We start from the raw sequence: 60,948 nt of genomic DNA on the forward strand, positions 1-60,948 counted from the left end.
CTGTCACTGAGCCACGTCTCTGTGAAAACAAAGACACAGCAATCTCTGTGTTCGAGTAGGATGTAGTTTATTTTATTGTCCAAGTAGCAAACATTTGAAAGCAGGATGGATGGGAAAAGACTGACTGAAAAGACAAACCTGCACATTGACAGGGTCAGAGCTCATGTGGGCTCCACTGCAAATTTTCTTGGACTTTTAGCAGAGTGTGTTTAACTTTTTCTGACAGACACGCTGTATCCGCAAAAAGCCAACAGCATTGTGGATGACCCCACACACCCCTCACACAGACTCCACCCTCCTGCCGTCTGGAAAAAGGTACCGAAACATCCGGGCCCTCACAACCAGACTGTGTTACAGTTTCTTCCCACAAGCCATCAGACTCCTTAATAACTGAACTGAACTGTACCGAGCACAACATATACACACACATCACCTGTATGGACTGCACTGACCTACACCAAATACACACACTTCCAATATACATAAATCAACCTGTTTTTCATGCTGCTTACATCCATCAAACTGTTTGTCTGCAACAGCTATATATGGTTGAAATGACAATAAAAGCTTCTTGACTTGAGTTTATAGCTGCTTTAATGTAATCAATAATAGAAACTAATTGTTCCAAACAATAAATTTAATATGAACAAATTAAAATTATGCAGTAAAAATGTACCATTTAGAATGAGAGTATTGGGAATGAATATTTTTATGCCCTGTTTATCAAAACACACACAGTATTAACACATGAATGAATAGATTGGATGCTCAAACACAAGGACACCTTCCATTCTCCTTAATTTATAATGCAGATGTGATAAATTATCATTCAGTGCCATGGTAACACGTGTATATACACATTTTTAATCCATTGTGCTCCTACAAAAAATAAAAATAAATAAATAAAACGGGTTGTATTACCGGGGCTGGTTTTATATATTTATTTGTACTGCTCAGTTTCTGTAACATGTGACTTTCTTGCGCATGCGTAAACCATGAACGCACATCCAGCGCATTTCGAACAGGAAGCACGGATCCGTTGACCACACGGTAAAAGTTTAGAAACTGTCGGAATGTTGATATTCATCGTACATAAATATATCTACGTGTAAGGTAAAGAAACACGTTTCGTTCTGCTCTGTTCTGTTTGTTTACCCCGTCACGTACTTTTGGCGTGTCTTTGTCCGCGACGTCACCGAGTCTCCTGTTTACTGTATGTTGTTGTTGTGTGATGTCCGTTTCCTGTTTCCGACAGGCCCAAGACTTTGTTTTGTTGGTTTATTTGTTAAGTAACCAGTTTAGTCTCCTGATCCTGCCCTGTTACTGTGCTGCTGTTTGCCTCGTTTGGGATTTTTTTGTTTGTTTGTTTTATTTATTTTTATCTTATTTTATTTGCTGTTTTTTGTTTATTTATATATTAGTTTGTCCAAAATAGCTTGAACCGCACATGTTTAAACCCCAGTCTGCTTTGACATCTTTGCCAGTGAGAGACCTTGCTGATGCAGTATAATTACATTGGGTCTTGTTGCTGTGCTCAGTCTTGCTATGTTTATGCTGTGACATGAACCTGTCTTCCACATCACCTTAGTAGCAGAGCTTTTGGCTCTTCCTAAACCTACATTGGATCATATCTTTCAATTACTGACTGTTTTTCAGCCTACATATGAAATGAATGATCATTAGAACATCCTTGGTGTAATTGTTTAATCATACACCTGACCTTGCTACTACAGAATCTCTGACTGTGCAAATGTACAAAGTGTGCAAGATGCTGGTTTGAAACCTGGTCCTGTATTTTTGTCCATCTGCCACCCAGCAGAAGGTTTTGAGGAATTCCCTAAAGCTAAGAACTGCCAGTCTTTATCTACATCTAGACTATTCAGACTTTGTTTTGCCTGCACACACACAGACGCATCCACCAATGTTTATACTGTTAGTTTTGGATTATTGGTTTAGTTTAATTTGGTTCATGTGATGTCAGACTCGGATGATACGAGGCTAATGGGTGTTTAACGATTGTTAATCCTTGTTTATCCTGTGACTTTTCTCCCAAGAAACATTTTAAGAAGACACCCTGTACTCTGATTTTAGTCTGCTGGAAAGAAGACTGCTGGGAACCTACTGGGATTTCTGGGAAGAGCTTTCATCTCAGTTCATTTACACTTGGTAAGGCTTTCTTTAAATAAATAAATATTTTCATTAAATTTTCAAATGAAAATAATTGCTTTAAATGGTGCATAACTGAGTGTATATGCTGAAAAAAGTGTACATTTTGTATATACTAACAAACGTATTGCAGACATGCCTAGTGAAACTGTTTAAATCCACAACATTCTACCATCTAACAAGACAAATTCACATTGTACCCTGTATTCTTATTTTAGCCTCTTCTAAGGAAAGAAGACTGAGTCAGCTCATTTGAGCTCATTTCCACTTGTTCATTCTTTTAAATTAACTAAAAAATATTTTCAATAGCTATTCTAATTACATTTGCTTATTTTATATATTATCTAAGGAGTGTATATTCTAAATGAATAATTTATGTCTATACCAGGTTCCATTTTCTTAATGTGATTTAGCTGTAATGAACTTTAATGAAGTAAAACCTTTTAAATAATGCAAATATTAATCAAATTTGAGCATCAGTTTAAAATAGTTAATAGGGTTAGGGAATTACTCAATGTTCTATTGGGTATTGTTACTAAAGGATATTAAGCTATATTAGATATCAAGACACTAAACGATCAGAAACCGTATATATTTGGACCAGTTTTTAAGGTTTTGTGACTGAGGAATGACACACTTAAAATATGTTCAGTTGAGGAAAAGCTGCACAAAATATTAACCATCAACTAATCTTTAGTGTTTGAAGCCTCTTTGCTGGCTGTATGAAGGATCAATTTATATATGGTTATTTGTTTCATTATTTTTTTGACTAAAATTATTGTTGCTAGTTGCTACCTAAAATTCTGTCTAAAATTAGGTGTCTAATTTATTGTTGCTTTTGTATAATGTTCCACTACAGAATGAAATGTCACCGTCTGGTTCTCATGACACTAAACGCCGTCAAAGACGGATTGGTGCAAAAAATGGCAATGAGAGAAATCACCTCTGCTCAATGTGTGGGAAAAGTTTCAAACGAAAAAGTACTCTCAATGTACACAAACGAATTCACACTGGAGAAAAACCTTATCAGTGCACAGACTGCGGGATGCGGTTTAATAATAAGAAAAGTCACGAACTCCATTGCCGCATTCACACAGGAGAAAAACCGTATCAGTGCACAGAGTGTGGGAAGAGTTTTATACAACTAGCTGCTTTTAAAGGCCACCAGCGGGTTCACACAGGAGAGAAGCCACATCAGTGTACAGAGTGTGGGAGGTGTTTTTCACAGCTGAATCGTCTCAAAGTCCATCAGCGTATTCACACAGGAGAGAAGCCACATCAGTGCACAGAATGTGGAAAGAGTTTTACAGAGCAGAGAAGTCTCAAAGCCCATTTGCACATTCACACAGGAGAGAAGCCGTATCACTGCACAGAGTGTTGGAAGAGTTTTACACATTATGGTTCTTTTAAAATCCACCAGCGTATTCACACAGGAGAGAAGCCGTATCAGTGCAACGAGTGTGGGAAGAGTTTTACACACAATGGTGCTTTTAAAATCCACCAGCGTATTCACACAGGAGAGAAGCCGTATCAGTGCAACGAGTGTGGGAAGAGTTTTACACACAATAGTGCTTTTAAAACCCACCAGCGCATTCACACCGGAGAAAAGCCGTATCAGTGCAACGAGTGTGGGAAGAGTTTTACACAACAAGGAGCTTTTAAAAACCACCAGCGCGTTCACACAGGAGAGAAGCCGTATCAATGCAACGAGTGTGGTAAGAGTTTTACACATAATAGTTCTTTTAAAGCCCACCAGCACGTTCACACTGCAGAGAAGCCATATCATTGCACGGAATGTGGGCTGAGTTTTAAATATAGAAGCGTTTTTAAAACCCACCAGCGCATTCACACCGGAGAGAAGCCGTATTACTGCACACAATGTGGAAAGAGTTTTTCAGAACTGACTATTCTAAATGTCCACCAGCGTGTTCACATGGGAGAGAAACGGTATTGCTGCAAACATTGTGGGAAAGGTTTTTCAGATTGGTCGAATTACAGAAAACACGAGCGAATTCACACAGGAGAGAAGCCTTATAACTGCTCCCAGTGTGGAAAGACTTTTACTCGAAATAGTCATCTTAAAAGACATCAGCTCACTCACACAAGAAAAGACCCCACTGTGATCACATAGTGGAAAAGGGTTTAAACAACAAACTAGTTTTCAAACACACCAGCACATTCACACTGATGGGATTACTGAATTAGTGAGTCTAATTTGATTAGTGCTAGCGATTATTACTGTTTATACTTAATATATCTTTGCACGCCCAGCTGTCTGTGACTTTGGAATGACGGTTGGATATCATTTGTTTATACTGCATCGAAGCCCATGATATTTGTTTTTTTTCTGTTTGCTGAATACTCTCAACGTCCATCAGCTTGTTCACACAGGAGAGAAGCCGTATTACTGCACACAATGTGGGAGGGGTTTTTCAAAACACAGAACTCTCAAAGCCCATTTGCGCATTCACACAGGAGAGAAGCTGTATCAGTGCAATGAGTGTGGGAAGAGTTTTACACAACAAGCGACTTTTAAAACCCACCAGCTCATTCACACAGGAGAAAAAAGAGAACTATTTCTCACTATTTAGGACAAAATATGTGCTTTAGAAACATTTGAAATTCGAGACAATATTGCACCAATAATGTCTGGTGAATTTATCTAAGGCCTCAAGTTCTGTTCTGAGCAAGTCTGGGTTTCTGTGTGTTTTTGAATATTGTCAGCTAGTAAAATTACTGGTGTTTAAAAAAGAAAATATTAACATGGTAAGATTTTTTTTTCTTTTTTTTCTTTTTTTTTTTTTTAAACAAACAAATAAATACTGTACATTTCAAAAAATAAATAAATAACTCATTATTCAAAGTTTTATTAATGTTATTTAGATTTAATATGAAGTCAATTTTTAAATGTAGCAAATATTGATAATAAATGTATAGAAAAATAGATAAGCATTATTAAGCACATCATGACAGTAATTATTCTCTATTCACAATGTTTTATATTATTACGAGACAATTTGAGTATGTTTTTAGGTTAATAAGTCAATGAAGGTTAATAGGGTAAGAAATTAACAAGCCACTGGATAGTTTGCTAAAGGAAATTTAGTGACGTGATCTAGATATCTATATAAAGATATACCAGTTTCTTAAAAAGGATTTGTTAATGATGTATATTTTAAGCAATGTTTTAAGCAGTTTAACAAAAAGTCTGTTGGCTACGTTGCTGCTAGAAGTGTTGTGGCAAAACTTTCCTACAGTGTTGCTTTTGAATAAGGAATCCAAAAGCTAATTTATGGGATGGTGGGGAGATTCCAAAACAAACCCTAAAAAGTTATATTTGGATGGAATGAACACCTAATAGTGAGACATAAATTAATTAAATTAAGTTTTATAGTTTGGTAGATAGACTGTGTGTGTGTGACCTGTGATGGGTTGGCACTCCGTCCAGGGTGTATCCTGCCTTGATGCCCGATGACGCCTGAGGCACAGGCTCCCCGTGACCCGAGGTAGTTCGGATAAGCGGTAGAAAATGAGTGAGTGTGAGAGGGTGAGTTTGGTAGATGAGAACTCAGATACAGGGGTGTGCCAGCATGTTTACAAATTCACAAACAGTTTATTCATACTTTACCATGTGTTTATTCATACATCAAGGATTAAATATCACAATGTGCTTTCATGGTAAATTCTGTGTCAGACTAGGGAGAGAGAGAATAGGAGGAAATGTCCCTACCATAAACATTCCTACCACAAATGTTCCTGCCATTTTTTTTCTCATATTTTATATATTTTTTATATAGTTTATACTTTTTACGGAAGCGTATTGCATTCATTTGAGTAAAAAAAAAAATCTACTCTGTTTTTCTGAATTAACGACTTATCTCAAAATTATGAGAATTTTTCAGGGAAAAAAAATTTTTGCTCTGTTTTTCTGAATTAATGACTTAATGTGGATTGCATGGAAGTAAACATGTCCCGCCTTTCAAGTTTAATCCGGTTTTATTTTACTTTGGGTTTGAGACATTGGGAGATACTGCTGTCTTTAAGTAATATAAATGGTATTGTTATTAGTGCATCAACTTTGCGCAGACACCTCAAGACTTTGCGCCTGTTCAGACGAAAAGAACATTCTGATCTGCTTGACGTTGCTGTGTTTCTATATCAGTTGAACCGATATGGTATGCTTCACGGTAGCCGTATCACCATTCGTGAAAACCCGTCGATTGCACAATTCATGCAGATCCCATATGGTTTGAGTTTATCATATGAATCAACATGCCATAAAAAGTTCGGGCCTGGATTATGATACAAACGTCGCCGAAGTCGATTCCGGCGCCTCACTTGCACTCCATGGAGATCCAGTATTTTCAACAATTGCCTGATTGTCTCTTGCGTCACCACATAGCCAGCCTGAATGCATTTCAGATGCATCATCTTATATCCGTGAAGCATACCATATCGGTTCAACTGATTAAACTTGAAAGGCGGGACATGTTTACTTCCATGCAATCCACATTAAGTCGTTAATTCAGAAAAACAGAGCAAAAAAATTTTTTTCCTGAAAAATTGTCATTAATTCAGAAAAACAGAGTAGATTTTTTTTTACTCAAGTGAATGCAATACGCTTCCGTAACTTTTTATTTATCTACCTACTTTTGTTTTTATTTTTAATCCCTAATTGCATTCCGTTTAAGTTTGAATACCAGACAGATGCAAAAAGCATTTCACCTCATGTCGTACTCGTATGTATGTGTATGTGACAAATAAGATTTGATTTGATAAATGTTCCTGCCATTTAGGGGGGTGTGGGTGCACGTGCTTGATAAGATCTGACTTTACTAAGGTGACTGAGAGGTCACATAAACACAAGCACACACACATACCAGGCAACACATGCACACGCCTTGGGTATAAAAGGGAGAGTTGAATCACTAAACTTTGCCTTTTCACTGTGTAGACTCAGCATTCTGCACTGCATGGAAGACGCCTTTTGCAAAATAAATATCATTTTTGCTCCTTTGCTTTTACCACCAACTCTGAGTCTGACTGTGTTTTTTTATATGTAAATCAAAACAGCCACCACACCTGGCACATATGCGGGACTCCACTGTCCTGAAAATGGCAGTGTTGCCTCTCTTATGGCTTGGGACAGTTTGGCCCTTGCTGTTCTTAAGGCCGTCTTGTCCCCTGCTCTGAAGGCTAAGTCTTTAGACTTCAGCAGCACATGCACCAGCGCAGTCATCCACGGCTTCTGGCTGGAGTGCGTGGTGATGGTCTTGGAGACAGACAGCTCATCAATGCACTTGGCGATGTAGCTGGTAGGCCGTGTACTCCTCCAAATTAATGGAGTCACCATTGGTTCTCTGAGGATGTTCCAGTCAGTGCATTCAAAACAGTCCTGCAGAGCAGAGGTGGCTCCTGTTGTCCATGTATTCAGCTGCTTCAGAACCGGTTTAAAGCATCTGACAAGTGGTCTGTATGCTGGAATTAGCACAACACAACACATGCCGGGGATGTTCATGTAAACAAGATCCAGCATGTTTGCCCCTCTCATTTAAGTCTACATGAAAACAGTGGTGAATTTCTGTGGTAAATAAACTGGCCTGCATATAACAGTCACAAACTCCACTAGCAATGTGCAGTAAAAAGAAACAAGCACAGAGTTCTTACACCATTCTGTGTTGAAGTAAAAACACACCACCACCGCGAGACTTACTGCACAGAGCTGCATTTCTGTTTCACGAAAGAGGTGAGCCCGTCTAGCTGAGTGCCAGTGTCCAGAACTCTGTCACTGAGCCACGTCTCTGTGAAAACAAAGACAAAGCAGTCTCTGTGTTCGCGTAGGATGTAGTTTATTTTATTGTCCAAGTAGCAAACATTTGAAAGTAGGATGGATGGGAAAAGACTGACTGAATATACTGACTGAATACACACTTCCAATATACATAAATCAACCTGTTTACATGCTGCTTACATCCATCAAACTGTTTGTCTGCAACAGCTATATATGGTTGAAATGACAATAAAAGCTTCTTGACTTGAGTTTATAGCTGCTTTAATGTAGTCAATAATAGAAACTAATTGTTCCAAACAATAAATTGAATATAAACGAATTAAAATTATGCAGTAAAAATGTACCATTTGTTTGTTAGATTGGATGCTCAAACACAAGGACACCTTCCATTCTCCTTAATTTATAATGCAGATGTGATAAATTATCATTCAGTGCCATGGTAACACGTGTATATACACATTTTTAATCCATTGTGCTCCTACAAAAAATAAAAATAAATAAATAAAACGGGTTGTATTACCGGGGCTGGTTTTATATATTTATTTGTACTGCTCAGTTTCTGTAACATGTGACTTTCTTGCGCATGCGTAAACCATGAACGCACATCCAGCGCATTTCGAACAGGAAGCACGGATCCGTTGACCACACGGTAAAAGTTTAGAAACTGTCGGAATGTTGATATTCATCGTACATAAATATATCTACGTGTAAGGTAAAGAAACACGTTTCGTTGTGCTCTGTTCTGTTTGTTTACCCCGTCACGTGCTTTTAGTGTGTCTTTGTCCGCGACGTCACCGAGTCTCCTGTTTACTGTATGTTGTTGTTGTGTGATGTCCGTTTCCTGTTTCCGACAGGCCCAAGACTTTGTTTTGTTGGTTTATTTGTTAAGTAACGAGTTTAGTCTCCTGATCCTGCCCTGTTACTGTGCTGCTGTTTGCCTCGTTTGGGATTTTTTTTTTGGTTTGTTTTATTTATTTTTATTTTATTTTATTTGCTGTTTTTTGTTTATTTATATATTAGTTTGTCCAAAATAGCTTGAACTGCACATGTTTAAACCCCAGAGAGAGAGACCTTGAGACCTTGCTGATGCAGTATAATTACTTTGGGTCTTGTTGCTGTGCTCAGTCTTGCTATGTTTATGCTGTGACATGAACCTGTCTTGCACGACATCACCTTAGTAGCAGAGCTTTTGGCTCTTCCTAAACCTACATTGGATCATATCTTTCAATTACTGACTGTTTTTCAGCCTACATATGAAATGAATGATCATTAGAACATCCTTGGTGTAATTGTTTAATCATACATCTGACCTTGCTACTACAGAATCTCTGACTGTGCAAATGTACAAAGTGTGCAAGATGCTGGTTTGAAACCTGGTCCTGTATTTTTGTCCATCTGCCACCCAGCAGAAGGTTTTGAGGAATTCCCTAAAGCTAAGGACTGCCAGTCTTTATCTACATCTAGACTATTCAGACTTTGTTCTGCCTGCACACACAGACGCATCCACCAATGTTTATACTGTTAGTTTTGGATTATTGGTTTAGTATAATTTGGTTCATGTAATGTCAGACCCGGATGATACGAGGCTAATGGGTGTTTAATGATTGTTGATGGATTATCCTGTGACTTTTCTCCCCAGAAATATTTTAAGAAGACACCCTGTACTCTGATTTTAGTCTGCTGGAAAGAAGACTGCTGGGAAGCTACTGGGATTTCTGGGAAGAGCTTTCATCTCAGTTCATTTACACTTGGTAAGGCTTTCTTTAAATAAATAAATATTTTCATTAAATTTCAAAATGAAAATAAATTCAAATGAAAACAACTGCTTTAAAAGGTGCATAACTGACTATATACTGAAAAACGTGTACATTTTGTATATACTTACAAAGCGTATTGCAGACATGCCTAGTGAAACTGTATAAATCCACAACATTCTACCATCTAACAAGACAAATTCACATTGTACCCTGTATTCTTATTTTAGCCTCTTTTTAGGAAAGAAGCCTGATGTGAGATTAGAACAAAAGAAAGCTGAGTCTCATCTCATTTGAGCTCATTTCCACTTGTTCATTCTTTTAAATTAACTAAAAAATATTTTCAATAGCTATTCTAATTACATTTGCTTATTTTATATATTATCTAAGGAGTGTATATTCTAAATGAATAATTTATGTCTATACCAGGTTCCATTTTTTTTAATGTGATTTAGCTTTAATGAACTTTAATGAAGCAAAACCTTTTTAAATAATGCAAATATTAATCAAATTTGAGCATCAGTTTAAAATAGTTAATAGGGTTAGGGAATTACTCAATGTTCTATTGGGTATTGTTACTAAAAGATATTAAGCTATATTAGATATCAAGACACTAAACGATCAGAAACCGTATATATTTGGACCAGTTTTTAAGGTTTTGTGACTGAGGAATGACACTCTTTAAATGTGTTCAGTTGAGGAAAAGCTATTAAGCAAAATATTAACCATCAACTAATCTTTAGTGTTTGAAGCCTCTTTGCTGGCTGTATGAAGGATCAATTTATATATGGTTATTTGTTTAATTATTTTTTTTAAATCTTTTTGACTAAAATTATTGTTGCTAGTTGCTACCTAAAATTAGGTGTCTAATTTATTGTTGCTTTTGTATAATGTTCCACTACAGAATGAAATGTCACCGTCTGGTTCTCATGACACTAAACGCCGTCAAAGACGGATTGGTGCAAAAAATGGCAATGAGAGAAATCACCTCTGCTCAATGTGTGGGAAAAGTTTCACACGAAAAAGTACTCTCAATGTACACAAACGGATTCACACTGGAGAAAAACCTTATCAGTGTACAGATTGCGGGATGCGGTTTAATGATCAGAAAGCTCACAAACTCCATCGCCGCATTCACACAGGAGAAAAACCGTATCAGTGCACAGAGTGTGGGAAGAGTTTTATACAACGAACTGCTTTTAAAGGCCACCAACGGGTTCACACAGGAGAGAAGCCACATCAGTGTACAGAGTGTGGGAAGAGTTTTTCACAGCTGAATACTCTCAAAGTCCATCAGCGTGTTCACACAGGAGAGAAGCCATATTGGTGCTCAGAGTGTGGGAGGGGTTTTTCAGAACAGAGAAGTCTCAAAGCCCACCAGCTCATTCACACAGGAGAGAAGCCACATCAGTGCACAGAATGTGAAAAGAGTTTTACAGAGCAGAGAAGTCTCAAAGCCCATTTGCGCATTCACACAGGAGAGAAGCCGTATCACTGCACGGAGTGCGGGATGAGTTTTACGTTACGTGGTGTTTTTAAAATCCACCAGCGCATTCACACAGGAGAGAAACCGTATCAGTGCAACGAGTGTGGGAAGAGTTTTACACACAATAGTGCTTTTAAAACCCACCAGCGCATTCACACAGGAGAGAAGCCGTATCAGTGCAATGAGTGTGGGAAGAGTTTTACACAACAAGGAGCTTTTAAAAACCACCAGCGCGTTCACACAGGAGAGAAGCCGTATCAATGCAACGAGTGTGGGAAGAGTTTTTCGGAGCAGAAAAGTCTTAAAACCCACCAGCGCATTCATACAGGAGAGAAACCGTATCAGTGCACGGTGTGTGGAATGAGTTTTGCATATAAAAGTGTTTTTAGAGCCCACCAACACGTTCACACAGGAGAGAAGCCATATCATTGCACGGAATGTGGGATGAGTTTTATATATAAAAGCGTTTTTAAAACCCACCAGCGCATTCACACCGGAGAGAAGCCGTATTACTGCACACAATGTGGAAAGAGTTTTTCAGAACTGACTATTCTAAATGTCCACCAGCGTGTTCACATGGGAGAGAAGCCGTATTGCTGCAAACATTGTGGGAAACGTTTTTCAAATCTGTCGAATTACAGAAAACATGAGCGAATTCACACAGGAGAGAAGCCTTATAACTGCTCCCAGTGTGGAAAGACTTTTACTCGAAATAGTCATCTTAAAAGACATCACCTCACTCACACAAAAGAAAAGACCCCACTGTGATCACATAGTGGAAAAGGGTTTAAACAACAAACTGATGGGATTACTAAATTAGTGAGTCTAATTTGATTAGCGCTAGCGATTATACTGAATATATCTTGGCACGCCCAGCTGTCTGTGACTTTGGAATGATGGTGGGATATCATTTGTTTATACCGCACTGAAAACCATGATTTTTTTTTTTTCTGTTCGCTGAGCAAAGACTCTCTGTAACAAACTTGTCAAGCCATCAGTAAAAACATTTACCTGTTTATATACCTGTAGTTATTGAAAAGGTTTATGCATTCATCTTTGTGGATGTGACACAAAATTATTTACATGATTATTCCTAAATCAAACGTGACATTAGGGATGTCATAAACCTGGTCTGTTCACACAGCAGAAACTAATCCTGAAATAACTTGTCTTTCTTCTAACATCTGTAAAGCAACACGAAAGAAATCCTGCTATAAATGTCTTTGGGTACTGTGAATGGGTGCATTTATATCACACGATGATCACATTACTGTTTCAGTGAATAAGCTGACCTAGACAGACGATTTTCACATATCAACTGTTGACTTAATCAAATATAATGTCATGTTTTATACCAGAACTGCTTATATTGAGTAGAAATCTAGTACTTTCTACTATCTTTAAAAAGTGTAATGTAATTAGTCCCCACTCTCAACTGTAACCTAGAAAAGGAGGTATTTTCTTTTTTAAAAAAAAACCTGCTCTTAATGTTTTGTTCTTGTTGGCAAGTCACCATGCAGATTGTCCTTGATGTTTAGAGAGAATTAAGAAAACCTCCTAGTTTTCTATCATGAACTATGAATATTGAGAAGCACCCTCTACATACGATTCAAATAAATACTACATACCTGTAGCATGACTGAGTTCTAGTGTGAAGTGTGTAATGTTGGATAAGTTTCACATTGTCCTCCACTGTTTATAAAAAACATATGTTCTTTGTAAATTAAAAGTTTTAATCAACATTCTGCAAATAAGCTGCAGTAGATGGTATTGTTTATCCAAGGTCCCTGGTTCAATCAGGAGTTTGGGGTTTTCTGTGTGTTCTTTAATCATTAAATTATATTAAACAATATGTTTTTACATTATATTGTTTGTATATATTATTTGTATAGTTCAGATTCATTTTATTCATTTAGTCATAATGTGTCCGTACAAACAATTAGATGGATCAAGTAAATTCCATATCCTAAATAATGTCCCATTTAATGTTTCTTATTTTTATTTTCATTAGATATAACCTAATTTTCTCAGTTGAAGTTTCACCTTGTTGTCTAGCTGATTGTCTGTAAATGTTGGTCACGTACACCTTGTCTTGGTATTGTTTCAATTGTTATCAACCAAATGGTCACTTTCAATGGTAATCGCGGTCACGTAGACCCTTTGTTCGTGGTGATCCATGATGTCCTGCTGCCGCTCCCATACTAATGATTGAATCAAGTTTATACGTTTAGAGTCCTAAACGTATTACCTTATGATACTTAAACCTTTTTAGGAATGAGTTCTATTAGATGTGTATCTTGGAGTGGAATTTGGGTGCAGTTATCGGTAATTTCTTACATGTCTCTAAAGCTTTGTTTTAATTTGTTCTCTGATGATCCTGCTCTGTTTCCTAAAATACAAGACAGGAAGAAAGCAAAATTTTAGTGCGACTCTTTTACATATAGAGTTAAGTATTAGATGCTAATATTTTTCTCTACATATATTGATAATTGAATAATTCATCCAGTCTCAGAATACATTGTATATCTGTAACTGATAAGATGGTTCAAGATTCACACCCCAGTCTCAGATGTGGTGGTAATAGTTGTGCTATAGAAATTTGAAATGCTCTGTTGTTAAAGTGAAAAAATTATGAAAGTTTTTTAAGGGAGGGAAAAAAGGAAACTAGATTTATATATAACTGAGTTGAATAAGTGAGCACACCCTTTAATAATTAGGGGTGTGATCTTGTTCAGAATGAACCAAACATTCAATGTAATGTACAGATGTAATCATACAAAGATGCTCTTGTTTCCTTAAAGAAATTATTTTATAGCAGGACAGGGGGAGTGCATTTTCATACATGCACTGATAAATTGGCCTGGTCATGCTTTGAAGATTTTTTACTTTCTGAATTGAAGGGTCAAGCTTACCATCTTTATATATATATATATATATATATATATATATATATATATATGTATATATATATATATATATATACATATACTGTACGGCATTGTAGTATTTATATGTTTATGGATTTATCCTCAGTGATGTTTTCTTCTAATTACTGAACTCAATCTTACATTTCTTTTTATTATTATAATTATAATTCTTATAATCTAAAAAGAGTGCTAGAAAATCTAGAATGGTGGAGAGCAGCACAATGTTAGTTTGTGCCTTGCTCTCCACCATTCTAGAAAATCTAGAATGGTGGAGAGCAGGGCACAAACTAACATTGTTTTCTCTAGATTTAGTAATTAAATTATTTAACACTAAAGTGTTTGTAGTGGAAATTTTAAATATCATGAGTGTTTATATGTGCTTTCATGGAAAAGAGAGAGAACAGGAGGAAATGTCCCTGCCATAGACATTCATACCATAAATGTTCCTGCCATAAACATTCTATGTGTTGAAAGGATGGGAACTTAGGGGAGAGTGGGTGAGCGGTCACATAAACACAGGCAGACATCTATGGTATAAAAGGGAGAGCTGATTCATTAAAACTTTGCCTCTTCACTGTGTAGACTCGGCATTCTGCACCGCCTTTTGCTGCAGCACAATAAATATCATTTGTATTTATTTGCTTTTACCACCAACTCTTTTACCACCAACTCTGGGTCTGACTGTGTTTTATTAAATGTAGATCAAAACAGCCACCACAGGTTCAAAGCCTTTTTTTAATGTCTGGTACAAATATGCAGTCAACTTTACATTAAAAATGTACTATTATTATTTAGCCAGAAAGAGAAGTGTGAGGGATACAACATAACATGATCATATTTCACATTAAAACCACCTAATTAATAACACAAGATATCAGAAAATATACTGTCAGCAAAAACATGTTTTTACTTGTATAATACAAAAATTAAGTAAATGATTTAGTTATTTATATACATCACTGCTTAATTATCTGTCTGTGTAGGCTTCTATAAATTATTTTTAGGCATACATGATCCTTTTACCTTTGGACACAAGCCATAGTCATAGCAGATACTGTCTAAAGAGACTAAGTACCTTGAGATATCTCCTGATCTTCACTGAAAACCTAAAGATGGGAGTGACATCCAACAGAGAAGATCTCTATCACTCCTGCCTCCTCATTTTTCCTTCAGGGTGATAAATCGATGGAGCTTCACAAGACAACTATGGAAAATGCTGTGATGAATCTTATGGACTTGGCTCTCATTATTTCCCAAGGTTACACACCAATCACATTTTATTGGCCTGTTAATTATTTAGCAGTCAAGTAAATTTACTTGGCTTACTAAGCTATAGAAATGAATTCGAATTAAATTGAATTTAGAGACTTCGATGATAACCGAGAGATTATAGATTAAACTGATACTAATTAACAAATTAACGTGTTAAATTATAAAAACGACGCGGTAAAATGAGCTTCCGTATATATCTGCTGAGGTTGTTTGAATGTTGGCATGGCAACCAGTAAAGACCGGAAGTTTCGTCAAACCAGTGCGCGTGCAAACTACAAAAGTCTGTTATAACGTGTTCCGGTTTTAGTTGTACGATATTTTTTGATCAACAAACAGGATCCCTAAAATGAAAACGTGTGTAAATTAAAAGCTTGGTATTAACGGAGTGTAACGGAAACTGGACGGATTCTGTGCGTCGAATAGAAACACGAGGGTCTATTGCTGGGAAGAGCTTTAGTGAGAGGGGAAGAAAAAGAAATATCTGCTCTTTTGCGCTTGGTAAGGCTTTCTTTCTTTAATTAATAAATACATCTTTTCTATTTATAATAAATAATACATATATTGTCACTCTGCAAATGACACAAGTTGCTCAAAAGGTGCCTGAGTGTGTATACTGAGAAAAGTATAAACATTCAGTATATACTGAAAAAGGTATGAACATTCAGTATATACTATACCAGATTCAAAGATTTATGTGAAAGAGGTATACTGTGTAGTAAAAATATTGTTATTCATTCATTCATTCATTCATCTTCTACCACTTATCCGAACTACCTCGGGTCACGGGGTATCTCAGGCATCATCGGGCACCAAGGCAGGATACATCCTGGACGGAGTGCCAACCCATCGCAGGACACACACACACTCATTCACTCATTCACTCACACACTAGGGACAATTTTCCAGAGATGCCAATCAACCTACCATGCATGTCTTTGGACCGGGGGTGGAAACCGGAGTACCCGGAGGAAACCCCTGAGGCATGGGGAGAACATGCAAACTCCACACACACAAGGTGGAGGCGGGAATCGAACCCCCAACCCTGGAGGTATGAGGCGAACGTGTGCCCCCATATATATATATATGAGAAACATGAATAAAACAAATAAAACCTAGACCAAAGCGTTATTATAAAGATTAATATAAAACAAAAATTCTAAATTAATATTAGATATATTTAAATGTGTTTACATTTATCCACAATGAGCAAGTCTGGCTTGACTCAGGTAACTGTGGGGAGTAAAAGGAAGAAATCCTTGAGAGGAACCAGACTCAAAGTGAACCTCAACCTCATATGGGTGACACTGTGGACGTGTGATTATAAATATACATGATAAAGGTTGTATTGATGAGGAGGTTGTTGTCCTCAAAGACCACATGGAGTTGGCAGCTCCTCTTAATATAGCAGAGTCCAGCTGGAGCTGGTAAATCTCTAGATGCCTCAGGATCCTGAGACTGTTTAAGCATTATAAAAATGCTTATTGATAATTATAATAATAAAAGTATTATAATAATAAAAATCCACATCATCATACAATATAAGATCATTTTAACATCTTTTTAAAAATTAGGGTTAAAAGGGTTAGGAAATTAACGTTCCATTGGATAGTGTCTAACGCAAATGAATTTAAATTACAGCTGTCAAGACTATAAATGGGCAGAAATGTGATTGTGATAACCAGTTTTGTGATTGAGGCACCTATTGTAATTGCACTTATGACATCTTTCATTCATCTTCACTTTTGTCAAAATCAAATTTAACCATCTCCCCCTAGAGTTATGGCACAATGAGCTTTTGTGTTTTACCTCAATGGACCATGTCTTTGGGACCTGTTAAAGAATAGTTCCAGGTTGACAGATATGACCACACTGTGCCCACAAATTCTCTCTTGATCGTGCCATAAAGGAAAAATGCGTTTGTATGCATATGCAATTCATAAATGTTAGTGCATGTGCTTACCATTAGGCCTGTGTTTCACACACCAAGTTTAGTGAAAGTTGGCCACTTTTGGGTTCTATACTGAATAACAGGTTTCAATAACAGTGTGTCCATTTACTTACCTGGTAGCTCTGAGGTGCTTGGCTCTTTTATTGCTGCATGTAGCTATATCATTTTCATTATATTTAGACCAGTTTATAAAAGTTTTTGGTGACTGATAAATAGGACACTAGTGTTAATTTCGTCAGACGAGACGAAATATGTTCGTCAACAACCTTTTTTTCATGACTAAGACGAGACGATGACAAGACTGCACCACTGTCCAAAAACGCTGACTAAGACTAAATTAACATGCATTATTGTTGACGAAAAAAGATGAGACGAAAATGTTTTGTATAAAATAAAAACGAAGATAAAATCTCTCTTCATTTTCGTCTACAATTGTCTCTGCTTTTTCATCAGCTGTTACGCCTTTAAAATATTCAGAACGAGTTCTCGGCTTCACGCTGTTGCTCAAGTTACAGGTCCGTGAAGCGGATCCCGCTTATTATATTGCTACCTACCAAATAAATCAATAATTTGACACAAAATGATGATTTAAAAAGGAGTTTATTGATTTAAATACAATTGTATTGCTTCCTCTAAAGAAAATTGTGCGCTCCGTCTCTACGGTTAGAATCCTGTGTGTCCATGGCAATTGTCTATTTTCATGGCAACGGTGTGTTATAGTTCGGTCTGTTATCAAGAAATAAAATAGTGTGTGTGTGTAGAAAGAATTCGTCCACACGCCGCTCAAATAAATAAATAAATAAAAACTCCTGAGCGCAAGTCCACCCTAGGACTAGTCAGGCTTTTTGTGTTAAATTATATTTCCTGTCGCTGCACAGGCTCTTTTATTGTATATGACAGCTTATGTCCCGATGACCGGTCTTTGCATTACGATTAAAAGCAGTATCAATAAAGTAAAAAATGTGATGTGCAGTCAAGTTCGAGTGTATGCACTGTTTAAACGAGTGGTCTCAACTTCTCACTGATACTTTTGTGATTCGCGGAGTTTTGACAAGTTTTATAGCCTTGATATTGTTTCTTATTCAAAAGTGGTGACAGAAAAAACTCAGCACCTCCAACCTGAAACCTCTTCCCAAGCCTCTGTCACAATCACATCATAATCAAAATGAATAATTAGGCTTAAAAACAAATATATATGTAAGGGAATCACGTTTAACAATTACATGTAATATTGCTCCAAATATCATCAATAATGGTGTGTGCAATACCTTGGTGTGTGCTTATACCATGTATAACTTGCATTAAGTCGGTAATTTATGTGTATATATATATATATATATATATATATATATATATATATATAACACCTACAGTTTTGATCTTAGGCTTTTCATTGTTATTTATTTCCACTATAACACTTGTGTTCCTGATATTATTGCATTTAATGAGGCCTCGTTGTATTTATTCTTACAATAGATTCCAGATGTGGTCAAGCTACAATTTTTTGACTAAAACTAGACTAAAATTATAAGACTTTTAGTCGACTAAAACTTGACTAAGATACCTTGAGTTTTCTTTTGACTAAAACTAGACTAAAATGACGAGACTTTTAGTCGACTAAAACTAAGACTAACAAAAAAGATACGTGAATGACTAAATATGACTAAAACTAACAAGGACATTTGGCACAAGACTAAGACTAAGACTAAATTAAAAATAGGTGACGAAATTAACACTATAAGACACATTAAATGTTAAATGATCTTCTGAAAAAGAACTTCACAAAATACCAGCTAGCAGCTAATCTGAATCCTTAATGTTTGAAACAGGAAACACACTGACTGTTTATTTTTTATTTGGTTGTCTTTTGTTTATTATTAGACTAGACAATTTTATAAAACTTTGGGCCATCCACACAGGAGAGAAGCGGCATACTGTGTGGGAAGTGTTTTTCTTGAAATAGTGTTTTTCAAAGCCACCAACTCACTCATACAAAGGATCCGTGTTCACGGTGTGGAAACATTTTTAAACAACAAACCAGTTTTCAAAAACACCTGTGCATTCCCTCAGGAGTGAAGCCGTATTTTTGTACACAGTGTGGGAAGTGCTTCACAAAACAAACCAGCACATTCATAAGCGAAATGCTGTATCACTGGTCACAGTGTGGGAAGGGTTTTGTATGTCTATGGAGTTTAAAAAATCACCAGCGTATTCACACCTGAGAGAAACTGTATCAATGAACACAGTGTGGGAAGAGTTTTGCTCGAAATACTACTGAAATTCTACTGAAAATTCATCAGCTCATTCCCACTGGAGAGATGTAATTTCACTGCTTGTAGTGTGGGAATTTAGAGTTTTGGACATGATCTCAAATAGCATTAGTGAATTTAGACAAAAGAAGCTACAGTATTTTACTGGGTTGGAAATGGAAGTTGGACTATGTTGGGAGATGGAAGTTTTTCGCGTTGAATAGTAATTACAATTTTGACATGATTAACATCTGTACCATTACCCCGTATGTATAGAAAAGATTTGGATGAGACAACAAATGAAACAACAAACCTGGTTTGTCCACTTGGGTGATATCGATGATTACATCAGGCGAGAAAGCCTCTGATCAAATATGTGATTAAAATATACATGACACTGTGTTCTAGTGAGGATTGTGTAATGTTGGATAAGTTTCACATTATTACTCACTGTTTAAGACAAAATATGTGCTTTGGAAACGTATGATAATAGAGTCAATATTGCACCATTAATGCCCCTTTTCCACCAAAAAGAACCGAGTGCTGGTTCAGAGCTAGCACTGGTGCTGGTTCAAAGTTGGTTCCACTGGCGAACCTTCTAAGAACCGGTTTGTCTTTCCACCGGCTAGAGAGCATCACAGAGCCGAGTCTGACGTCACTGTATACGTGTCACGTGTTCCATCAACTTTAGCGCAGCAGCAGCAAACACAAACACAACAACAATGGCGGATGTTGCTTTACTCTTAATTCTCATGGCTTTGTGAACCTACATTAACACCCAAACGCGAATCCAACGTGTACGTGCAGCTCTATGTAATCTGTATAAACGGAGGTTGTAATCGAGAAAGTACATAACGTTATTTCATCATTAACACAGAAAAAAGTTAGCCTTAGCATGTAGCTACCTACTATCATGTGTGCTGATAATGTATCATATCACGGTAAAGTAAAAGTGTATTAAACATTAGTATACTTAAGGTATATTATCAAATGCGCTAACATTAACCCCGCCCCCAGCCCCTGACACAAGCGGTTCTTAGGTCTAGACCAACAACGTTTTGGTGCTACTTAAGAACCACTTTTCCTGGTTCAGAGCCGGTGCTTTGGCTGTCGAAAAAGAAAGAACTGGTTCTAAATTAGGCTCTGGCTCCGAACCAGCACTCAAACTGCCTCGGTGGAAAAGGGGCATTAGATGCGGTGACTAGTTTCATTTATCTAAGGCCTCCAGTTCAATTCTGAACATGGGTTTCTGTGTGTTCTTGAAAACCTTTAGCTAGGTTTCCTCTGAGCATTTGAGAATTTGAAGGTGAAGCAAGTTTTATTTGTGCACCCTGACTTCTTAAAAGTGTTTATACGGTCTGATAATGCTTCAGAAAGTGGGGCTCTTCCAAATTCAGGACGGTCATGTTGTCACAAGGCCAGTCAGCCTTGCTTCAAAGTCTCAACTATGCTTATCCTGCATCTTATTTGACCAGATGGTTCTAGACGTGTACCTGCCACACCCCAGACTCAGATGATGGTGGTAATAGTTGGCTAATGGCTGTGAAATGTCCTGTTGTTGGACTGTGTCTTTGTCCTCAGGTGTATTTAAAGGAGACCCCCTGACATTTTAGTTGAGGTTCTCACTGAGAAGACTGCTGTGAAATTACTGGGATTTAAGAAAAAGATCACTTCTACTTGGTAAGTTTTCCTTCTTTAAGTAAATAAATAATTTTAAAAACTATATTTGCCTGATTTCATTATAGATATATATATATATATATCTCGTCGCTGTCGGGCGGAAACCTTGTATGTCCAAATTTTGTCAATTTCATAATTTTTCACATATCGATGCTATTGGTCAGTCCCCACATGGGTCTGTTATTTTTTACAAGTTATTAACCAATCTAAAGTCTTGAAAATAGCTTGAACGCAAATCTCATAACTCCATTGGACACTTCAACTGTCCACCTCTTCCTCACTCCGTGGGAGAGCTTCGCGGCATATTTCTCCTCAAGAAGAGTCGCAATGAATCAACACGTCTTCTGAGGTAAATGTCTTCAAAACACTGGGCTCAAAGAAAAAAAAATCTTGACCCCGCTAGTTCTGGTGCTCGTCTGAGGACAGGAATTTAGCGCAAGACAATTCACTGCAACGCGGACTAAACCCTGTGCCCTGCAGATAAGGTACGGCGTTTTTTTAAATTTCCTGAAAAATAACGGTTTTGGAGATACGAGGATTCCGCCTGACAGCGACTAGTTTTTTTTATATATATATATATATATATATATATATATATATATATATATATATATATATATATATATATATATTCATTCATTCATTCATTCATTCATCGGAGTGCCAACCCATTGCAGGGAGCACACACACACACTCTCATTCACTCACGCAATCACACACTACGGACAATTTTTCCAGAGATGCCAATCAACCTACCATGCATGTCTTTGGACCGGGGGAGGAAACCGGAGTACCCGGAGGAAACCCCCGAGGCACGGGGAGAACATGCAAACTCCACACACACAAGGTGGAGGCGGGAATCGAACCCCGACCCTGGAGGTGTGAGGTGAACGTGCTAACCACTAAGCCACCATGCCCACACTATATATATATATATATATATATATATATATATATATATATATAAATTTCTCATAAATTATTTGTATATATAATTTTTATTTATCATTTTAAATAAATTCAATGAAAAAAAACAGTACTTACATATGTTGCATTTAACTTAAATGTGGCTGTAACAGTTCCTATGGGTTTTTCCAATGGCAAATTTTTATCGTGTTATTGATGGACTCCTGTGAGACAAGTGGTGTGCATTTCTAGACATATTGAATGGCCAGTTGAAGGCTTCACATTGTCGATTCGTGAGCCGATCTACACATTTGATTGAGTTTTTTTCGTACTTAGAGGGCTAAAGGGTTTGGATTTTGTATAAAGAAAGCGAACTACACAGACTTTCGGCGAAACAATTTCGCTTCATAGAACATTTATTTCTATGCTTTCAGTGTTCAATCATTTCGCAGGAACTTTTGAGGAGCTTTGAGTGTTCATCACCAACAAGAAGGGTGTGTGTTACCCCATTGTTCAGTTTGTCAAAGTCTTCTTACGGTCAGCATAGTTGAGGTATTCACACACAAGACTGTGGTGAAATTACCTTCATTTAAAAAAAAGATAATTGGTAAGATTTATTTCTTTTTTTAATGGTCATTTAAACTTTTTCTTTATTTACAATAATATAACTTAAATAACTGTTAAGGCAGAAATAACTTTAAGGAAAAGTTGTTTTTATATTCCTTAGGGACTTATGTTTCATACCCTGATAAGAAAACAATCTATCCAGTCACTTTGCACATCTTTAATTGACCAGATGGTTCTAGATGTGTACCTGCCAAACCCCAGACTCAGAAGATAATGGTGGTAGTAGTTGGCTAATGGCTGTGAAATAGCCTGTTGGACTGTGTCTTTGTCCTTAGGTGTATTTAAGTAGATTTAAATGAATACAATATTCAAAATTGAGTATGATTTCTTTGTGCATTAAATTGTCTCCACAATTAAAAATTATATTTGCCTGATTCCAACAAAGGGGGCATGGTGGCTTTGTGGTTAGCACATTTGCCTCACACCTCCAGGGTTAGGGGTTCGATTCCCACCTCCGCCTTGTGTGTGTGGAGTTTGCATGTTCTCCCCATGCCTCAGGGGTTTCCTCCTGGTACTCCGGTTTCCTCCCCTGGTCCAAAGACATGCATGGTAGGTTGATTGGCATCTCTGGAAAATTGTCCCTAGTGTATGATTGTGTGAGTGAATGAGAGTGTGTGCGCCCTGCGATGGGTTGGCACTCCGTCCATGGTGTATCCTGCCTTGATGCCCAATGACGCCTGAGATAGGCACAGGCTCCCCGTGACCCGAGGTAGTTCGGATAAGCGGTAGAAAATGAGTGAGAGAGTGAGTGAGTGATTCCAATCAATAAATAGATAGATAGATAGATAGATAGATAGATAGATAGATAGATAGATGGGTTAAACTTAGAATAGTCTAAACATGCAATCCCAATAAAACAGTTTTTTCTTAATTTTCTTACATTAATATAAATTCAATAACTGTTTAAAAATAAATAAATAAGGAAATGTTTTTTTTAATATTCTTTAAAAAATGTCAAGTATGATATTACTTTAGAATATTGTATTTACAAGAATTGACTTTATGCTGAAGGTAGATGGTCAGTTATTCAGTTACTGGATGGTTATGTCATAGTGTTGCTAAAGAGACAAAGTTAAATTAAATTGGCCTGTTAAATGGCCAGAAACCATGAAACATGCAAATAAATAGACATAACCTTGAAACTCTTGTTGGCAGCTCTATTTTTGAGGGAGCTTTATATGTTTACCTGAACGCCAATCGCATAAGTTTTGTCCTTGTTTATTTACTTGCCACTTTTCAGTTTCTGTGACTGATGAATAAAGCACAGGATACTTATTTAGCACCGAATAATCTAAGATGTTTTGTCTACTGTTCTGCTACAGAGTGAAACGTAATCGTCTGGCTGTCTTCACACAATTAATCACCACAGAGGGATTTGTGCAGAATGGACAAGAAAAGAATTCACTACTGCTCAGAGTGTGGAAAGAGTTTTTTAACTCCGAGTATGCTTAAAATACACATGCGCATTCACACAGGAGAGAAACCATATTGCTGTTCACAATGTGGATGGAGTTTTAGACAACTAAGTCAATTAAAGACACATGAGCTCATTCACACAGGACTGAAGCCATATCAGTGCTCACACTGTTGGAAGAGTTTTACACAATCAAGTGCTTTAAAAATTCACCAGCGCATTCACACTGGAGAGAAGCCCTATAGCTGCTCACACTGTGGAAAAAGTTTTACACTGTCAAGTTCTTTGAAAAACCATGTACGCATTCACACTGGAGAGAAGCCCTATAGCTGTTCACACTGCCAAAAAAGTTTTACAGAATCAAGTGCTTTGAAAAAACACCAGCGCATTCACACTGGAGTGAAACCGTATTTCTGCTCACACTGTGGAAAGAGTTTTACAGATTCAAGTTATTTGAAAAAGCACCAGCGCATTCACACTGGAGAGAAGCCCTATAGCTGCTCACACTGTGGAAAAAGTTTTACAGATTCATTTTATTTGAAAAAACACCAGCGCATTCACACTGGAGTGAAACCGTATTTCTGCTCACACTGTGGAAAGAGTTTTACAGATTCAAGTTATTTGAAAAAGCACCAGCGCATTCACACTGGAGAGAAGCCCTATAGCTGCTCACACTGTGGAAAAAGTTTTACAGAATCAAGTTCTTTTACAAAACACCAGCGCATTCACACTGGAGAGAAGCCCTATAGCTGCTCACACTGTGGAAAGAGTTTTACACAGTCAAGTTCTTTGAAAAAGCACCAGCGCATTCACACTGGATGAAGCCATATGACTGCTCACTATGTGGGAAGAGCTTTACAACTTCATCTTATTTGAAAAAGCACCAGTTTATTCACACAGGAGTGAAGCCACATTACTGTTCATACTGTGGAAAGAGTTTAAAATGTTCATATCATTTGAAAAAGCACCAGTTTATTCACAATGGAGAAAAATATATTGCTGATGACAATATGAAAAGTGTTGTAGAGATTTAACTAAGAACATTTAAAGGAAACACAAAGTTGTAAAAGGCATCAGCAGATTTATACAAAAGTTCCCCCTGCAAAACATATAATGGTGGAGAATGCAGACACTGTCAAGAAAGCTTTCAGTTCATGTGTACGTTGACAAATGCTTGATTAATATTAGGTATAATAAGGTGCAGCAGGTTGTATCAATTATTCAAGGTCCTTTGGTCAATCCTGAGCTTGGCTTGCTTTGTGTGTTCTTTACAGTGAGGTTCACTCTGGATTTGTCCAGTTTCTTCCCATCCCCCAGAATGCTAGTAGATGAACTAATTACATTACAATGGCTATAAGTAGTAATGTGTGTGCATGAGCTGTAAAATTGAGGGATATCATTAATGAAAAAATAACTGAAATTTTTTTGTTTGTAAATTTAACTATATGCTGATTAGCTTAGGTTAGTTTTACTTATTACATTAAACTACTCATTACATTGGGTTTGCTTTATTTACAAAGTGGATGCAAATCTGCCTTCAGTCTTTTAGGTAAATCATGTACCTTATGTGTTATAGTGAATCATTCAAAGATATTTGAATTTTGTCCTTGGTAAATTACCCAAACTCATCCACATTATTAAATAATCAAAGCACCATAATGAATTTATAGGAAGGACACAGTTTACATTAAAATGTTTTCTAAACCTGGTATAGTGGAGTGCTTAACCCTTCTGCAGAACTGGAGTCTATTTGACTCATCTGGAAAGTTTAATGTGTTATAACTTGGATTTCCTTCCACATATTTGCCTGAAATTTACCAGGATTGTTCCAAATTATGAATTTTGCAAGTAAAATTAATTTTGTCTATTTTCGTTGAACTATGTGTTCGTAAAATAAATACTTTCCTCCTCAAGTCATCCCGGGTCAATTTGACTCATCCACATTTAGTGGGGCAATAGATCACACTTTTGCCCTTTTCAATGAACATACATACAGACATAAATGCACACCTAAAATGTCCACTAACACAGGCACCCAAAACACACACACACATGCACACAATTTGGGCATTGCATTTCATTAGGCCTCCAGGAAAAAAAAAGCTACACATTTGTAAATATTTCACACTTTTGATATGCCTTTGCCTAGCAGAGGGCAAAATATGATCTACCGAAATGATGCTACACACACGCACACACAAACACTGTTCAAAGCATTGGGCATTGCATTTCAGTTGGCCTCCAGACAAAACAAAAGCTACACATTTGTAAACATTTCACACACATGCGCACACATACACACACACATACACAGTCAAACACTGTTCAAAGCATTGGGCATTGCATTTCAGTTGGCCTCCAGAGAAAACAAAAACTACACATTTGTAAATATTTCACACTTTTGATATGCCTTTGCCTAGCAGAGGGCAAAATATGATCTACTGAAATGATGCTACACACACACACGCACACACAAACACTGTTCAAAGCATTGGGCATTGCATTTCAGTTGGCCTCCAGACAAAACAAAAGCTACACATTTGTAAACATTTCTCACAAACACACACATACACAGTCAAACACTGTTCAAAGCATTGGGCATTGCATTTCAGTTGGCTTCCAGAGAAAACAAAAGCTATACATTTGTAAAGAATTCACACAAACACACACGCACACAGGTTCATATGTTTATAAAGAAGTTTAAAAATAAAATACATGTGTTTTGCAAATCATATTTGTTTCCTCTCTCTTATTTATGAATTTAGTTGCATCAGTCAGCTTTTGCCTGGAGATATGCTGAGTGATGTTTGACATTTACCAGTCAGTGGTTATCCAAAATAATATTTAATAATTTCTGCTTATTTTACTCAAACACTTGGCATAATTTCATAAGGTTTATAGTTCATAAATTAAGTATAATAAAAAACATAAGAAGTGTAAAAGTTTTATTCACATGAAATTATGCCATGTTTTTGAGTGGTGTGGGGTGTGTGCGTGTGTGTTTGTGTGTGTAGCCTGTTGTTGGTTGATCAGATGACATCTGGTAGGCAAAATAGATATTACAAGTGTAAAATTTTCACAAATGTAAGCTGAGGCCATCCTTAAAAACATTCGTGTTTGTCGTAACCCGATCGACCCTGTCAGTTTAGGACTGACTCAATTTTTTATTTTTTTTGCTTTAAGTCCGACCGACTTGCCGGTTGTAAATTTGCGTTAAGACCGACCAATTTCTTTTTTTACTCTTCAAACAACTAATACAAAAGCAATAAAATAATATGAATTATATTTTAGTAAGTATTGTAAATATATAAATTGCCTAGGCCTTCATACAAACGAAGGCTACGTTCTTTCTTTTAAATAAAAACCTGTGACATCATCTATGTTTACCGGATGTTACACTATGGCCTGTGCGTTCGCTTCGTCTCATACTCTCATTCACTGTCAGAGTCAACGGTTCGCGCTTGGTAATGATGGCTGCGGCGTCAGTAAACAAAATGTTCGCGGTCACCGTTTAAAGTCATATGGGTTCGGGCACCATAATGCATCTAAAAAATTCATTAAAACAGCTCGACACCGCTTTAACTTGTCGGTTGCAAATGAGGTTTGCAATGATGCGCCCGAAGGCACGGGTTGAAGACACAGTAAGTGACGTCCATCCATCCCATCCATCCATCTTCTACCGCTTATCCGGGGCCGGGTCACGGGGGCAGCAGTCTGAGCAGGGACACCCAGACTTCCCTCTCCCCAGACACTTCCTCCAGCTCCTCCGGGGAATACCGAGGCGTTCCCAGGCCAGCCGAGAGACATAGTCCCTCCAGCGTGTCCTAGGTCTCCTCCCGGTTGGACATGCCCGGAACACCTCCCCAGTGAGGCGTCCAGGAGGCATCCGGAACAGATATTACAAAGATTTGTGCAAAATATATGTTAATATGTTGGAAACAAGTTAGACTATAAAGGTGAAAAAAAAAGGCTATCATATATACTTCATTTTTTATAAGCAGTCAAAACAGACAAGGTCAACTTGACTCTGCGCTCCTAATTTGCATAGGAATGCAGACGGGGTCTGCAGAAGAGTTAAGCATCTTTTCAGCCTGAGCCTAGAGAGAGAACATCTGCTTTGGAAAGCATCATGATTGGATTACCAAAGAAGGGTTTCCCCAGCAAACTAAATGACTATAGACCACTGGCACTCACATCACACATAATAAAGGCATGAATGTCATAATAATGAATGTCCCAGAAGGTAGTTAGAAACATAGATGCTCCCTGTTCTGTCTCCATTTCTTTTCACCCACTACACTGTTTTTCCCAGCACAACACAAAGCATATTCAGACAAGAGATCTCTGATTGTGGAAATGTTGAAGTCATCATGTGTTGACAAAAATCAACACATTGATTTGGACTACGCCATATCACCCTATAGTCAAACTGAAAGGTTTAATCAGGCTCTTGGTGCTATGATAAGGTCCTTACTCCCAAGGCTGACATTCTCGTACAACTGCACTAGGCATGAGACTATCGGCTACCCTCCATTCTTGTTTTATGTTTGGTCGAACTCCTAGGTTGCCTTTGGTTGTTTTGTTGCAAGTGTAATTTTGGATGGGGGACTGTTGATGTGAGTAAATATGTCCAGTAGTCAGGTGAAAGATTTAAGGGATGCAATGTTGCTTGCACAACAAAATGTGCATCGGCAGCGGAACAAACATGCACATTATAATTATAATAGCCCCATTTTTGAGTTTGCCAAACTTTTCTTATGGCCATATAGTGACATAGTTGGGTCCTCACACACAAGATTGCAGTGAATTTACTTGGACTAAAAACAAAAAAAGAAAATGACATTTTAACTTGATAAGTTTTTTTCTTTTTTTAATGAAATATTCATGCTTTTACTAATAACATGAATAAATATTTAAACATTAATGTGACTTTGCAATTGACAATTTTCATTTTTTTTTGTCTGTAGTGTGTGATTGTGTGAGTGAATGAGTGTGTGTGCCCTGCGATGGGTTGGCACTCTGTCCAGGGTGTATCCTGCCTTGATGGCCGATGACGCCTGAGATAGGCACAGGCTCCCCATGACAAGAGAAGTTCGGATAAGCGGTAGAAAATGAATGAATGAATGAATGAAATGAGGTTTATTGGATTAACAGAAAATGTGCAATATGCATCAAAACGAAATTAGACAGGTGCATAAATTTGGGCACCCCAACAGAAAAATCACATCAATATCTAGTAGAGCCTCCTTTAGCAGAAATAACAGCCTCTAGACGCTCCTATAGCCTGTAATGAGTGTCTGGATTCTGGATGAATATATTTTGGACCATTCCTCCCTACAAAACATCTCCAGTTCAGTTAGGTTTGATGGTTGCTGAGCATGGACAGCCTGCTTCAAATCACCCCACAGATGTTCAATGATATTCAGGTCTGGGGACTGGGATGGCCATTCCAGAACATTGTACTTGTTCCTCTGCATAAATGCCTGAGTAGATTTTGAGCAGTGTTTTGGGTTGTTGTCTTGTTGAATTATCCAGCCCTGCCGTAACTTCAACTTTGTTACTGATTCCTCAAAATTATTCTCAAGAATCTGCTGATATTGAGTGGAATCCATGTGACTCTCAACTTTAACCAGATTCCCAGTACCGGTTCTGGCCACACAGCCCCACAGCAAGATGGAACCTCCACCAAATTTTACTGTGGGTAGCAAGTGTTTTTCTTGGAATGCTGTGTTCTTTTGCCACCATGCATAATGCACCTTGTTATGACCAAATACCTCAATCTTTGTTTCATCACTCCACAGCACCTTATTTCAAAATTAAGCTGGCTTGTCCAAATGTGTGTTTGCATACCTCAAGCGACTCCATTTGTGGCGTTTGTGCAGAAAAGCCTTCTTTCACATCACTCTCCTGTACAGCTTCACCTTGTGCAAAGTGTGCTGAATTGTTGAACGATGCACAGTGACATCATCTGCAGCAAGTTGATGTTGTAGGTCTTTGGAGGTGGTCTGTGGGCTGTTTTTGATCGTTCTCACCATCCTTTGCCTTTGCCTCTCCAATATTTTACGTGGCCTGCCACTTCTGGCCTTAACAAGAACTGTGTCTGTGGTTTTCTATTTCCTCACTATGTTCCTCACAGTCAACACTGACCGCTTATATTTATGCAATAACTTTTTGTAGCCTTCCCCTAAACCATAATGTTGAACAATTTTTGTTTTCAGGTCATTTGAGAGTTGTTTTGAGGCCTCCATGTTGCCACTCTTCAGAGGAGAGTCAAAGAGAACAACAACTTGTAAGTGGCCACCTTAAATACTGTTCTCATGATTGGATGCACCTGTCTATGAAGTTCAAGGCTTAATGAGCTCACCAAACCAATTGTTTATCAATGGAAATCATGGAAATTATCAGGGCTTCCTAGACTTTTCCATATGACTGCATACTGAATAATGAGATAATAACAATATTTTCCCTGATTTCGGGTAATATATTTATTTAATAAGGTTTATTCCCAGTGAAACTGAAATGTGCATTTATAACAAAATATATTGGTCACTATATTTCTACCTTTGAAAATTGGCATAGCATTTATTTAATGAATGCACCGCAATATGACTAATGTGACATCTAAACTTTATTTTAGAAGCTGATTCCGACAGTACTAGCAAATTCAACATATATGTTGATCACAACTAGTACAGTGACTCAAATTCCTCTGTATTGTAACAAATGATTAATGTATTTACACATTTGCTTCTGCTTGTCCGTGTGTGCAGCAATGCCAAAGTTTGCTCCATTTTATTTTCATTAAATGTTACAGTATTTTCTCAGTTGGGGGTGTGGTAGTCTAGTGGTTACGTTGCTGGCCTACCAATTGGAATGTTGTGAGTTCAATTCCCACGTCCACCAGGCTGCCATTGCTGAGCCCCTGAGCAAGGCCCGTAACCCTCAATTGCTCACTTGTATAGCATGTAAGTCTCTCTGGGTAAAGGTGTCCGCTGAATGCTGGAAATGTAAATGAAATGAATAAAAATCCTTCACAGTCTACAGAAATTGTTGTAGTTGGCTGTAGGGTTGCAAAGGGGTGGAACTGATTTAATTGTAAATAGAACTTTAATTGATTCTTTCATTGAGTAACACAAAAGCATAATAAACATTATTATGCTTGTAATAAACATAATAATCTTAATAGTTGTAATAAACATATTTATTAAGAGTTAGTAAGGTAGTTATTAAGTTTAGGTATTGGGTACAATTAAGAATGTAGAATAAGGTAAGGCATTAATATGTGCTTAATAAGTACTAATAAATAGCCAATATTCTATTAATATTCATGCTAATAAGCAACTAGTTAAATAACCCTAAAATAAAGTGTTACTGTATTATGGAAGAATGCAAGTACATGCAGGGGGTGTGGCCTCAATGGCCCTCCAGTAAGCAGTGTGCTGTGTGCAAGTGACCGAGGAATACAGCAGGGTTTCCCGAAGCGCTTTTCAGTTAAGTCGGCCCGCCTAAGCTCGGAAGACCTACCGCCTTAACTAAGTTGTCCAAAAAAAAAAATATTCCGCTGCACAAAAGGCCGTCAAGTGCATCTCGGAGAATTGCACAGCGGGCACGCGCGCCACACGGCCGAAATGCGAGAAAGACGTGGTCCGTCACTGTCTAGAGCAGAGGTATTCAACTAAAATTGAAAGAGGTCCACTAAGAGAAAATTTCTTGAAGCGAAGGTCCGGAAGATCATAATGTCTACCTAGTTAGTGTGATATATATTTATGTAGCCTGCTAGTTGTATCAACATCTGCAAGCAATCAAACCTGACTGTCAAATCAAATAAATTCAGTACAATTCAAAAACTTTTTGACAATATTTATTGTCACGTAACATAGAACTGAACATATGTATGATTGTAGATATGTATAACGTTCTCTCATTAAATAAAGTAGGGCTATATTTCAAAATAAGAGAAAATAAATAAAATGTGAAAATTGTGTATGTTTAAATAAAGTGCTTAACTTTCCCTCTTATATCCCACTTTTTGCTCAGTGAGAGAACTGATCTCTAGCTTGGCTTGGCAGGATGTTAAACCTGGGCTTGAATGGAGTCAGGGCCATTCTCACACACATGTGGACGTGCTCATTAGTGAGCCTGGAACCATATTTAGTTTGCATTATGTTCATTGTTGTCACGATGCAGGACAAAGGCGAGTGAGGATCCAAGTGCAGTTTTAACGTTTTAATAAACCAAGACAAGAAACAGATAACAGACAGACAGGCAAAACGAGGCAACACACCGCGCTAACAGGAAACAGGAAAACAAACATATAGACAACGACTAGCAACAGGGAAGTGAGCAAACATAACTGACAGGAACCAATGACAAAGCAGAGACGATCAGAGACAAAGACAACACACCTGAAGGAGAGATGGAGTTCAATTAATGTCCGTGGTAACCAATGAGTGGGCGGAGCAAACAATTAACAACAGGGAAAGACAGCAGACAGAAACAGGGCAGAAACACAGACAGACTCATTACAATTGTAGAGAAAGCTGCCTCGCAGTTGTATGTAGAGCCAAACATGGTCAGGATGTTTAGGGCTACTTTCCTCAGACCTGGGAAAGCTGTCTCAGAGACGCTGTCTTCAGATTTGAGTGGATATGTTTGTTCAAAACCTTTGTTTTGTCTCATAATGGCGTTTCACATTGTCACTTTTAATAAGTGCCACGGTTTCTGAACATATGAGACACACTGGTTTAGTGTGAAGTGGGAACATAAATGAGTCTGTATATTCTGGATTAAATGCTCTATTTTCGCTGTCCACTTTTCTTTTTTTGGAGAGCGGCATTTGTTCTTTATTCTCCCTTTCTCCGTCTCACTCGTCTGTTTCTCTCCCTTTCTCCGTCTCACTTGTCTGTTTCTCTCTCTTTCTCCGTCTCACTCGTCTGTTTCTCTCCTTTTCTCCGTCTCACTTGTCTGTTTCTCTCCTTTTCTCCGTCTCACTCGTCTGTTTCTCTTTCTCCATCTTACTCGACTGTTTCTCTCCCTTTCTCCGTCTCACTCGACTGTTTCTCTCCCTTTCTCCGTCTCACTTGACTGTTTCTCTCCCTTTCTCCGTCTCACTCGTCTGTTTCTCTCCCTTTGTTTTCTGCATGTATTGCTATCTTTCTTTCATATGTAACTTTACTCTAATTCTCTCATCTGTCTTGCACTGTTGAGTCGCAGTGTTTACTTCAGGAATGCACAGACTTGAATGGCTGAGTGGTATCACGTGGGATGGCTTAACTCGCATGCAATTGGTCTGTGTGTTTCCACTACCTTTACCGTAAAGATTGCAAAAGCTGTGCCTAGTAAAATAGAAGCGCCCCGTCAAGTTTTAAAGCATAACCTTTTGTTTTGGCCGTAGGTCCGGGTCCGTATTGGACAGCTTCTGGGTCCGTACCCGGACTGCGGTCCACCTGTTAGTGACCTCTGGTCTAGAGGATAACTAGCCAGTTGATAAAACACGTGTCCGCAAAATTTTGAATGTTGTTTTGCACTTTCTTATTTATTATTATATGTTATTTCAATTTTATATTTAGTTTTAAATAAATAATTGTTAAATGTAGTACAGAGTCTGTGGTCTATCTCACAAAGAAGCGCCGCTAGCCCCGCCCACCCGCCGAACCCCGCCTAACAAATTTTCTGCGGGAAACCCTGTACAGGGTACAAATTCAACTTAAATTGCATTAAATCTTGTTGTTTTAAACAAAATTAAGCTGCAAGATTTTTTAACTACATTTAAGTTCCTTGTTATAGGCAACTCTGCATTTTTTTAAATTCCCAGTTTATTTCCATATATTCCCGTTAATTCCCATGGAAAGTTTCCAGCCATGAAAATTCCCGAAATTTTGCAACCCTAGTTGGCTGTATTCTGCCATTAATATCTGTTGGGTATTAGGCTTATTAGTTTGTCCTTTTGTAATCCTTCTTTGTTTCATAAAATATGAAGCAGTTATGTAGCATAATTTTAATGTAATCTTATATATTTAGAGTTAAATTTTGGATTAATAATATTTTGTTTTCCATACCCTGATAAAGGAACAATCCATCCAGTCACTTTGCATAACAAGATGGTTCGAGACGTGTACCTGCCACACCCCAGACCCAGAGGTGATGGTGGTAATAGGTTGCTAATGGCAGTGAAATGGCCTGTTGTTGGACTATGTCTTTGTCCTCAGGTGTACTTAAAGGAGACCCCCTGACATTTTAGTAGAGGTTCTCACTGAGAAGACTGCTGTGAAATTACTGGGATTTAAGAAAAAGATCACTTCTACTTGGTAAGTTTCCCTCTTTAGGTAAATGAATAATTAAAAAAAAATTATATTTGCCTGATTCCATTAAATAAATCAATAAATGTGTAAATAAATATTTATTATTTATTATAGTTATATAAAATTAATTAATCAAACTTCTCATAGTCCAAATATTCAATCCCATTTAAAACATTTTTCTTTATTTACAATAATGTAATTTAAATAACTGTTTTAGAAGAACTAAGAAATTCTAATGAATTGCAATGCCCAATGCTTTTGTGTGTATGTGTGTTTGTGTGTATGTGTGTGTGTGTGTGTGTGTGTGTGTGTGTGTGTGTGTGTGTGTGTGTGTGTGTGTGTGTAGCATCATTTCGGAAGATCATATTTTGCCCTCTGCTAGGCAAAGGCATATCAGAAGTGTGAAATATTTACAAATGTTTGGCTTTCTTTTCTGGAGGCCTAATGAAATGCAATGCCCAATTTGTGTGTGTGTGGTGTTTGTGTGTTTTGGGTGTGTGTGTTAGTGGACATTTTATGTGTGCATTTTTGTGTCTGTATGTATGTTCATTGCGAAGAATAGGGCAAAAGTGTGACATATTGCCCCACTAAATGTGGCCGGGTCAATATGACCCAGAAGGATCCAAAACGCATAGTATATCGTCGCTGTAGGGCGGAATCCTCGTATCTCCAAAACCATTATTTTTCAGGAAATTAAAAAAACGCCATATTTTTTTGAGTTATTAAACATTGTATCGTTAAAGTTGTTATTATACCTTATACTGCTATCATATACTGTTGTGTACCAACATTAACACAACATTTTCCCAAAGTCACGTTTTATCGGAGATACAAGCTTTATGACTTGGGAGCAGGGTCGCTGCTGCCAGCAGTGTTCAATAAAGTCTCCGGTCACGTTGAGCCTTTTGACAAGAGACAAGGCTTCAATAGTTAACCAAAGCTAATGACTATAGTTACATACATCTTCCTAAACTCTATTTTAAAGGTTTAAGAGCTATAAGTGATGCAATACAAAACACGATAAGCTGATTAGGCTGTCTAATAGGTGGAAATTAGTCTAATCTGCACAAACTTACCTTCGTCGCTCACGGGTTTCTTTCTGCACAGAAGCATTACAACTATCGATTTTTAACAAAACAGGCCTACTCAAATGTATCTAACCAAACTATTTTCACTTGTTAGTGTCCAAAAAACAGTGTTTTACATGCACAGTGCCAAGAGAGGCATTGTCTATAAGTAGGCTGACTTATAGTCAGTAAAATAATAATAAAAACAATAATTTAATAGTGGTATCCAAAACATTCAATTTAATTCAAATATTATATTATAAAAAAACATTATAAGCAGTAATAAATAGTAATAAATAGATATTAAAAATACATATATAACACAGATAAACATAGATAAAATCATAGTTAGGGGTTCACGGTGGCTTAGTGGTTAGCACGTTCGCCTCACACCTCCAGGGTTGGGGGTTCGATTCCCGCCTCCGCCTTGTGTGTGTGGAGTTTGAATGTTCTCCCCGTGCCTCAGGGGTTTCCTCTGGGTACTCCGGTTTCCTCCCCCGGTCCAAAGACATGCATGGTAGGTTGATTGGCATCTCTGGAAAATTGTCCGTAGTGTGTGATTGTGTGAGTGAATGAGAGTGTGTGTGTGCGCCCTGCGATGGGTTGGCACTCCGTCCAGGGTGTATCCTGCCTTGATGCCCGATGACGCCTGAGATAGGCACAGGCTCCCCGTGACCCGAGGTAGTTCGGATAAGCGGTAGAAAATGAATGAATGAAAATCATAGTTAAAGGAATAGTTCACCCAAAAAATAAAAAAATTAATAAAGGTCAAATTATCATTTCACTACGTTATACGGCATGTTTACCTATAATAACGAGGCAAAAAGCCAGCCAGCTTGCTTAAAGTGATGAGCATGATGGCAAAGGCAGCTACTTGTTGAACATAACGGTTTGCCTTGACATTGAAAGATACAATCCTATCTTATCTGCAATTCACAGGGTTTAGTCCGCGTTGCAGTGGATTGTCTTGCGCTAAATTCCTGTCCTCAGACGAGCACCAGAACTAGCGGGGGTCAAGATTTTTTTTTCTTTGAGCCCCACGAAAATCACTTTAGATATCACTTTACGACGTGTTGATTCGTTGCGACTCTTAATCTTGAGGAGAAATCAAGATCTCTTAATCTTGAGGAGAAATCTTCTGCCGCGAAGCTCTCCCGCGGAGTAAGGAAGAGGTGGAGTTACGAGGTTTCTCAGACAGTTGAAGTGTCCAATGGAGTTAAGAGATTTGCGCTCAAGCTATTTTCAAGGCTTTAGATTGGTTAATAACTTGTAAAATAACAGACCCACGTGGGGACTGACCAATAGAATCGATATGTGAAAAAATATGAAATTGACAAAATTTGGACATGCGAGGTTTCCGCCCGACAGCGACGATATACTGGTCTGAACACATAGTTCAACGCAAATAGACAAAATTAATTTTACTTGCAAAGTTCATAATTTGGAACAATCCTGGTAAATTTCAGGCAAATATGTGGAAGAAAACCCAAGTTATGACACATTAAACTTTCATTAAACCTTTCAGCTGGGTCAAATAGACCCAAGGAAAATAGTAAGGTTAATTGACCAGATGGTTCTAGACATGTACCTGCCACACCCCAGACTCAGAAGATAATGGTGGTAATAGTTGGCTAATGGCTGTGAAATAGCCTGTTGTTGGACTGTGTCTTTGTCTTTAGGTGTATTTAAGGAGATTTAAATGAATACAATATTTAAAATTGAGTATAATTTCTTTGTGCACTAAATTGTCTCCACAATTAAAAACTATTTGCCTGATTCTAATAAATAAATGGTTTAAACTTAGAATAGTCTAAACATGCAATCCCAATAAAACAGTTTTTCTTTATTTACATTAATATAAATTAAATAACTGTTTATGAGTAAATAAGGAATTATTTTTATATTCTTTAAAAAATATGATATTACTTTAGAATATTGTATTTACAAGAATAGACTTTATGCTGAAGGTAGATGGTCAGTTATTCAGTATACTGGATGGTTTTGTCATTAGTGTTGCTAAAGAAACAAAGTTAAATTAAATTGGCCTGTTAAATGGAAAGAAACCATGCAACACTTGAATAACTAGACATATTCTAGAAACTCTTGTTGGCAGCTCTATTTTTGAGGGAGCTTTATACGTTTACCTGAACGCTGATAGCATAAGTTTTGTCCTTGTTTATTTACTTGTCACTTTTCAGTTTCTGTGACTGATGAATAAAGCACAGGATACTTTTTTAGCACCTAATAATCTAAGATGTTTTGTCTACTGTTCTGCTACAGAGTGAAACATAATCTTCTGGCTATCTTCACACAATTAATCACCACAGAGGGATTTGTGCAGAATGGACAAGAACAGAATTCATTACTGCTCAGAGTGTGGAAAGAGTTTTTTAACTCCAAGTATACTTAAAATACACATGCGTGTTCACACAGGAGAGAAACCATATTGCTGTTCACAATGTGGATGGAGTTTTAGACAACTAAGTCACTTAAACAGACATCAGCGCATTCACACAGGACTGAAGCCATATCAGTGCTCACAATGTTGGAAGAATTTTACACAATCAAGTGCTTTAAAAATTCACGAGCATATTCACACTGGAGAGAAGCCCTATAGTTGCTCACACTGCGGAAAGAGTTTTACAGAATCACGTTATTTGAAAAGGCACCAGCGCATTCACACTGGAGAGAAGCCCTATAGCTGCTCACACTGTGGAAAGAGTTTTACAGAATCAAGATCTTTGAAAAGGCACCAGCGCATTCACACTGGAGAGAAGCCCTATAGCTGCTCACACTGTGGAGAGAGTTTTACAGATTCAAGTTCTTATACAAAACACCAGCGCATTCACACTGGAGAGAAGCCCTATAGCTGCTCACACTGTAGAAGGAGTTTTACACATTCAAGTTCTTTGAAATACCACCAGCGCATTCACACTGGAGAGAAGCCCTATAGCTGCTCACACTGCAGAAAGAGTTTTACACAGTCATGTTCTTTGAAAAAGCACCAGCGCATTCACACTGGAGAGAAGCCCTATAGCTGCTCATACTGCGGAAAAAGTTTTACAGAATCAAGTTCTTTTAAAAAACACCAGCGCATTCACACTGGAGTGAAACCGTATTACTGCTCACACTGTGGAAAGTGTTTTACAGAATCAAGTTCTTTTACAAAACACCAGCGCATTCACACTGGAGAGAAGCCCTATAGCTGCTCACACTGCAGAAAAAGTTTTACAGAATCAAGTTCTTTTACAAAACACCTGCGTATTCACACTGGAGAGAAGCCCTATAGCTGCTCACACTGTGGAAAGAGTTTTACACAGTCAAGTTCTTTGAAAAAGCACCAGCGCATTCACACTGGATGAAGCTATATGACTGCTCACTATGTGGGAAGAGCTTTACAACTTCATCTTATTTAAAAAAGCTTATTCACACAGGAGTGAAGCCACATTACTGTTCATACTGTGGAAAGAGTTTAAAATGTTCATATCATTTGAAAAAGCACCAGTTTATTCACAATGGAGGAAAATATATTGCTGATGACAATATGAAAAGTGTTGTAGAGATTTAACTAAGAACATTTAAACGAAACAAAGGAAGTTTTAAAAGGCATCAGCAGATTTATACAAAAGTTCCCCATGCAAAACATATAATGGTGGAGAACACAGACACTGTCAAGAAAGCTTTCAGTTCATGTGTACGTTAACATTAGTTTGAAATGGTAATTAATATTAGGTATAATAAGGTGTATCAAGTATTCAAGGTCCTTGTGTCAATCCTGAGCTTGGCTTGCTTTGTGTGTTCTTTACAGTGAGGTTCACTCTGGATTTGTCCAGTTTCTTCCCATCCCCCAGAATGCCAGTAGATGAACTTATTACACTACAATGGCTATAAGCAGTAATGTGTGTGCATGAGCTGTAAAATTGGGGGATATCATTAATAAAAAACAACTGAAAAATCTTCTGTGCTGATTAGCTTAGGTTAGTTTTACTTATTACATTAAATTACTCATTATTACATTGGGTTTGCTTTATTTACAAAGTGGATGCAAATCTGCCTTCAGTCTTTTAGGTAAATCATGTACCTTATGTGGGGGGCACGGTGGCTTAGTGGTTAGCACGTTCGCCTCACACCTCCAGGGTCGGGGTTCGATTCCCGCCTCCACCTTGTGTGTGTGGAGTTTGCATGTTCTCCCCGTGCCTCGGGGGTTTCCTCCGGGTACTCTGGTTTCCTCCCCCGGTCCAAAGACATGCATGGTAGGTTGATTGGCATCTCTGGAAAATTGTCCCTAGTGTGTGATTGTGTGAGTGAATGAGTGTGTGTGTGTGTGCCCTGTGATGGGTTGGCACTCCGTCCCGGGTGTATCCTGTCTGATGCTCAATGACGCCTGAGATAGGCACAGGCTCCCCGTGACCCGAGGTAGTTCGGATAAGCGGTAGAAAATGAATGAATGAATGTACCTTATGTGTTATAATGAATCATTCAAAGATATTTGTGCATCAGCAGCAGAACAAACAGGCTGAACGTTAGAATTATAATAGCCACTATTATAATAGCCCCATTTTTGAGTTTGTCAAACTTTTCTTATGGCCATATAGTGACATAGTTGGGATCCTCACACACAAGTCTGCGGTGAATTTATTTGGATAAAAAAATTCAATTTCAACAAGGTTTTTTCTTTTTTTTTTAAATGAAATATATTAATGCATTTACTAATAACATGAATAAATATTTAAAGATTAATGTGACAGTTAACAATTTGCCTTTTTTGCTTATTCTGTCATTTAACGCTATCTATACCAATAGATAAAAATACCTGTACAGTTGGGTATATATACACTAAATAAAGAAAAATTAACAATATTTTGCCTGATTATAGGTAATACATTTATTTAATAAGGTTTATTCCCAGTGAAACCGAAATGTACATTTATAACAAAATATATTGGTCACTTTATTTCTACCTTCCAAAAAAATAGCATAGCATTTATTTAATGAATGCACCACAATATGACTAATGTGACATCTAAACTTTATTTTAGAAGCTGATTCAGACAGTACTAGCAAATTCAACATATATTTTGATCACAACTGATAGTGTGACTCAAATTCTTCTATATTGTAACAAAGGATTAATGTATTTACACATTTGCTTCTGCATGTCAGTGTGTGCAGCAATGCCAAAGTTTGCTCCATTTTATTTTCATTAAATGTTACAATAGCTTAGTGGTTACGTTGCTGGCCTACCAATTGGGATGTTGTGAGTTCCGTTCCTACGTCCACCAGGCTGCCATTGCTGGGCCCCTTTTGTAATCCTGCTCTGTTTCATAAAATATGAAACAGCGATGTAGCAGAATTTTAACATTACATTTTAGATTCCTAATATTTTGTTCTCCATACCCTGATAAGGGAACAATTTATCCAGTCACTTTGCATATCTTTAACCAGATGGTACTAGACGTGTACCTGCCACACGTCAGACTCAGATAATGGTGGTAGTAATTGGCTAATGGCTGTAAAATGGCCTGATGTTGGACTGTGTGTTTTGTCCTTAGGTGTACTTAAAGGAGACCCCTTGACATTTAAGTTAAGAATTTCACTGCTGTGAAATTACTGTGATTTAAGAAAAAGATCACTTGTATGTTTTCCTTCTTTAAGTAAATGAATAATTTTAAAAACTATATTTGCCTGATTCCATTAAATACACATACACATACACACACAGGTGCTGGTCATATAATTAGAATATCATCAAAAAGTTAATTTTACTAATTCCATTCAAAAAGTGAAACTTGTATGTTATATTCATTCTTTACACACAGAATGATAATCAAATGTTTCAAATGTTTAATAATTCTAAATGTCCACCAGCGTGTTCACATGGGAGAGAAGCCATATTGCTGCAAACAGTGTGGGAAAAGTTTTTCAAATCTGTCGAATTACAGAAAACACGAGCGATTTCACACAGGAGAGAAGCCTTATAACTGCTCCCAGTGTGGAAAGACTTTTACTCGACATAGTCATTTTAAAAGACATGAGCTCACTCACACAAAAGACAAGACCCCACTGTGATCACATATTGGAAAAGGTTTTAAACAACAAACACACCAACACATTCACACTAATGGGATTACTGAATTAGTGAGTCTAATTTGATTAGCGCTAGCAATTATTACTGATTATACTGAAAATATCTTGGCACGCCCAGCTGTCTATGACTTTGGAATGACGGTGGGATATCATTTGTTTATACCACATAAACATAAACATACCCATGATATTTTTTTTTCCTGTTCGCTGAGCCAAGGCACTCTGTAACAAACTTGTCAAGCCATCAGTAAAAACATTTACCTGTTTGTATACCTGTAGGTATAGAAAAGGTTTATGCATTCATCTTTGTGGATGTGACACAAAATTATTTACATGATTATTCCTAAATCAAACTTAAACTTGTGAAATTAGGGATGTCATAAAAATGGTCTGTTCACACTACACTTTGAAACTTTGCAGCAGAAGCTGATTCTGAAATAACTTGTCTTTCTTCTAAAAGCTGTAAAGTAACACTATCCAAATACATTTATGTATTTACACTCTCTGTTTGAGGAAGTTTGGAATGAGCCTCAGCATCCTCAGAACATTTTACACCTGCACTATAGAGATCATCCTGACAGGCTGCATCACTGCCTGGTTTGGAAACAGCACCGCTGGCAACCGTAAAGCTCTGAATAGGGTCGTGCGAACTGCCAGCCACATTGTTGGAGGTGAGCTTCCCTCCCTCCAGGATATCTACACAAGGCAGGTGTATAAGAAAAGCCCAGAGGATCATCAGTGACTCAGCCTCCCGTCCCACAGACTGCTCTCTCTGCTTCCCTCAGGAAGACGTCTCTGCAGCAGCCGATCCCACACCAGTCGACTGAGGGATAGCTTTTTCGCCCAGGCTATCAGACTAATTAACAGTCACAACTAATACATCCTACAGCATACTTCACAATATGGTATGCCACACACTGCACCACTTCGGACTATCCACACTAGACTATACATTCACACTGCATTATACACACTGGACTATACATACACACTGCATTTAATACCATAATCCATCTGTTACCACTAGATACCATCCGATACACATCCATGTCACTTCTGTACCTGTACAATCTGTTTTGCACCTTATAGTATTTTATATATAATATATTTACATATATTTACACATATACATATATAAGTACATATTGCATATAATGTGCAGTGCTACTGTAAGGATGCCCAACAGTACACTGTGTGTACTGACTATATGTTTGAGCATGTTGCACATGTTCACTTGTTGATTTCATTATCTGTTTCTTAATTGTACATATTGTACACACATTGTACTGACTATATGTATGAGCAAATTGCACATTTTCACGTCAACTCATTATCTATATCTTTATCTGTATAACTGTTCTGCAATTTCTGGAGTTTGCTCCTAAGTATTTCACTCACCAAGGCACATGTGCTGTGGTGATGTGACTATAAAAGTGACTTGACTTGACTTGATCACAGTACTGTGGATAATCTGACCTAGACAGAAGATTTGCACATATCATCAACTGTTGACGTAATAAAAAATAATGTCATGTTTTATACCAGGTCTGCTTACAGTATATTGAGTAGAAATCTAGTACTTTCTTCTCTCTTTAAGAAGTGTAATGTAATTACCCCCCACTCTCAACTGTAACCTAGAAAACAGGTATTTTCTTTATAAAAAAAACTGCTCTTAAAGTTTTGTTCTTGTTGGCAAGTCACCATGCAGACATGCAGATTGTACTTGATGTTTAGAGAGAATCAAGAAAAAAAAAAAAACCTTTGATATTTGTGTTTCTCAATATTGCACTGGCTCTGTAATAACATTAATGATCATGTCAGGTGACAAAAATGAAGTCAACTATAAACATTGAGAAGCTACATATTCATTCATTTTCTACCGCTTATTCGAACTACCTCGGGTCACGGGGAGCCTGTGCCTATCTCAGGCGTCATCGGGCATCAAGGCAGGATACACCCTGGACGGAGTGCCAACCCATCGCAGGGCAGAAACTACATATGATTCAAATAAACACTACATAGCATGACTGAGTTCTAGTGTGAAGTGTGTAATGTTGGATAAGTTTCACATTGTCCTCCACTGTTTTTAAAAAACATTATGTCTTTGTAAATGCCTTAAGTTTTAATCAACATTCTGCAAATAAGCTGCAGTAGATAGTATTGTTTATCCAAGGTCCCTGGTTCAATCAGGAGTTTGGGGTTTTCCGTGTGTTGTTTAATCATTAAATTATATTAAACAATATGTTTTTTACATTATATTGTTTGTATATATTATTTGTATAGTTCAGATTAATTTTATTCATTTAGTCATAATGTGTCCGTACAAACAATTAGGTGGATCAAGTAAATTCCTGGCAAATCCTAAATAATGTCCCATTTAATGTTTCTCATTTTAGTTTCATCAGGTAAAATCACCCTCATAAAATGATGAGGGTGAAGATCGTATTGAAGAACAAGAAGTTTATTCCAGCATAGCAGTGACAAAATACATGAAGTACTTTGGGTTCATCGGAGTCAGTAAGAACCCAGAGCAATTCCTGCTCAAGCATTTTATACTGTTTTCCCTTTTGGTAATTTAAATGAGGTTCTGCTTTGAATATGTATTGAGTGTAGGAACTGAATGTCTCCCAAATGGCTGGGCTACACCTTGTTGTCTAGCTGATTGTCTTTAAATGTTAATCATGGTCACGTACACCTTGTCTTGGTATTGTTACAATTGTTATCAACCAAATGGTCACTTTAAATGGTAATCTCGGTCACGTAGACCCTTTGTTCGTGGTGATCCATGATGTCTTGCTGCCACTCCCATACTAATGATTTAATCAAGTTTATATGTTTAGAGTCCTAAACGTATTACCTTATAATACTTAAACCTTTTTAGGATTGGGTTAGGATTGAGCTCTATTAGCTTTATTATCTCTATTGCATTTCGTTGCCTTGTACTTGTACGTTTGTAATGACAATAAAGTTGAATCTAATCTAATCTAATCTAATCTAGATGTGTATCTTGGAGTGGAATTTGTCTCTAAAGCTTTGTTTTAATTTGTTCACTGATGAACCTACTCTTTTTCCTAAAATACGAGACAGGAAGAAAGCAAAATTAAGTATTAGATGCTAATATTTTGCTCTACATATTTTGATAATGGAATAATTCATCCAGTCTCAGAATACATTGTGTATCTGTAACTGATCAGATGGTTCAAGATTCACACCCCAGTCTCAGATGTGGTGGTAATAGTGGTGCTTTTGAAATGTGAAATGCTCTGTTGTTAAAGTGAAAAAACTATGAACGAGGAAAAAAGGAAACTAAATTTACATATAACTGAGTTGCATAAGTGAGCACACCCTTTTATAATTAGGGGTATGATCCTATTCAGAATGAACCAAACATTCAATGTAATGTACAGATGTAATCATACAATTTAAAAGAAGTTATTTTCACACCTGCACTGATAACTTGGCCTGGTCATGCTTTGAAGATTTTTTTACTTTCTGAATTTAAGGGTCAAGCTTACCATCTTGAATGGAATTGTAGTATTTAAATGTTTATGGATTTATCCTCAGTGATGTTTTTTTTCTAATTACTGAATTCAATCTTACATTTCTTCAATAAAATCTGAATAGTTTTGGCTTTCAGAGGTAGTTTATCTTTAATATTAATAATAATAATTAAATTATTATTATTATAATTATAATTCTTATAATTTAAAAAGAGGGGGGCACGGTGGCTTAGTGGTTAGCACAATGCCTCACACCTCCAGGGTCGGGGTTCGATTCCCACCTCCGCCTTGTGTGTGTGGAGTTTGCATGTTCTCCCCGTGCCTCGGGGGTTTCCTCCGGGTACTCCGGTTTCCTCCCCCGGTCAAAAGACATGCATGGTAGGTTGATTGTGTGATTGCGTGAGTGAATGAGTGTGTGTGTGTGTGTGCCCTGCGATGGGTTGGCACTCCGTCCAGGGTGTATCCTGTCTGATGCTCAATGACGCCTGAGATTGGCACAGGCTCCCCGTGACCCAAGGTAGTTCGGATAAGCGGTAGAAGATGAATGAATGAATGAATAAATGAATAATTTAAAAAAGAGCTAGAAAATCTAGACTGGTGGAGAGCAGGGCACAAACTAACATTGTTTTCTCTAGATTTAGTACTACAGTTATTTAACACTAAATGGTTTGTTGTGAGAACAGATGGAAATGTCCCTGCCATAAACATTCATACCACAAATGTTCCTGCCATAAATGTTCCTGCCATAAACATTCTATGTGTTGAAAGGATGGGAACTTAGGGGAGAGTGGGTGCATGTGCTTGATAAGATCTGACTTTACTGAGGTAACTGAGCAGTCAAATAAACACAAGCAGACATCTAGGGTATAAAAGGGAGAGCTGAATCACTAAAACTTTGCCTCTTCACTGTGTAGACTCGGCATTCTGCACTGTATGGAAAGCACCTTTTGCTGCAGCAAAATAAATATCATTTGTACTTATTTGCTTTTACTGTGTTTTTTTAAATGTAGATCAAAACACACAGGTTCAAAGACTTTTTTTATGTCTGGTACAAATATGCAGCCTACTTTGAGAGTTAAAAATGTTTTTACTATTATTATTTAGCCAGAAAGTGTGAGGATAACATGATCATATTTCACATTAAAACCACCTAATTAAAAACACAAGATATCAGAAAATATACTGTCAGCAAAAAGATGTTTTTACTTATATTAAATAATACAAAAATTAAGTAAATTATTTAGTTATTTATATACATCACTGCTTAATAATCTGTCTGTGTAGGCTCCTATAAATTATTTTTAGGCATACATGATCCTTTAGTCAAGCCATAGTCATAGCAGATACTGTCTAAAGAGACTAAGTACCTTGAGATATCTCCTGATCTTCACTGAAAACCTAAAGATGGGAGTCACATCCAACAGAGATCTCTATCACTCCTGCCTCCTCATTTTTCCTTAGTGTGATAAATCGACGGAGCTTCACAAGACAGCTATGGAAAACGCTGTGATGAATCTTATGGACTTGGCTCTCATTATTTCCCAAGGTTACACACCAATCACATTTTATTGGCCTGTTAATTATTTAGCAGTAAAGTAAATTTACTTGGCTAACTGCACAGAATAGAATATTTTCTTTTTATAGTTGTTACAACCTGCCGCCTGTTTTAACTGAGGTTCAGACCTGACTGGAGAGTATATAAACATTTATATTTAGTATTTAAATATATCTAATATTAATCTTGAATTTTTGTATTATATTAAACTTTATAATAACCTTTTGTTCTTTGTTTATGTTCTGTAAAGATGCTTTGAGACAATGTCAATTGTAAAAAAAAAAAAAAAAAAAAACGCTACAGAAACGAATTCAAATTGAATTGAATTTAGAGACTCAGATTATAACCGAGAGATTATAGATTAAACTGATACTAATTAACAAATTAACGTGTTAAATTATAAAAACGGTAAAATGAGCTTCCGTAAATATCTGCTGAGGTTGTTTGAATGTTGGCATGGCAACCAGTAAAGACCGGAAGTTTTGTCAAACCAGTGCGCGTGCAAACTACAAAAGTCTGTTATAACGTGTTCCGGTTTTAGTTGTACGATATTTTTTGATCAACAAACAGGATCCCTAAAATGAAAACGTGTGTAAATTAAAAGCTTGGTATTAACGGAGTGTAACGGAAACTGGACGGATTCTGTGCGTCGAATAGAAACACGAGGGTCTATTGCTGGGAAGAGCTTTAGTGAGAGGGGAAGAAAAAGAAATATCTGCTCTTTTGCGCTTGGTAAGGCTTTCTTTCTTTAATTAATAAATACATATTTTCTATTTATAATAAATAATACATATATTGTCACTCTGCAAATGACACAAGTTGCTCAAAGGGTGCCTGAGTGTGTATACTGAGAAAAGTATAAACATTCAGTATATACTGAAAAAAGTTACACTGAAAAAAGGTATAAACATTCAGTATATACTGAAAAAGGTATGAACATTCAGTATATACTGAAAAAAGTTATGCTGAAAAAGGTGTAAACATTCAGTATATACTGAAAAAAGTTACACTGAAAAAAGGTATAAACATTCAGTATATACTGAAAAAGGTATGAACATTCAGTATATACTGAAAAAAAGGTATAAACATTCAGTATATACTGAAAAAGGTATGAACATTCAGTATATACTGAAAAAAGTTACACTGAAAAAAAGTATAAACATTCAGTATATACTGAAAAAAATTATGCTGAAAAAAGTATAAACATTCAGTATATACTGAAAAAAGGTATAAACATTCAGTATACTGAAAAAAGTGACGCTGAAAAAAGTATAAACATTCAGTATACACTGAAAAAAGTTATGCTGAAAAAAGGTATAAACATTCAGTATATACTGAAAAAAGTTATGCTGAAAAAGGTATAAACATTCAGTATATACTGTACCAGATTCAAAGATATGTGATATAGGTATACTGTGTAGTAAAAATATTGTGTTTATATAGAAACGCATTGAATATTGTGATATATATATATACACACACATGTATAACAAATGTATTTAAAATTCAAATTAATTTATTTGTATAGCGCCTTTTACAATTGACATTGTCTCAAAGCAGCTTTACAGAACATAAACCTAGAACAAAAGGTTATTATAAAGAATAATATAAAGATTAATATAAAACAAAAATTCAAAATTAATATTAGATATATTTAAATGTGTTTGCATTTATCCACAATGAGCAAGTCTGGGGTGACTCAGGTAACTGTGGGGAGTAAAAACTCCCTTGAATGCTAAAGGAAGAATCCTTGAGAGGAACCAGACTCAAAGTGAACCTCAACCTCATATGGGTGACACTGGACGTGTGATTATAAATATACATGATAAATGTTGTATTGATGAGGAGGTTGTTGTCCTCAAAGACCACATGGAGTTGGCAGCTTCTCTTAATATAGCAGAGTCCAGCTGGAGCTGGTAAATCTCTAGATGCCTCAGGATCCTCACAGAGTGCGGATCATCTCAGTGGAGGTTCAAAATTTTCATGACACAGAAGACAAAGAGCATATGACACTCCTAGTGAAACTGTTTAAGCATTATAAAAATGCTTATTAATAATTATAATAATAAAAGTATTATAATAATAAAAATCCACATCATCATATAATATAAGATAATTTTAAAATCTTTTTAAAAATGAGGGTTAAAGGGTTAGGAAATTAATGTTCCATTGGATAGTGTCTAACTAATTTGAAATGAATTTAAATTACAGCTGTCAAGACTATAAATGGGCAGAAATGTGATTGTGATAACCAGTTTTGTGATTGAGGCACCTATTGTAATTGCACTTATGACATCTTTCATTCATCTTCACTTTTGTCAAAATCAAATTTAACCATCTCCCACTAGAGTTATGGCACAATGAGCTTTTGCGTTTTACCTCAATGGACAATGTCTTTGGGACCTGTTAAAGAATAGTTCCAGGTTGACAGATATGACCACACTGTGCACACAAATTCATTCTTGATCGTGCCATGAAGGAAAAGTGACCATATCTCTGCAATGCATTTGTGTGCATATGCAATTCATAAATGTTAGTGCATGTGCTTACCATTAGGCCTGTGTTTCACACACCAAGTTTAGTGAAAGTTGGCCACTTTTGGGTTCTATACTGAATAACAGGTTTCAATAACAATGTGTCCATTTACTTACCTGGTAGCTCTGAGGTGCTTGGCTCTTTTATTGCTGCATGTAGCTATATCATTTTCATTATATTTAGACCATTTATTTATGACTGATAAATAAGACACATTAAATGTTAAATGATCTTCTGAAAAAGAACTTTACAAAATACCAACCAGCAATTATTCTGAATCCTTAATGTTTGAAGCAGGAAACACACTGACTATTTATTTGCTTATTTGGTTGTCTTTTGTTTATTAGACTAGTACTGTTGTAGATAGTAGTCATCATATTCATGCAATATTCAAAACATATGAAAAGGTCAAATAAAAACAGCTGCTTCTGAAACACGTTGTTGCCTAAAATATCTAAAAAAGTTTGTAATCCATTGCTGTGTAGCTTCAAAATTAAGATTGTTGGTTTTGTATAATGTTCTGCTGCAGAATGTTCTGCTACAGAATGATTTCATCGTCTGGTTCTAATGAAGCTAAACACCATCAAAGACAGATTCATTCCAAAAATTGCAAGGAGGGAATTCACTACTGCTCACTGTGTGGGAAAAGTTTCTCTCAAAATACACTACCATATTCACACAGGAGAAAAAACATGTTAGTGCACAGTGTGTGGGATGAGTTCCATGTATAAAAGTGCTTTTAAAACCCACCAGCAAGTTCACACAGGAGAGAAGCCGTATTGCTGCTCAGAATGTGAGAGGAGCTTTACAAGTGTGTGGAGCTTCAGAAAAAAAGGGCATTGGCACAGTAGAGAAGCCATATTGCTGCTCACAGTGTGGGAAAAAGTTTTGCACTGCAAGATAATCTCATAAAACTTTGGGCCGTCCACATAGGAGAGAAGCCGCATTATTGCGTACTGTGTGGGAAGAGTTTTGCTCGAAATACTACTCTGGAGAGATGTAATTTCACTGCTTGTAGTGTGGGAATTTAGAATTTTGGACATGATCTCAAATAGCATTAGTGAATTTAGACATAAGAAGCTACAGTATTTTACTGGGTTGGAAATGGAAGTTGGACTGATAGACTATGTTGGGAGATAGAAGTTTTTAACGTTGAATAACAATGACAATTTTGACAATACCGTATGTATAGAAAAGATTTGGAACAAAAAGAACTAAATTTTTTTTTCCTCATTCATTTGGATGAGACAACAAATGAAACAACAAACCTGGTTTGTCCACTTGGGTGATATTGATGATTACATCAGGCGAGGAAGCCATCCATCCATCCATCCATCCATCTTCTACCGCTTATCCGGGGCCGGGTCGCGGGGGCAGCAGTCTGAGCAGGGACACCCAGACTTCCCTCTCCCCAGACACTTCCTCCAGCTCCTCCGGGGGAATACCGAGGCGTTCCCAGGCCAGCCGAGAGACATAGTCCCTCCAGCGTGTCCTAGGTCTTCCCCGGGGCCTCCTCCCGGTTGGACATGCCCGGAACACCTCCCCAGGGAGGCGTCCAGGAGGCATCCGGAACAGATGCCCGAGCCACCTCAGCTGACTCCTCTCGATGTGGAGGAGCAGCGGCTCTACTCTGAGCTCCTCCCGAGTGACCGAGCTCCTCACCCTATCTCTAAGGGAGCGCCCAGCCACCCTGCGGAGGAAACTCATTTCGGCCGCCTGTATCCGGGATCTTGTCCTTTCGGTCATGACCCAAAGCTCATGACCATAGGTAAGGGTAGGAACGTAGATCGACTGGTAAATAGAGAGCTTCGCCTTGCGGCTCAGCTCTTTCTTCACCACAACAGACCGGTATATCGACCGCATCACTGCAGAAGATACACCGATCCGCCTGTCGATCTCCCGCTCCATCCTTCCCTCACTCGTGAACAAGACCCCAAGATACTTAAACTCCTCCACTTGAGGCAGGAGCTTTCCACCAACCCGAAGGGGACAAGCCACCCTTTTCCGGCTGAGAACCATGGCCTCGGACTTGGAGGTGCTGATTCTCATCCCTGCCGCTTCACACTCGGCTGCAAACCGTCCCAGTGCACGCTGAAGGTCCTGATTTGAAGAAGCCAACAGGACAACATCATCTGCAAAAAGCAGAGACGAAATCCCGTGGTCCGCAAACCGGACTCCCTCCGGCCCCTGACTGCGCCTAGAAATCCTGTCCATATAAATAATGAACAGGACCGGTGACAAAGGGCAGCCCTGCCGGAGTCCAACATGCACCGGGAACAAGTCTGACTTACTGCCGGCAATGCGAACCAAACTCCTGCTCCGGTCATATAGGGACCGAACAGCCCTTAGCAGAGGGCCCCGGACCCCATACTCCCAGAGCACCCAGAGGCGAGGAAGCCTCTGTACAAAAATGTAATTAAAATATACATGACACTGTGTTCTACTGTGGTATTGTGTAATGTTGGATAAGTTTATTACTCACTGTTTAAGACAGAATATGTGCTTTGGAAACGTATATTAGAGTCAATATTGTACCATTAAGATGCGGTGACCTGAGCATGGGTTTCTGTGTGTTCTTGAAAATCTTTAGCTATGTTTCCTCTGAGCATTTGAGAATTTGAAGGTGACGCAAGTTTTACTTCTGCACCCTGATTTCTTAAAAGTGTTTATACTGTCTGATAATGCTTCAGAAAGTGGCTTTGGGGTGGTGCTCTTCCAAATTCAGGATGGTCATGCTGTCACAAGGGCAGTCAGTTTTGCTTCAAAGTCACTCAACTAAGGTCAACCCAGTTATCTTGCATCTTTAATTGACCAGATGGTTCTAGACGTGTACCTGCCACACCCCAGACTCAGAAGATAATGTGGTAATTGTTGGCTAATGGCTGTGAAATGGCCTGTTGTTGGACTGTGTCTTTGTCCTCAGGAGAGGACTGTGTCTTTGTACTTAAAGGAGACCCCCTGACATTTTAGTTGAGGTTCTCACTGAGAAGACTGCTGTGAAATTACTGGGATTTAAGAAATAGATTGCTTTTACTTGATAAGTTTTCAAGTTTTCCTTCTTTAAGTAAATAAATTATTTTAAAAACTATATTTGCCTGATTCCATAAAATATATATATATATATATATATATATATATATATATATATATATATATATATATATATATATATATATATATTTATATGTATATATATATATATATATATATATATATATAGAAAGAAATTGTTGTTTTTTTATATTATTTAGGAAATGTCAAGTATGATATTACTTTTGAACGAATAGTCTTGATGCTAGCACGTTCGCCTCACACCTCCATGGTTGGGGGTTCGATTCCTGCCTCCGCCTTGTGTGTGTGGAGTTTGCATGTTCTCCCCGTGCCTCGGGGGTTTCCTCCGGGTACTCCGGTTTCCTCCCCCGGTCCAAAGACATGCATGGTAGGTTGATTGACATCTCTGGAAAATTGTCCGTAGTGTGTGATTGTGTGAGTGAATGAGAGTGTGTGTGTGCCCTGCGATGGGTTGGCACTCCATCCAGGGTGTATCCTGCCTTGACGCCCGATATCTTACACAGTATTGCTAAACGAACAAAGTTAGATTTGACTTGGTGAGCCACAAAATAACCAGAAACCATGCAACACAATAATAACCAGTAAGTACAAAGTAAGTAATGTAACCCATTATAATGCGTTTCTAGACATATTGAATGGCCAGTTAAAGGCTTCACATTCAGTGTCATGAGCTGATATCCACTTTTGATTGAGTTTTTTAATACTTAGAGGGCTAAAGGGTTTGGATTTTGTCTAAAGAACGTGAACTGCACACACTTTCAGCAAAACAATTTTGTTTCATAGGACATTCTATGAATTGTCTATGAAATTATTTTCATAATTTCTATGCTTTCAGTGTTCAATCATTTCGCAGGAACTTTTGAGGACCTTTGAGTGTTCATCACCAACAAGAAGGGTGTGTGTTACCCCATTGTTCAGTTTGTCAAAGTCTTCTTACAGTCAGCATAGTTGAGGTATTCACACACAAGACTGTGGTGAAATTACCTTGATTTAAAAAAAGATCATTGGTAAGATTTATTTCTTTTTTTAATGGTCATTTAAACTTTTTCTTTATTTACAATAATATAACTTAAATAACTGTTAAGGTAGACATAACTTTAAGGAAAAGTTGTTTTTATATTCCTTAGGGATTTATGTTTCAGACCCTGATAAGATAACAATCTATCCAGTCACTTTGCATATCTTTGATTGACCAGATGGTTCTAGACGTGTACCTGCCAAACCCCAGACTCAAAAGATAATGTGGTAATAGTTGGCTAATGGCTGTGAAATAGCCTGTTGTTGGACTGTGTCTTTGTCCTTATGTGTATTTAAGGAGATTTAAATGAATACAATATTCAAAATTGACTACAATTTATTGTGCACTAAATTGTGTCTCTACAATTAAAAACTATATTTGCCTGATTCCAATAAATAAATGAATAAATAAATAGATAAATAAATAGATGGGTTAAACTTAGAATAGTCTAAACATGCATAAACATTTTTTCTTTATTTACATTAATAGAAATTAAATAACTGTTTAAAAAGAAATAAATAGGAAATGTTTTTTATATTCTTTAAAAAAATGTCAAGTATGAAATTACTTTAGAATATTGTATTTACAAGAATAGACTTTATGCTAAAGGTAGATAGTCAGTTATTCAGGACTGGATGGTTTTCATTACTGGATGGTTTTGTCATTAGTGTTGCTAAAGAAACAAAGTTAAATTAAATTTGCTTGTTAAATGGCCAGAAACCATGAAACATGCAAATAAATAGACATAACCTTGAAACTCTTGTTGGCAGCTCTATTTTTGAGGGAGGTTTATATGTTTACCTGAACACTGATAGCATAAGTTTTGTCCTTGTTTATTTACTTGCCACTTTTCAGTTTCTGTGACTGATGAATAAAGCACAGGATACTTATTTAGCACCGAATAATCTAAGATGTTTTGTCTACTGTTCTGCTACAGAGTGAAACGTTATCATCTGGCTGTCTTCACACAATTAATCACCACAGAGGGATTTGTGCAGAATGGACAAGAACAGAATTCACTACTGCTCAGAGTGTGGAAAGAGTTTTTTAACTCCGAGTATACTTAAAATACACATGCGTGTTCACACAGGAGAGAAACCATATTGCTGTTCACAATGTGGATGGAGTTTTAAAGTTCTAAGTAACTTAAAGAGACATCAGCGCATTCACACTGGAGAGAAGCCATATCAGTGCTTAGAGTGTGGGACAAGTTTTACAGGATCAAGGTTTTTGAAAGACCACCAGCGCATTCACACTGGAGAGAAGCCCTATAGCTGCTCACAATGCGGAAAAAGTTTTACACATTCAAGTTCTTTGAAAAGGCACCAGCGCATTCACACTGGAGAGAAGCCCTATAGCTGCTCACACTGCGGAATGAGTTTTACAGATTCAAGTTCTTTGAAAAACCACCAGCGCATTCACACTGGAGAGAAGCCCTATAGCTGCTCATACTGCGGAAAGAGTTTTACAAATTTAAGTTCTTTGAAATATCACCAGCGCATTCACACTGGAGAGAAGCCTTATACTTGCTCACACTGTGGAAAGAGTTTTACACAGTTAAGTCATTTGAAAAATCACCAGCGCATTCACACTGGAGAGAAGCCCTATTTCTGCTCACACTGCGGAAAGAGTTTTACACAGACAATTTTTTTGAAAAAGCACCTGCGCATTCACACTGGAGAGAAGCCTTATGGCTGCTCACACTGTGGAAAGAGTTTTACATGTTCAAGTTCTTTGAAAAACCACCTTCGCATTCACACTGGAGAGAAGCCCTATAGCTGCTCACACTGTGGAAAGAGTTTTACATGTTCAAGTTCTTTGAAAAACCACCTTCGCATTCACACTGGAGAGAAGCCCTATAGCTGCTCACACTGCGGAATGAGTTTTACACTTTCACGTTCTTTGAAAAACCACCTGCACATTCACACTGGAGAGAAGCCCTATAGCTGCTCACACTGCGGAAAGAGTTTTATACAGTCAAATTCTTTGAAAAACCACCAGCGCATTCACACTGGAGTGAAACCGTTTCACTGCTCACACTGTGGAAAGAGTTTTGCAAGATCAGATCATTTGGAAAAACACCTGCTCATTCACACTGGAGAGAAGCCCTATAGCTGCTCACACTGTGGAAAGAGTTTTACACAGTCTAGTTCTTTGAAAAGGCACCTGCTTATTCACACAGGATGAAGCTATATGAATGCTCACTATGTGGGAAGAGCTTTGCAATTTCAACTTATTTGAAAACGCACCAGCTTATTCCCAATGGAGAAAGATATATTGCTGATGACAATATGAAAATTGTTGTAGAGATTTAACTAAGAACATTTAAAGGAAACAAAGAAAATTGTTAAAAGGCATCAGCAGATTTATACAAAAGTTCCCCATGCAAAACATAATGGTGAATAATACAGAAACTGTCAAGAAAGCTTTCAGTTCATGTGTATGTTATTGTAACATAATGAATATATAGGAAGGATACAGTTTACATTAAAATGTTTTCCAAACCTGAGGTATAGTGGAGTGCTTAAGCATCTTTTCAGCCTGAGCCTCAGCCTAGAGAGAGCCTCTGCTTTGAAAAGCATCATGTTTGGTTCCAGTACCAGTTCCATGTTTGGTTTGCTGGGATGCCCCAGCAAACTAAATAACTATAGACCACTGGCACTTAAATCACACATAATAAAGGCACATAATGTCCCAGAAGGCAGTTAGTTAGGGGTGCTCCCCAAGGAACTGTTCTGTCTCCTGTTGTAGGAATAGGTAAGAATTGAGTTGTAGGATTCATGAATTCCCTCGACCCAAAGCTAAAACTCAACCCAAACACATTTTAGGAGACATTCCTGCCCAAAAGCAAAGTGAACAAGAACAAATGTTAAAGGTAAAAAGGAAGAGGCATAGAGAAGCTAAATGGGATAGGAAAGAGGAACAAAAGCAACGATATTTGCTAAAAAACTTCTGAAAGTAGAAAACTTAATTACAGAAATGAAACAATTCAATATGAATTTAATACAATTGCAATTCCAATTGCAATAAATGCTACTGCAAGATTGCAGAGGATCAGACGCTGTACCTAGACAGCTGGAAGAAGATTTCAACTGACTAAGAAGATTTATGCAATAAGTTTTATTTATCAGAAGTTCAAGAGAGTTCTGATTGCCTTTATTTACATTTATATGTACAGTGATGCCTCGAGATACGAGTTTAATTCGTTCCGTGACCTTGCTCGTATCTCAAATTGCTCGTATCTCAAATCCTGTTTAAATTAATTGAAATCCCATTAATCCGTTCCAGCTTGCAAAATTCCACTCCAGTTGTTTTGTTTGTTTTGAATATGAAAAATGTACAGTACCTGTATATATAAATGTCAAATATTGTATAAAAACATGCAGTAATAAAAGAGAATGTTAAAAAAATAAACTGGTTTTACTTTTACGGAAGATGCGCACGGAGGTTGAGGGAGGATTAAACAGGCGGAGGAGGAGGAATTTTGTCTCGTATGTACACTTTCGCTTTCGTTCACTTACTCGCTAATGTACACTCTTAATGCTACCTTACACTTAAATGGAACTTAACTAAACTTCACTAAAATTAATTAACTTAAATCAAGCATCGTGTTAGTTCTGGCAGGCCACGTCGTCAAGCGTGCATCAGCTGTTAATCAGCTGTCCACACCAATCCGGTTACGACATCCATATTACCCGACAATTTAAATTCCAATTCATAGAGCCGCCCTAGAGCTTCGCTGCTGCCGCGATCTAAACTCCCTCCTCCAACCCTGACTCCACCATGCTGGAACCTGTGTTCCTTGTACCAGTTTACGTCATAAATCTCCACATATTTTTCTCTCTCTCTCTAATTATTTAATTATTTATTTATCCATTCATTAATTTATTACTGGGGCACGGTGGCTTAGTGGTTAGCACGTTCGCCTCACACCTCCAGGGTTGGGGGTTTGATTCCCGCCTCCGCCTTGTGTGTGTGGAGTTTGCATGTTTTCCCTGTGCCTCGGGGGTTTCCTCCGGGTACTCCGGTTTCCTCCCCCGGTCCAAAGACATGCATGGTAGGTTGATTGGCATCTCTGGAAAATTGTCCGTAGTGTGTGATTGCGTGAGTGAATGAGAGTGTGTGTGTGCCCTGCGATGGGTTGGCACTCCGTCCAGGGTGTATCCTGCCTTGATGCCCAATGACGCCTGAGATAGGCACAGGCTCCCCATGACCCGAAGTAGGTCGGATAAGCGGTAGAAAATTAATGAATGAATGAATAATTTATTACTTTCCAAAAAACGCGTAAGCGAGCATATCTAATACTATGCCTGATTAGAGGTTCTGTCATACGGGGGTCTATTCTATTTTCTAGTCGCTGCTCCCCGCGCTCTGACCACACATGCGCACGGACGGGCGCGTGGATTTTTGTCCAGAACAGAACCATACCGCCAACACTAACTGTATGCATATCATCTAATAAATTCTCTTTTGACAAAGTGGTCCTGACAGAACTGAAATTCTCTTAACTTAAATTAATTGCTACAATTTCTGTTTTCTTTACATTAATTTTGCTTAATTTTCTTCATCGCTTTTTTCTTCACTTGTTTTTGCCTTTTTTGTCACTCTTTCCTCACTAACATCTGCCGGTCGTTTTAATAAAAACTTGTCCGGTCAGCATATCGGATGCGGTGTAGTCGCACAAGTTCAATTTTTTTAACGGATTTAACGCTCAAAACGGATCCGAAAATTACGGATCCGCAGATGGTCAGCACCTCACACAACGCCTTTGCGACTCTCCATAGGAAATGAATGACTTCCGTTTTATCGGCCGTCGTTTGTCGTGTGCAGCGGAAAGGCGGCTTTAACCGAGTGAGACGCGGGAAGCTGAGGCGGGGGAAACGAGCACACGTGGTTGTTGGGGATCTTTGTTTCGGCGGCGGCGGCTCGGATGCTCGTATCTCAAAAATTTGCTCGTATATCAAGACAAAAATTTGGTCGAATCACAGCTCGTATCTCAAAAAATTTGTATGTCAAAGCACTTGTATCTCGAGGCATCACTGTATCCTTTTTTCTGTAATTGAAATATATATTTTAAATGTTGAATGGGGCTAGAAGAAAATAGAACAAGCTGGTCCATATAGCTACAGGATGTTGTAAGCCTGGCTGATGTAAATCTCTGATGTGCGAGATATGACGCATTGCATAGGCACTGCAGGGGCACATGTGTTGCATGAACAAGGGAGGTTTAAGTAAGTTAACCACAAAATGATGTAACCAAATGATTTCCTAATAGACACGGGGGCCTATCACTCTTTTACAAGAGCCTGTGCACTGTCCTGGACAGTGGCAGGCAAATGCAAGGCAAGTGCCAGGCAAATGCAAGGGAAGTGCAGGTCGGATGCTCCACAAGTGCCCATCCCTAAAAAGAGTATATAAAGATTGTTGTATTGAATGACGGGTGTGCATTCTACTATAGGCAAGCTTATGCTTATTTACTGCACTGTAAAAAATGATTTGTTGACACAACTTGACTTAGTCAAGTCATCTTGTTGCATTGACTCACTTAAGTTTAACATACATGAGGTGTTAAGTTCACTCAACTTTTATTCATTTGTTGAAATTATTGATCCAACCTACTGAATCAATTAATGAGCATTTAAAAGCTTTAGTTAAGTCAACTAAAAAACCTATTGGTAAAACACAATTTTTCATGTTTCCACAACAATAGATCTAGTCTAATTGACATAAAATAGTCATTTTTCCTCAACATAACTGAGTTTACTGGACTTCATTGGTTTGACAAGTAGTTCTGGATATCTAACCAGATTTTTTTATGAAATCAACACAACTGCAAAATTCAAACTCAGAATTTATTTTTTTAAACAGATACATTGCATCCAAAAACACAGACATGAAGAATTCTCTTGCAAAGATATAAAAACACTAGACAAGAAAAACCTTCACATATACACAGCTCACACAAACAGGCGCAAACTTCTGTATGCACAGACCCATCTTAGAGCCAAAATAGTGCTCTAAGATGGCACTTAGATCTTTATATACTCTATAACAATCTTTACCTATAACTTAAATAATCTTTTACTATAACAATCTTTATATACTCTTTTTACGGATGGGCACTTAGATGCTTTTGAAAGAATGAAAACTTTTTTTTTCAAATTTGCACATTTACACTTGTATACTTTTATTGTAAATAAATTGACAATGATGTGTGAAACAACAGTTGTTTGTTAACTTTTTGTTCACCAAAATAAGATTTAATAGTGGATGTAACACGCTCATGCTACTTAATTCAGGGGTGTCTAATCCTGCTCCTGGAGAGAAAAAATGTATTGTAGAGTTTTACTCCAACCTGGTTCAACACACCTGCCTGTGAACTTTGTGTAATAAACCGATCATATCAGTTTTTATGTTACCATGACATAATACATCAAACCTCAGTTGTTCTTGTGTCACATTTGATCAAAAGAACCAATGAGGTTTGATATTAATCTAGTAGCTAATACAAACTTTACTCTAAACAAAGACTGAAATTTTTATGTTTTCATCATACAAAGAGAATGTATGTTTTTAGAAGACTTGGAATATGACACACAAATTGTGTAGGTTACTTTTTAGACACTTAGTTATTGTATGAAAAGATGTCACTCTCACTACTTTTATGATTCATAGAAGAAAAAAGGTCACAGAGGTTTGGACAAACACGAAAGTGAGTAAATGATCACAGAATTGTCATTTTGGGGAGAGAAAGACTGCTCTGAAATAGACTTACATCCTTATGAAGGCTCTGCAGTATTGACGTCATTTCTGGAATGTCCTCATAACGCTTTGACCTGAATAACTGTATCAGCTTCGAGAGATGACAATCTAGGCCTTCAAAAAAGGACTTGCTCAGGTCTTTTGACACAAGCCTGGTGAATTCTTTGCTCAACTATAAGAACAAAAATACATTTACAAATTTAACAAAGATGCCAGGGTCTCAGTGGCAGTCTTCAACAGTACTAAATTAAAACATCATGCAGGATGTTAAAACATTTTCATGTTACTCAACATGACAGAAGTGGTCATATAATCTTAGGATTTTAAGTTTGCCCATATATTCTGGGCAAATTTATATTATATTATATATTCATATAACAGAACAGCATTGATATGGAGTTGTGCTTCCACTCTACTTGCACTGCACTGATCCTGCAAATAAAAAAAAAACAGTAGTCAAACTTCATCAAAGTACACATACACGTTAAACACAGAAATATTCACTGAACATCTTACTTACCAAATGCAATGAGGAAAAAAGTATAAACACTATTTCTATGACTGGGTGATACATTGATTATTATAGTGATGATATTGCTGGCACCAGTTCTTTTACCTCCTCAAGTAACGAAGTTGTTTCTATCGTCCCATGAAAATACAATTAAAGACATTTAAATAAACTTTTTTGTAATCATAACTTAAGTTAAATAATAATATCATCGTTATCTTGGAAAAGCACCCATAGTGTTCTAATGGGCTAAAAGATTTTATTCTTATAGTATTTTAAATTGAACTAGTCTCCATTACCTTTTTACAGAGACGAGGATTAAG

The 60,948-nt window shown here is 37.4% G+C and overlaps 1 protein-coding gene and 2 pseudogenes across 4 annotated transcripts in view; all 3 read left to right on the forward strand.

The window, feature by feature from the left end:
- LOC132847665 (zinc finger protein 665-like) overlaps positions 1-4,431 on the forward strand; it is a 10,143-nt gene extending 5,712 nt beyond the window's left edge. Inside the window, exons 1-3 of one of the 4 annotated variants that reach the window (XM_060873164.1) lie at positions 987-1,113; positions 2,055-2,166; positions 3,026-4,431. In XM_060873164.1, the coding sequence (XP_060729147.1) occupies positions 3,032-4,297 (1,266 nt within the window). In that variant the 5' untranslated portion in view covers positions 987-1,113; positions 2,055-2,166; positions 3,026-3,031 and the 3' untranslated portion in view covers positions 4,298-4,431. Of the gene's footprint in view, positions 1-986; positions 1,114-2,054; positions 2,167-3,025 lie in introns of those variants that run through there. The other 3 variants (XM_060873165.1, XM_060873167.1, XM_060873166.1) reach the window with 3 other exon arrangements.
- Positions 4,432-8,549: 4,118 nt separating this feature from the next.
- Positions 8,550-26,861, forward strand: LOC132847677 (zinc finger protein 850-like; annotated as a pseudogene).
- On the forward strand, positions 15,669-59,469 carry LOC132847678 (zinc finger protein 850-like; annotated as a pseudogene).
- The last annotated feature ends 1,479 nt before the right edge of the window (positions 59,470-60,948 follow it).

Source organism: Tachysurus vachellii, chromosome 6 (genome assembly GCF_030014155.1).
Source record: "Tachysurus vachellii isolate PV-2020 chromosome 6, HZAU_Pvac_v1, whole genome shotgun sequence".
Taxonomy (NCBI): domain Eukaryota; kingdom Metazoa; phylum Chordata; class Actinopteri; order Siluriformes; family Bagridae; genus Tachysurus; species Tachysurus vachellii.